Source organism: Stegodyphus dumicola, chromosome 3 (assembly GCF_044657685.1).
Source record: "Stegodyphus dumicola isolate Sdum_Otavi_A_Nest chromosome 3, ASM4465768v1".
In the NCBI taxonomy this organism is placed as follows: domain Eukaryota; kingdom Metazoa; phylum Arthropoda; class Arachnida; order Araneae; family Eresidae; genus Stegodyphus; species Stegodyphus dumicola.
In genome coordinates, this window is record NC_140770.1 from 108,284,104 (window position 1) to 108,356,192 (window position 72,089).

The 72,089-nt window shown below is 32.7% G+C and overlaps 1 protein-coding gene across 7 annotated transcripts; it reads right to left on the bottom strand.

Moving 5' to 3' along the window:
- Positions 1–12,937: 12,937 nt before the first annotated feature.
- Positions 12,938–50,655, bottom strand: LOC146998059 (uncharacterized). 7 transcript variants are annotated; one of them, XR_015040242.1, is made up of 6 exons: positions 50,239–50,531; positions 44,307–44,405; positions 34,588–34,726; positions 34,278–34,357; positions 20,768–20,863; positions 18,991–19,185 (listed from the first exon to the last, which is right to left on the bottom strand). XR_015040242.1 is itself a non-coding variant. In XM_085813154.1 (4 exons), exons 1-4 carry the CDS (start codon positions 50,302–50,304, stop codon positions 13,022–13,024), a joined length of 282 nt encoding a protein of 93 aa, XP_085669280.1. In that variant the 5' UTR covers positions 50,305–50,537; the 3' UTR covers positions 13,007–13,021. The 7 variants fall into 7 exon arrangements, 5 of the variants coding, with proteins under 5 accessions (XP_085669283.1, XP_085669280.1, XP_085669282.1 ...); XR_015040243.1 differs by lacking the exon at positions 34,278–34,357; XM_085813154.1 differs by lacking the exons at positions 18,991–19,185; positions 34,278–34,357; positions 34,588–34,726 and adding an exon at positions 13,007–13,042 and having other exon boundaries at positions 50,239–50,537.
- Positions 50,656–72,089: the final 21,434 nt, after the last annotated feature.

Here is a 72,089-nt window from a genome sequence, read left to right on the forward strand (position 1 = left end):
AGACGTCAAGAAAAAAAATCTCTTCTGAATTCATTCTAACATCCGTTTGGGAAAAAGTCTTTTATTCTGTCCGTACGCACAGATGTCACACAATTTAACACACGAAAGTTAACACAAGAATATCGTTCCCATTTCTTCGAGAGCGGTCAAAATGGATATTTTCGTTGAAATATGACACCCGAAATTTTTCAGGACTACTAATACTTCCTTTACCTCGTACAAGGAAGTAAAAAATCTTCTCTGAATCCATTATACAATACATTTTGAATCCTCTATTCTGTCCATACGTACAGATGCCACACAGAAACATCATTCAAATGGATTCGAGACAGGTCAAAATGGATATTTTCGCTGAAATATGATACCTCAAATTTTTCGCGATTTCAATACTTCCTTTATTTTGTACAAGGAAGTAAAAACGGATTACCTCTGAAAAGCATATGAAAAATTAAATGATGGAATACGGTAATAAAATAAAAGAACTTATTGTTACTGCTACTAAAAGAAATAAATATCTTTAAAAAAATCATATTAACATTTATTGCAATTACTGAATTTGTTATGGGGTTCTTTTCTAGTTTCTCAAAGCTGTCTGACAAATTCATTGGCCTTTCCCGCTTTGAAGTATTTGTCCAGATATTTGCAGTTCATGGCTTCTTTGAATGGTGAACCATTTCTTTTAAAATCCTTATGCTCTAACTTGTCAATTTTTTTCCTTGGTTTTTTTCCCCTTCCATAAGCAAAAATTATACAGCTTTTATTACATATGGTGCCAGCTGTAGCTTCAGATAAATTGTATGCCTGGCAGATATCAATTTGGCTGCATCCATTCTATATTTTTGAACAATATTCATCTTATTTTATTATGTAGTACCTTTACATTTACAGCTCACAATGTGGATGAATATTTGATATAGAAACAAAGGTCACAGAATTTGGTTAAACAATACGTGAGATTTCTCTTTTCTGCAAAAAGATGAAATTTGCATTACCTATGTGTCTTATCTAATGTCCAGTGATATAATAATTATTTTACCGAAGATATGAACGGTTGCAACACAAAGATTCAATAATATTTATAAATAATATCTTGTGTGTTGCAGAACTAAAGAAAGCAAAACCCCCATTGAGGGCAAAACATCTATATTCGATTAAAACAAACCTAAAAGGATAAAAAAAAATTTTTCATTCTATGACAATAACTACTTCCTTTTTCTCTGCAAAGAAGTTAAATAGAAGCTCATCACAGCATCAGTCTTAAATGAAATTCTGTCGCAAAGGAATAGAGTTTAGTTCAATCAAAGAATTTGATTAGCATCAGAGAGCTCACGTTTTTCTTTTGGTTTAATGGTCATGTATATATCATATGGTGTCTTAAGGTATCCTTGGAGTTGGCTTTGTATCTGCCTCACATAGCCTTTGTTTAGAACACAGGGAAAAGATAAAAAAATAACATAAAGGTGTTTTCCTTTATGGATGGAAAGTGGTTCATAATATCCTAAACATGGATGGCTTTAATGATTAGTAACTTTTCCCTTAAAACTCAGAAATTCCGGAAAAGTATGAGTACAAAAAATGTTTCAATCAAAAATATCCATACTGTTTTTTAACTCAGTTTTTAAGCTTTTGGAGATTTGTTTTAAGAATATGAAATAACATTAAGTGTATAGGAAGCTGAGTAGAGCCAAAAGATTTATTCATTGTGTTTTGAGGTCGCTGGTTAGACTCTATATTAAAGACAAATTTTACAACAACAACAACAAACAATTTTATTTAGTGGACTGTATCATAACTAAAAATCTAAATCGAAAATGATAAATTCCCGACCATACGGGATCAAACATGTATGCTACGCTAGAAGTTCGAATCTTAACTAACTGAAATTGCGCAGAAACAATGCGCTGTACATAACTTTGAAATTGCGCAGAAACTATGCGCTGTACATAACTTATATTGCCGCGTAGGAGGCAACATACAGCCCCACGTTGCAATATCTATGATATGCAACAGATATATCGCGCATGCACAGCTGTTTCCCGCTATGATGGAACCGAGCCACGTCTGTTGCAGAGAGGTTTTCCTTCTTTATAATACATATTTTTTTAATTCTAACCTTCATGGTACCGTATACTAGGATTAAACCCATTTTGTTTTATACGAGAACAGGTACTTTCATTAGTTTATGCACTGCACATGCGATTCTCGAGGTTACTGGAAACCAAAAGTTGCGGGAAACTTGCTTTGCCTTTCTAAAAAGACAATCAAATTGGAGCTGCGAAAATTGGCTCTATGCCAGCTGCCCGAATGACACTCACGTGATACACAATTCGCGAAAAAAGTGATCTCTTCCGACGTCGGCGCAAAACTCGCCTTTTTTGGCGGGATCGTTGTATGAAATTCCCTGACTTTTCCAGATTTTAACTAAAACACTTAAATTCCCTGACTTTTCCCTGAATTTTTTGGTCAGTTTCCGAATTCCCTGACTTTTTCCGGTTTTCCAGGTAGCGTGGCAACCCTGTAAACAATTCAGAAAATTCCATAAAGTTTGAACATTTGCAAATTTTTTCAATAATTATGGTAAGAATATCAACATTTCAAACAGTAAAAAATATTGACATTTTTTATCGAAATTACCAAAATATAAGTATAATAAAGAACAATGTATATTTTATTAACAATAGAAATTAATCCTTGAAGTTATCCTCAATAGGCAATAAACAAATTTTTGATATTGGCCTTTTAATTGGACCAAACTTTGTGTTAATGACTGCTACTCGTATCTTACCATCTTTACCAGGAATCGTTTGATCAATTCTTCCTAGTAACCATTTAAATGGAGGTAACTGATCATCTTTAATAATAACCATTGTATTTTTCTTTATATTTTCTTTTGAAAAATACCATTTCTTTCGTTGTTGCAAGTGATTAAGATAGTCAGTTACCCATCGTTTCCATATAATCTGCCCCCCCCATTTTAGTTAATTTTTGTCATCTTGACAATCTACTTTCTGACAAGTCCAAAATTTGAGGTTCTACAATTGAGTTTATGGGTCTACCTATTAAAAAGTGACCTGGCGTCAAGGGTTCGTAATCTGAAGGTTCAGATGATAAAGGAGAAAGAGGTCTCGAATTTAGTATTCCTTCAATTTGATCAATTACGGTTAAAAATTCTTCATATGTTAGTTTTGCATCGGAAATAGTTTTTTTAAGATGAAATTTGAAAGATTTGATTCCGGCCTCCTAAATTCCACCAAAATTGGGGGCACGAGGAGGAATAAATTTCCAAGAGATATTTTCAGATGCCAAATACTTACCCAAAACTTCATCAGGGACAGTAACTAAAGAAGCAAGTTTCTTTAACTCTTTGTGAGCTCCTACAAAATTAGTTGCATTGTCACTAAACAGACATGAGCTTTTACCTCTACGCGAAAAAAATCGTTTTAAACATGCAATAAAGGCTTCAGATGTTAAGTCAAATACTATTTCTAAATGAATCGCTAACTAAGCAAACAAAGATTGCTATATAAACTTTATGTAAACTACCTTTCCTTTGATTTCTATATTTGATTAGAAAAGGGCCTGCAAAATCTATCCCTGTGTTATGAAAGGTTAGATTTGGATTTACACGTTCAGGAGGTAAATCGGCTATTAATTGGTCTGAAATGATAGGTTTATGACGAAAATAAATTAAGCATTCATGAACTGTTTTTCTGGCTAAGTCCTTGCCACCAATGGGCCAAAACTTTTCTATAACAAAATGTAATAATGCTTGAGGACCAGCATGAAAATTTTTCAAATGCTAATGAATAAATATTAGCTTGCTAAGCTTATGATTTTTTGGCAATAAAATTTGATGTTTAGAATCATAATTAATTGTGGCATGAGTTAAGCAACCGCCCACACGTAATATATCTTTTCCATCTAAATGGATTTAAAGTTTTTACCTGACTTTTGATTACTCTCAGATCTTGAAGTGATTTAATCTCCTCTGCAAATTCTATTACCTGAACCATTTTTATCAAGTGCATTTCCGAATCTTGATATTCAGTGCTTACTAATGGAGCCTGTTTTCTTCTGGACCTTTCAGATTGGACAGAAACCTGAAAATAAGACTTAAAATTCTAATTAGTTTAACATAATTATTTGTTAATTCAAAAAAGGTATTCCAAAACAAGTTTAAATTGCAGTTCAGATTAACGTCTAAAGGTTTTTTAAGTTCATCCTGATAAGCAGGAGAATCTATGAGAGTCTTGTCAAGTTCAAATAAAGAAGCATCACTAAGTTCGTTCCGTTCAGGACCATTCCACCGCAAGGAAGATGTCACAAGTTCATGAGGATAAACACCACGAGAAATCAGATCTGCCGGATTATTTGCTGATGATACGTGCTTCCAGTGTCGCGGCTCTACTAGTCTTTGGATTTTGGAGACTCTATTTGTAACAAAGGTCTTCAAAAGATGAGGAGAAGACTTCAACCATGACAGTGCTATCGTTGAATGATTGCACAGAATAATGTCATCTAAATGCATCTTATATGAGCTGCTAACTTTCGAAATCAGATGAGCCAATAACAAACATGCACAAAGTTCCAATCTTGGAATAGATCAAGTTTTCAATGGAGCCACACGAGATTTGCTGGGTAGTAGATGAGATGACGAGCCGTGATCTTCATCGACACAAATTAAATAGACAACTGCACCATAAGCGGCTTCCGAAGCATCTGCATATCCAATGAGTGAAATCTTGCTTGGATGATTGGAGAGGATGCAACGATTAGTTTTTATGTTCTCAACAGCCTTTAAATTTGAAACTATCTGTTGCCATTCGTGAGCAATAGTTGCGAAAAGTGGTTCATCCCAACTCAGTTTTTGAACCCATAATTTCTGTAAAAATATCTTGGCTTTGGTGATTACCGGACCAATCAGTCCTAAAGGATCATAAAGTCTGGCAATTGTCGATAAAATGTCTCTTTTGGTATATGATGATTTTTCCTTGATTGCTGAATTCATCCTTCTGAGAATTCCATGTAATACCTAAAGCTTTAACCACATTATCACTTTTGGAGGAGAATGACAGCTCAGAGCTTGTAGAAGGGCTATCCAACAGTTCAGGAGAATTAGAGTTCCATTTGTGCAAAGTCATTCCACAACTATGAAAAAGCTGTATAAGCTTGCTAAGTTTGATGAACCAGAGATGACATCATCAACATAGCAGTCTGACAAGACAGCTTTGGCAGCTTCAGGATATTTATGCCTTTCGTCATATGCAACTTGCTTTATGCATCTAATGGCTAAAAATGGAGCACTTTTAGTACCACAAGTCACCGTTTTGAATCTATATGTCACAGGCGAATCGCTAAGGTTTCTCTTCCATAAGATTCGAAGAAAGTCTCTTTGGGATTCATCAACTAAAATTTGCCTGTACATTTTTTGTATATCCACAATAACTGCAACTTGATGTTTTCTAAATCTCACAAGAATATCAAAAGTATCTTCTTGGACTGCTCCCGCTAAAAGTAAATTATTCAAACTTAAGCCATTTCAGCTTGGGGCACTAGCATTAAACACAACTCTTAATTTTGTACTTGACTTCTCTGGTCTATATACTCCATGATGGGGAAGGTAATATTCAAGTTCTGGTTTTGAATTATCATCGACCCTTTCCATGTGGTCCAAATTTTCATATTCTGTTATGAAATCTTGATATAAATGTTGCAATGTAGCATTTTTGCTAAGACGTTTAACTAATTGATTGAGTCTAATGTTGGCTAAGTGCTTTGAATCTCCTAATTGTTCGTCTTTCATAGGCATTTTTACGATAAATCTGCCATCTTCATTTCGTTTGTAAGTGTCTTTGAAATGTTGTTCACAGAATTCTTCTTCGTGGCTAAGAATTGGCTTTTCCTCACCAATATTTTCCACTAACCAAAATTTTTCTACCAATCTATCAATATTATCAACATTACCGAGAAGTCCACAATAATTCTGACAATTTTCAAAGGATGTTTTCAAAGAACCCGTAGCTATATAACCAAACACAGAATTTCTGAAAACGAGTGATTTCGTAGAAGATTTAAATTGGCCATTAATAAGAATGTCATAAAATATTTCTGCTCCTAAAAGCAGATCTATACTAGATGGAGTTGCAAATTCTGGATCAGCCAAACTTGATTTATTAGGAATGTCTATATTTTCAATATTTAATTTTGTAGAAGGTACTAAATCTGTGATTTTATTTACAACTAAAAAATTTAATGAAGCAGAGAACGAATTATTTCCATTAAAAATAGAAGCAAAAGTAGAAGATTTAATGTTTGAAATTTGCCCATTTAGACTAGAAACAGGAATATTTATTCTTTCCTTTTTTAAATTTGCACGCTCACAGAATTCATTCGTAGCAAAATTTGACATTGAGCCTGAGTCAAGAACTGTTCTTGCTTTAACGAATTGGCCATAAATATTTCTAACTCAAACAATCGCAGTTGAAAGGAGAACAGTTTTATTTTTCGAAAAAAGACACGCCAATAAGGCTTTTTCTGTTGATTTATTGCTATTCAAAACAGCCTCATTTTTGCAGTTCTCTGGGGAGGGCGTAGTTTCACTTTGCTTTATCCCACTTGTTGCAGACGACATGGAAGCTTCATTCCGATGAAGAAGTGAATTATGTTTTGATTTGCACACCGAGCAAAAGTGTCTAGACTGACAAGAAGCTACTTTATGATTTGACTATAAACAGTTAATGCACAAAAAAAGCTTTTTAATCATTTCGTATCGTTCCATTGGATTTAATGCTAGAAATGTTTCGCCTTTAAAAATTGCGTGATTATCTTTGCAAACCGGGGGGGGGCAAATAAATTTATTATTATCATTCGTTTTTGTCACTAACGATCGAACCTTATTTGGAGGAATGTTTTGTTTTGTTTTTGCAAATACAGTTTTGTTTTGCATATTTTCTAACATCTGGCATCGCTTTTGAAGAGATGTCATGAAATAATCCCATTCAAATAAATCATTACTATTTAATGACATTTCAAATTGCTTACGTGATTCTTTATCTATTTTATTGAGAATAATATTAATCAGCAAAGCTTCGCTTAATTTATCCACATTTAAAATTCCATAACTTTTAATGCTCTTAAATGTTTCTGAACTTTATCAATTAATGAGCGTAAATCTTTAGGATTTTCATGAACTATTTTTTCAATAGAAAGTAATTCATTGATATGAGAATTTACAACCAGTCTCTTATTATCATATCTTTCTTCAAGTGCCTTAAATAAGGAAGAAAATATATCATCTATCGTTTGTATCTGCTTTGCATCATCAATTAAACAAGATTGTAAATAAATCAATTTCTGAGAATCTGTTAATTGTCTATTAGATGAAATTAAAACTACAAATTGGTTTTTAAATAAATTCCAGTCTTCGAAATTGCCAGAAAATTTAGGTAATGTTATTTCAGGCAATTTATAATTCAATGAATTACTTCTTGTTTCTGGGATACAATTAATTATTTGCATTCTTACTACATAATGAAGTATAAAGACATTTCAGGCTTACCTGAACATTGGTAATAGCCATCTCGATTTCTTCAAAAGTAGCTTCGATGTCTGGTATTTCTTCATCTTTGCACACTTTGTAATAATCCAAGCGAAGTTCATCAATTTGTTTATTTAACTTGTGCACTTTTTCTTGCAATACTTCTATTTGTTCGAAACCAAAATCATCACTTTTTCCACTGACAGACGACTTTAATTTCCTAATTTGTGATTTAATGCTGCCACTTTTTCTGTTCAACGTAGTTATGTCTTCATTAGCCATTTTTTATTCTAATTAGCTCGGGCTCGATGTTGACCATGTTTTGAGGTCGCTGTTTAGACTCTATATTAAAGACAAATTTTACAACAACAAACAATTTTATTTAGTGGACTGTATCATAACTAAAAATCTAAATCGTAAATGATAAATTCCCGACCATACGGGATCTGTTACCTGACATAAGAGAAAGTTTGCAATATGATCTCTGATTGTAGTAATGTATATATGTAGATGAACCAAAAAGTAAATTATACCAGAGCTACTTTGCAATATACTGGAGTTACACTGAGTTTCTTTGGCAAGGATGCAGATCAAATTCAGGTTCATTGCCAAAAGTACCAAAAGTTATCTTAAAGAAATAGATTATCTATTTGCACAAAAACTATGCCTAATACGTGATCTCATTAATAACTATGATTTTAAGGATCTGCATTGCAACTGGATGATTTCAAGTAACGAACAAGTTCTAAAAACTGTAAATACACTTAAAATAGAACATATCCAATGCTACGACTTTAGATAAAAAAAAATAAAAAAAAAAAAGAAGAAGTACGATATATTGATATATTGAAAACCTCTATACTACTTTACCACTTGAAGAAATTTATAAAAGTTTACTTGCTCTTCCTGATTTATTTCCGCAAATCTCTACAATAATAAATACCGAAAAATGGCAACTTTTTCTCTCAAGCGTACTTTCAATAATTTTATTCAATTTAACAATAACATCTTTAAACAAATACAGGGAATTCCAATGGGAAGTAATTTTTCAAGTTCTGTCTGTGAATTATTCCTTTATACAAAAGAATTGACCTTTATACGTTCACTCAGTAAGGAAGAACACGAATTTTACCAACACATCTATCGATATATTGATGATGTAATTGCCTTTAAACACTTCAATAAAATAGAAAATGCTAATATCTACACTACATGCTTAAAACTAAATAATACAAATACGGTGCAACATAATGTAGTCTACCTTGATTTACATATTATTGATTACAATTTATTAAAAGTTTACGACAAAAGACAGCATTGCCATAGGTCTGTTTTTTTATATTTCTTCTAAAAAAATTTTTTTTGGTCTTAGCAAGACCCACGCTGTTGATTGTTTTATTTTTTCCTTATTCTTTTAAATTTAATTTCAGATTCATTTATAAAGTTTTAATTCTTTAAGCTTGTAGGTCCAGCCCGTACGTTATTGTATATTTTGACTAATAGCATACCGCTATTTATTTTTATTTTTATTATTGCTATACATCGGAATTGCATTTACATTTTTCACACCTTAATGTGTCAATTTATGCGGAAGCGTCGGGAAATTGGAACAGAGAATTGAGACTAAAAAAAATTTTCAGGACTGTTTATTTAATTAAATAAAAAATTTTGTAACGCAAAGTTTCAATTGTCTGTTTCGGCGAAACGCGTAACGATGTTAGCTTGGTTCGATGCTCACTCAGAAAATTTCCCTTGAAAAGCCAGAGTGGACCTCGAATTGAGCTAATTTACCATTTTCCGCTTCTTAATTTTTAATATTTTTTTTTTTTTTTTTTGCTTGTTCCATCAATCGGTTTTTTACTGTTTTATTTTTTGCCTTTAACTTTTTCCATCGATTAGTATTTTACTGTGTTTTATAATTTACATTTTATTTCACATGTAGCGTAATATGTCACCTCATTCAATTTAATTAGTTTTTTTAAAACTGTGTTAAAATTTCCGAAAATCTTTAACATATAGTTTTTTATTCGAACTTATAAAAACTACTGAATATGCATATGTTGGATTTTTCTTGGAGCCACAGCTTTTAATAACTTTTTGGCGAGCTAACTACAATTTCTCTTCTCATTTCCTTAATTTTGCAGCACATTGCGCAAAATTTTTTTTTTACCAAAATTGGTCTTTTTTGTATTGTTCTTACAACTTTGCTTATAATAATATATATATATATATATATATATAATATAAAAAATAGGATGGCTTTGCTCTACGCGAACTAGCAACCTTTAATTAACTTTCTGCAATTCCAGGATCTTTTCCCTAGACCAGAACTTTCGAGAACATTCCAGCCTATTATGCAACCGCTTCTATAAATAGAGAACTCGCGCCACCTTTGCTGGTAAGATCTGTGCTTCTGCTCTCCTGCCTTTCTTTGTTAGAATACTATGATGCATTGAAATTAAATTTATTTAGTAAAGAGTGATGACATGCCTTTCAACTGCATAAAGATGTGGAATCAAAACAATTAACTTCTGTGTCGTCCTTGGATTGCAAAGCTTTACTCATGTGCCCAACTGTCAAAATATTATATATATATATATATATATATATATAACAAGCAAGTTAGTTAGTACAATACTGTATGACCAATTTGGTCTAGATAACATTTACTATTTATATATATATATATATATATATATATTTAGAATGATCTAAAATTCATTGAATTCAAAAACAAGTTTTTCTAATACTTGCACAATAGCTGCAAAGTAAGATAATTTATTTACTAAAGAAATATTGATTTATTTCCTCCTAATATAAATTTAGTAGAACTTATCAAAAAGAGGGAAACCATATGTAGAAAGTTTAATTCCGAAAATTGTGGAAGTCATTTAAGATGCAATAAGACACAGTCCTAGTAGATTTAAATCATATTTCTTTTACTGCAGTCAAGCATTTTTCAGCTACAAATACTTAGCACATTTATCGGGCCTGCTCCAGAAAAGATATATTTTAGATATTACTGCTGCAGGAATAACACAGCAAGGTACACTCTTAGCAAGAACAGAAGCAGAAGCAAAGTGTAGAGTTATTTAATATAGTAGTTTATTACGAGAAAGTTCTGATTTAAGTTCCAATTTAGCAATGTCATCAGCATTACAAGTCATATGCATAGCTTGATCTAGAAACAACACAGTCCAGAAAAAGTTATTACTACTTTTAGAATAGAGAGGGGAAGTACTCAAATTAAAAGAGGAAGTAAGAGCTATTGTTAATTTAAATTATAATTTTGATTTTCACATTTTTTATCTCTTTCTCTCTCTCTCTCACACACACACACAGAGTAAGAAATTTAGAACCAATTTTTCACAAAGACCAAAAATTGAAATTCACAAGTGGTGCAGTTTTAAAAATTAATAATTAATCGATGAATAATACATGAAATAATACACGGTGAAACCTTATAGCATAAGTGGCGACAAATGCATACGTTTTTCAAGCATTACTTACAATCCTTCAATATGTGTGCCCCTGATCACACATGACACATCTACATGTTAATCAAATTCTCCCTATACTCTGTGTAGTATGCTGCCGTAAATATCTGCAGTGCATGCTTTTCTTAACATAAACTTCCTCAAGAGACATGGGCACTTATGGTTATAAACTTGGTCTTTAACAAACCCCCAAAGAAAGGAATTGCATGGTGCTAAATCTAGCGAACAGATGGCCAGAGGAAAAGGCCATCCTGTTCGCAGTTATTGTTGCAGTATGTGCAATCCAGCATTGGTGAACAACATGATAGAAGCTCTCGTACATTCCTGTGAAAGTGGGGCAGACCACAGTCCATTTGAAAAGTGTAATCATCATAATTGGTGTTTAGCTAGGATAACAGCCAGGTTTCAACATGTCTAGAAATGAGTCACCGATCACCATTTCTTGTTCAAAGAGAAATGGGCACTGCACTTTTTCATGGAACACTGCACAGTAAACATGCATGAAACATATGTTGCACTGAAACCACAGATCTGGACACCTCAAAATGGAGCACACAAAAAGCCTTTTCCTGTGGTGGTGGCACCATCTTGAAAACTGACACTGCAGTTGCACATAAGCATAACAAACAAACAGCAGGTAGCACATGAGAAATTTAAACAGAGTCTAATATGGTGTAGGTTTTTACATGGGTAAGCTAATACACCGACTTATTATTCAATTTTAAAACCATACCATTCATTTATAAACACCCTGTATATATATATACACTTATTTTTAAATCTGTCTAATACCTTCATACATGCTTGCTGATCATATTGTAATGATATACCAGCTGGAAGCTGAAATCCTACTTCAAATTGGAGACATGTGAAACAATTAGAATTTCAAGGGCTAAATACTTAAATTGTAGAGACATTCATCATACGGCAATCAAATTGTAAAGAGATACAAACAATTTGAAAACTGTTGCACAGATCTGACTGTTATATATATTGTTAAAGAAGATCCCCAACTTCTATCACTAAAGGTCCTCTTGACAAAATTGAAAAGATGATTCAAGATAATCAATGTATTAAAAAAATCACATCCTATGGAAATATATATACTATCATTTATGATCATTTAGGCTTTTGTAAACAGTGTGAAGTAAATGCAAAGTATTTTGATAAATGAACATAGAAATCATTGCTTTCCTGCATGTTTGGCATTCTTAAAAGACACGCTACACAGGGTCACAATTTTTTGCTTTAAATAATCACAAGAAAAGAACTATGGTTTAATAGTTTCTACTCCGCAACAAAACATGTATCAATGGATTGGTTACATACCAACTCAACAGAAAAAAGTCCAACTTTTAGCAGTAAAAATTACAACATTTTTTTTTTATTGTGAAGTGCTTTTTACGACAAATTCATAGCAAATAAGAAGGATAAATAGTGGTCTCATACCTCAAACTCTAAAATGCTGCAAAAGACAATTAAAGACCCATGTGGGAAAAGTAAATTAAGTGATGAAATCATTCTATTGCCCAATATAACATAGCCGTTGCGGTGAAAAAAACCAAACAATTGTTGGAAAAATCCAAATGAGAGGTGCGATCACACCACTGTACAGCTCTGGTTTATCACCATAAGATAATCATTTGTTTGATAAAATGAAATAGAAATTTTATTTTGACAGCATTTATTTTGAACTAATGAAAATGTGAAAATTGCAGTTTTGAATGGGTTACACCATGCAAGAGATTTCTCTTACACTGGTATGGATAAATTAAGTATGGGTTATGATATTTTTTAATTGCTTAAGTGATGGTGTTGAAAAACAAATGAAGGTTGTGTTTTTTAATAATAATACATAACATATATATGTCTTTATGTATTTATTATTTTCACTTATGTGTGCTTTTTAATTTGCCTTGCATACATCATACAACATGAGACATGGAATCTTCAGTACTCTGGTGATTATGGCTTTTAAATCATCAATTTATATCTGATAAGATGATACCTAGAAATGATAAAATTAACATAAAATAGTTGTTTGTGAAATGAACCATTATGATCTTAAGCAAATCAAAATTTACATAAAAGGCTAAATATTTATGTTTCATCGAGCATTTCTTTCAATGTAAATTGTTTTAACTTGCTTGTCCTCCCCCTTTTTTTTGTGATAGCTAATACATCGTCTTGGAAAAAAATATATGCACCCATAAAGAACTGAGTTATTACTACAAAACTCGATAGTTGCATAGTTTCAAGCAGATAAACAAATGATCAAAAACTGGGGCAAAGAGAATGTTTTATTTCGAATAGAAATAAAAAGAATGTGAAAATCATTAGGTGGTAAAGCTCCCCTGGCAGCTATTCAAGCCAATACTTGACTGAGCATGAATTCTTTTACGTTGTTCCTCTGTGATTGATTATGCCACAAATAAAGCAATTTGTTAGCAAGCTGGGACATATTTGTACACAGCTGAATTTTGCCTCCCCAACATGCTCCATAGACAACGTCTGGAGACTTGACAGCGTAGTCGAAGATATTGTTGGGGAAGTCGTGCTGTATGTGGCTGAGCATTTGACAATGCTGGGAAACGGCCTGCTAGCGTAGCAGTACAACTGGCTGCAAAATGTCATCAACATACCTGTGAGCAATCAGAGTGCCTTTCAGCATGACTAATGGTGAATGGTCGTCCTAGCTCATTGCTCCCTGGACTGTCACAGTGTTCTCGCTGTGTGCCGCTCGGTAACAAATTGTACATTAGATAGCTCAGTTATCTGTCTCTAGACATGTATGTGGTGATCATTGGCATTGAGAGAAAAACATAATTTGTTGCTGAAGATCACATTTCTCCAACTGGTCACTGTCCAGCTTGAGCAAGACGACACTGCTTATAGTCGAGTCTTAATGGACATTGAGATCTGAGCCCACTGTCATCTAGACTTCCATGAATCGTATCACTGGATGTTCCTACAAGTTGGAAAATGGTGTTGAAGTGATAATAGTGTACCTGATGTTGTGGAAGTAACAGCTCTTCTAATTGCATGATCCTCTGGTGCCTTAGTGGCCCAGGGATGTCCTGAGCCACTACAGTGTCTGACTATGCCTTCACTGAGCTACTGATTCCAACAATGTACGGCGACCATGTCGCTTCAACCAATATGTTGGCTGATCTGTCTGTTTGACCAACCAGCTTCTTTTAGCTCTAAGATGTGACCGTTCTCAAAGTCTGACAACTGTTCATAACGCCATTGAATATGTATTAAAAGGCATCTTTTGTTACAATGTCATGTATCCTAACCATCAGCATGGTTGCAAATGTTTGTCACTTGCCACACCTGTCCTTTTACATTCTACCAGCTGCACACTTCAGACACATGTTATATCACTCTGCAATGCTGATTGGGGCTCCAAGTATAACCATTTACACAACTGGCCAAGCCACATTTGCATGACACGTTCTGTAGTGTTAAATATTTGCATAATCGCCTGTAGTAACGGCAACCGCCGGTAATAAAAGCAGGTGCTTTCCTTAGTGGCACTGCAGTTCATTTTAGTTCGAGCCAGAATAGACCTGCCTGGGGGAGAAGCCAGGGGATGAGAGATTCCGGTTCCGGTTCCCGTCTTGTTGCGGATCCAGTCCTGTTCCGGTCCTATTCCAGTTCCAGCCTGGCCATTTAAGTCCAAAACACGTAGGAGCGGAAGTCTGAATCCAGCGAATGGAGATATATGCCGAAAGGGCTAGATGGATTCTGTCTTTTAAAGGAAAGTGTTCTTCACCGTGCCGGCATAGCTGTTACTTTAAAGCACTTTGAATGTTTTCCTCCCAAGATGTTAAGTTTTCATTTATGATGTTAAGTTTTCATCAGTGTTGAAGTTCCAGTTAAATAAACCTTTAAGTTTTAGACAAGGTTTTTGTGTTCTTCAGAAAATTTTAGATTCGAAGTCAGATTATCACATAGGATTTAGTGGAAAAATCAACAGTAGTCATAGCTCAATTTTTTGCAGCAGTCTCTTTAATTACTTTTTATTTAATTTACTTTCTCTTTAATTCTATAGATAGACATAATTCCTTGCTCATTTACAAAGTTCCCTAGTTCATATTTTGTAACTGCCATTTGAGAATTCTCACTGTATTGTAAATTAAAATATTTTTAATCTCAGCAAACTGTCAATTTCTTCACAACTGGCAGCGATATTTCTGGATTTAGAACCATACTACAGATTTCACCATCCATTAGGTGACTGAAGATTACAACATTTCATTACAATGGAAATCTTCTGTTATATCATCTTCATTTATTATCACATCTAGACATTTTTTCACAAATATCACTAATTGGAAAATTCTTCATTTTGTCTCCGATATTAAAGAACTTTCTAATTCATGAAGATCATCATAAAGTAGCTAGTTTCTGCTATAGACCATTGGCAATGTAGTATGAAATTGTTGACTACAAACATGATGTTCCGCTAAAGTTTTTTTTGTTTCTACTCGTGCATTGATGCAGTTAAGCCTGAAATATACTAGTTTCATTGTGTATTATACTTAAATCTATTTCTCGCATATGTTTAAGGCTTATACGAGTATGGAATAAACAAGTTCTCACATATACTAAGTATTATCGACAATAAATCAGTTAATCATAATTCAAACACCAATAACACTCAACACTTTGCAGAGAAGTTGGCTGAAGTCTGTAATCCTCACCTAGTGTAATATCAACATAAATGATTACCAGTTACAATGCTATTCAATTACTAATTAATAATAATAAAAAAATTTAGAAATCACTGTGTGAGTCATTTCGCAAGCTGCCACGAACTGATAGTTATCTGGTGATGAAAGAAAAAAATAATAAAAACTATTCACTAGGTTGGCATCATGGAAATAACTCAGCAGGTATAAAATCAATGAAAATCTTTGGTAACACTTTTCAGTTTGAGATAAATGTTAAACAAAAAGATGGCTGCGGATTCAAATTATTAATTGTACAAATTTATGCTAATGCTATGATCCTTCACCATGGAACTGTGAAATTAAGAATCAGGGCCTTCCACGCTTTATTATGAAAAAATGATTACTGTGCATGTGTTAAACATTAAGTATATGCTAAAGCAAGAAGCTATTCTCAAAATGTACTTTTTTCTTGCTTTTTGCAAAAAAATTCTAAAAAAATAATATAAAAAAGCTGATGTGTATGCCATGACATTATTGTATGGCATTTTTCCTGCATTTCATTTAAACTTATTTCCTCGAATTTCATTAGAGTTAAATTTCTCATTAATTCAGTTCTCATTTCGTGGCAAAGCAAAAATACATAAAAATTCAAAGAGGTAGAAAAATATTCTTTACAATTAAAATTACAGTTTCTACTCAAAAACAAGCAATTCAGCCATCAGGCAATAAGGCAGATTTTTTGGTGCACAAAACTAAAAGTTTCCTTTCGGTTCCATTCGGTAAAAAGACATGGAAGATGCAGAAAGACTTAATTTACTATTCTGCTCTGCTAAGTTTTAAATGTAAACAAATATAGCTGCTATGGTGAAAAAAAATAGGCGTAAATTCAAACAATTTTTACATTGTTGATAATTCTTCAACTACTGCATGCAGATTAATTAAAGGCACAGAAACCTTAACTCGAAGATAAGAACAGCGTAATTCAATAATTTTTAAAGGAAAAAATACACAAGTTAACAATATATAAGAATAAAAAATGGAGCTCACTGAGCTGAGTAAGAGGTTAAGTTAGGTTATTTTAATTACAGCAAAGCCTCGAGGGCTATCTAAGGGGAGGAATGCCTTCGTAGAGGACTTTCTAAGGGAAACTGGCTTGTATATGCATTACACATGGGGTAAATCATGTGTAATGCATATATAATTTGCGGGATTCGAACCTCGGACCGAACAACCAGTGTTCAGCTACTTTACCGCTCGGCCGCTGGTGGGCCAAGAGCTGAGTAAGAGAGTGGGTATGAAGGTAATAAAGATGATTTAAATAAAGTTCTTTCAACAATGAATTCTATTGAACCTACTATTCAGTTCACTTTTGAACTTGCAATTCTCTTTCGTTTCTCAGCATTTTCGACATTCTGGTCACATGTAACACATCCAACTTCAGTGCTACAGTTTACCGTAAACCTTCATCGGTTTGCCTTCCACCACACTTTAAATCATGTCATCCAACTAAACAAAAGTTAGCTTTATTTTATTCCCGAGTTTTCCGCACTCTTCAAGTTTGCTCCTTTAAGTTATTTCTTGATGAAGAACTAAATTATTTAAAAGCAATAGCTATTGACAGGGGCTTTTCACCCAACATTATTAATCAAGCAATTAAAAAATTCTCATCTCAACACACTAAAAGGCACACTCTTGTTTTAGGAGATTATAAAAATTCTGTTGTCATTCCCTTCTTCTCCCATCAATTAGCTATAAAGTTACACTTTTTTTGCAGAAATTTAACTTTCGGGTTGTTTATTCTCCCATCAATAAAATTCCAACTTCTATACTCAAGGACCCCATTCCAGATATGAATTCCTGGGGTATTTATAGGATTCCTTGCCAGTGTGGTTTGATTTACATTGGCCAGACTAAGAGAGCCTTGAAATTTCGCGTCAAAGAACATGAGGCATATGTTAGAAAAAAGGAAACACAGAAGTCTTCTGTTGCTCAACATTGCTGGTCCGAAAATCACACTTTCAATTTTTCTGCTGCCAAAATTATTCAAAAAACATCTTCCATTGGAGAACTGGATTTTCTAGAGGCATTTCACATTCATAAAAATCTTTCTGTTCTAGTTAACGACCCTAATTCCAATCCATCTTTGCCCTCAGCCTTTAAAGAAATTATGTTTTAGTTCTGGTTTCACCAACAAATGGCACCAGTAGCTTGACTCTTGTTCATTCTTTTTTTTATCTTTTCTCATCTAATCACTATATTTTATCTCGTTCATTTGCGCTTTTGCAGCTGAGGATGATGGTTTCATAAAACCATCAAAACTAATCCTGTGAAAATTTGAAAATATAACGCTGATTTTTGTTGTTTGACTTCTGAATTAGTATTTGTTCGGTGTGTTATTGTGTCTTAATTAGTGGGTATATATATTTACATAATTTTGGTGCAGCCGATTGCAACCAAAAAGAGAGGCACACAAGTACACGTTATAGCAGTCTTATATACGAAATTTTACCCATTCTGAGGCTACTCTGTTTTGAGTTATGCGAGGTACATACATACCAATGTATGTAAAGGTGCCACAAAAAATTTCTTCCGAATCCATTTTAAATCAGTTTTATTAAAAAACTATTTTTCTAAATAATATACATAATATTGTTTGGGGGAAAAGAGTCCTTTATTCTGTCCTTACGTACAAATATCACACAAAAACATCCTTAAATTGCATTCGATAGCGGTCAAAATGAATATTTTTATTGAAATATGGTAATTGGAATTTTTCATGATTACAATACTTCCTTTACTTCATATAAGAGAGTAAAAATTGCTGGTTCAAAAGTCAATATGTTAGACGCTCAGATTTCAGACTGGTACTGTGTAAATTTTCTGACAGAATGCTTAATTTAAAATTACAATTACCTCTTTAGATAGTTCAAACATTAATCACAAAAAGCAATTAAACATAAAATTCAATTTTGCTCATTTCTCCTAATAAAATAGATTTAAGATTTATCCAGCAACATATTTATAGATGAAACAGATACAAACAACTCTAAATGAACCTAATACATGTGAATAATTTGAGTCCATGTAACTTCTATTCCAAAGATTTTTAGTGGAGTACTGGGTAAATTTTTCAAACTTTTCCATACAAAATTTTTTATCTCTTTGGAAGTGAAGAAGTTTCAGTAGTTAACACTAAACTAATTTTAAAATTCAAAGAGTTTCACCATAAAGCAAAAGTTTAATTAATGAATGACACTTTAAAAAAATTTTAAACACATTCAGAGTTAAAGACAACATTTATTTTTAAAAATATCTTTTAGTAGCAATGAACAGTTGGATAATCAATGAAGTTCTAAGAAGTAATCACTTAGATAAAGCATTATTTCTCAAAATTGGTATTCTCTCTGAAATGTCTATAAAAGATGACTGCTTTGCTTGTCCTTCAATAATAAAGGGAATGGACGTTTGTTAACTGAAAAATATTGCTAACATTTAAAAATTATAATAAAAACATCATTAATAAGTATATGTATATAAATATATTATGAACAATAACAGACTGGAAAATAAATATGAGGCATTTAATCCATTAAAATCTTAAGATCTAAATACAATAAAAGTACTAAAGTCAGTGAGAAATGAGTTATAATGCTACATCTATTGGCAATCAATGCAAATCTGTTTAATCAAAAAGAACTTTCATTTTAACAGATTTAATTACTAATTAACAATAAAAATTAAGTTTGTTCTAATGTTAACTATTGATACAGACGCATGAGTAAATACTCATTAATAATTAATGGTCATAATCATTAATCAGCTAAGAAACTGCTAAGAACATAAATGTAGTATGCATTGCATCCAAAGCAGAAATTATTACACTTACCCATAAATAAATCTACTCTAATGATTAAAAAATAAAAGATCATTTATCTAGGATCACGGAGGATTGCGGCTCCATTTCAAAAATACCGCACAGTAAAAATTTTACATAACTTCTATTTATATATTTCTAAAAAATTGAGTATTATGAAGCACATACATACATCATAGCTGCTACCCTTAAAATCTGCAAAACCAGAAGATTTTTGCTAGAAAACCGGGAGGTTTTCATGCTGCGTGGCAATGTCACGTTAAAGAAGCCCCAAACCGATTTAAATTCATTTTATAATGCATGATTCAGGTTACTGAACTGTTTGTAATATAATATTGATACAAAATATATTAATTAGATATTGTAAATGTTATGCTCTCTGGCTAATTTTATTGTGTAATTTTCTAATATTTTATGACAAGAAAATCCCAAGTAGGAAAGAAAAGCTATTTATTAAAGTACTTTTAAATATGATGGAAATAATTCATGCACATAATATTTGTCAGGATAAAGTTAGTAATGCACCTTATACTGAAATAAAATAAAATTAAATACAAATATTAACTGATTAAACATTGGTTGAATCTTCACACACATAGTCTGCAGTAGTTTAAAACAAGTCATATCAAATTAAACTTAATAAGAACAACAAAATATAATTCAAATGAAATAAAATTTATGTAATCTAAAATTTTTAAATTTATATAATCTCTGAATGGCATTTTCCTAAAACAAAATTTGAAAAAGATTTTGATTTTTATAGACTTTTGATTACACAGTGTACATTTCACAAACTGGAAATTCCAGATTTGAGAAAGTAAAAAATCCAGAATTCTAGCTATATCCGAATCACCCCTGCTAGGATTTTAAATTCAACAACCAGAGCTAAGAATTACCATATTTACGAACATACCTCCCTCTAGCATTCTGAGCATATGATTTTGAAACTTCTGATTTGGGATAACAATGTAAAAGACATGGACAGATAGAAAGTACGTTGCATAAGTAAAGTTTATTCTCCATAACTGGCAGTATTCTATTTTCAAAGAACTCTTTTAATGCTTTTTAAGAAAGCTTAGTTCCTAACATTATGACATTCAAGTGTTTTAGACTAAATATTACATTTTGAAACAATCAGTTATTAATGATTCCATTACTGTTATTAAAATTCATAATTTACCTTCATTCTATGTGTCACTTCTGTGTAGAATGAATGTTTTTCTTTAAGAAGTAAACAGTATGTGGCATGAATAGATCTCAAGATGAAGAAAACAAACTGTAAGTAAATCTTTTTTCATTTTCACAACAATTCATTAAAATCATATTACAATGCTTATGCAGTCAAATTTACAAATATGCACAGATGTAAAAGAAAGCAGAGACCAAAGTTACAATGTTTCTATTATAAGTAATTCATAACTGTAAAATGAACACTGGCCCAGCATGGTAGAATTTGAGCTTCTGGCCACAAGAAAACATTTGAAAGTTCCATTTAACTTCAAACACCTTAGAAATTATTGCATTAGAGGATAAAAAAACTAAACATAAAATTTAATACATATATAATTTATAGTTCTTCATAACAACACAGACGTTAATCTTGAGATATGAAGAATTGGGAAGTTCTCGAACAAAAACAGGTTTTTGCGAGGTTTCTGTTTCGTGTGGCAACATTATTTCAAATTTTCAATTTGCTTTATAATGCATGATTCAGGGTTACTGAACTAATTATAAAGTGATTCTAATGTAAAATGTATTACTATTTAATGTATTCATGCAAAAATCCTGAGTAAAGAAAACAGCTTTTATTTATCACTTTTAAATGTGATGAAAATAAAATTACTAAATAATGCACATATTATTCTAAAGATAAATTCAGTAATGTACCAATATTTTATGTAAAATAAAATACTAATATTAACTGATTGAACATTGGTTGAATCTTCATAAAAGTACTACCAATGTCTACAGCAAATTAAAACGATTTAGATTAAATAAAATTTATGCTGAAAATTTCTAAGGTTCGTGGAATGGAAATTGCATATTTAATTTTTTTGCAATAAATTTTACTTATTGGTGGGAAATGCTTTTCTCAGTAAAGATTAAAAATTAAAAACCGGAAGATTTGATGATCTATTGAAAGACCGGGAAATGGGATCATAAACGAAGAAAACTGGCTACTGTGATAAAGAATATACAACACTAGACCTCTCACTGCGGAGCTCATAGAAACTTGAACTATGTAATCAAATATGGGGGACAAAAATTATCACTTGTGTAAACCTTGCATTTGTTCTCATGTTTTTATCAGATCGGATTTGTGGGAAATTTTTTTGCCCAGTCGCAATCTGCCTGACAGCTAGAATTATATCGGAAAAACATTGTGGTCAGAAAGTGTTGGACTCTTCTCTCTTTGCTTTCGAAGTGTAACAAATTTTTTCCATACTCTCATATTGTTTCTAGGATTCACTCTATTTTCCTTAGTGGTGCTTTAATTGTTTTACTTTTTCCATTGGTGTGCTGGAAAAAGAATTTTTTTTTTTTTCCTCTCATGAAATAATACATTCTACACTATATTCAATAGTTGAATTCAGTTGGAGGCTGGCTAAGTTATTGCTTGGTTTTTCTGAATGAAATTTAAGTCCAGCCAAAGTTCCAAATAAGATAAGGCCCAATATTTTATTTCTTTTATTTCTTTTATTTAACTATTTACCGTTAATTTAAATTTAATGATTTTAATCATTAGTTATTTTATTTTTATCAGTTATTTAAGTATTTTTCTGTTCCTTTCTGATGGCTTTCCATAGACCTCCCACACTTCTGATTTTAGAAATAAAGACCTGCTTTTAGCCTGCCCCCCTACCAATCTCCTACAGCACCAGCAAGTCCGATGGAAAGCTTTGGCTTTATTATAGAAACTATGGATACATCAGTGAAATCAAATTCCATGTTGATTTTTTTAGCTTAGAAATGCATTCTTTACTATATCCTGTTGGATAGCTGTTAAAGGTGGTCATAGTAACCGCTGCACTGTGAGGTCAAACCCTGATCTGATACAAAAGTATCGGGAAATATTTACTAAATGAAGCAGGGAGTAAAAAGGATAAGTTTCAAGTACAGATAGCCCTTCTACAACATGGCATCCTGTAACACAGTTTCACTATAAAACACATGATTTATAAATTGTGAGAACCCTCCAACAACACAGTTGCTTTCTAACATGATAAGAAAACTGCCAAACAATACCCAGTCTCAAGAGAGCACAAGCACCAGATAACAATGAAGAAACCTCACTATCGTAGAAGGTGAACAACATGAGGTCACAAAAGGTGTTCTAACCTGCACATTCAGCCTCCAAAATTCGAATCCTCATCTTCATGGCTTGAGAACAAAAGTGTCTCACGCTGCTGGTCGGCAGTTTGCCTCGAGCCACGGTGTGTTAAAGAATAACTTTTTTGTTTTTAAGTTTCGGTCCCACAACATGTCCGATACAGATAATAAAACAACATTTAAGAGGAAATTCATTTCTTTAGAAGTGAAGATATGAATTTTGGACCTTCTTTTAAAAGGAGAAAAGGCATCTCACATTGGAAAAAGTTTTAATTTGAATGAAGCAACAGTCCAGACTATTATGAAAAATAAAAAAGAAATTAGAAGTGCAGTTGCTGCAGGATCTTCGACATCCTAAAAATGTACAGTTTGCCCCCAGGGTACCAATAATTGAGAAGATGGAAAAAGCACTCAGCATTTGGATTGATGATAGATGTCAAAAAAGAATTTCATTAGATGTTACTTACATTAAACAAAAAGCACTCCAAATTTTTAAGCACCTTAAAGAACGTGGAGAATTCTCTGTTAACCCAGATTTTCTGGCAAGTAAAAGTTGGTTCGAAAATTTTAAAAAGAGTCTTGCAATTCATAGCATAAGAATTCAAGGAGAATCAGCATCGGCTGATTATGAAGCTGCTAGGACTTTGATTATGAAGCTAAAGATTGGCATTTAAATTGTTTTGTGCCAGATAGCAAACGCTATTTAAGGCAGAAAAATTTGAGCTTCAAGGCGCTATTACTATTAGATAATGCTCCGTGTCACCCATAAGATTTGAATCATCCCAACATCAAAATACTACTACCTAACACTACTTCATTACTTCAACCATTGGGTCAACGTAGCATTTATACCTTTAAAACATATTACATAAGAAGAGCATGACTGTGGATTTTAGGTGTAATTGATGCAAAACCAATTAATGTAACGGAAGCTTGGAAGACATGCAGGACAGCACTGGATCGACATCATATCTTTGTCTCTGAAAGAACTAAAAGCATCAACGCTAAATGCATATTAGAAGAAGATATAGCCCTCTTCAGTTGAAATAGAAAACATGTGAATTGCCAGAAAATGAAATTGGTGGTTTATTAGAACTTGATAAATCAATTGGAGGCGAAGGTTTTGTCGACATGGTTATAGCGGACGTTTAAGATTTATTAGTGGACAAAGTAGATTTGTTGGAAACGGCATCCGAAGCCGTAAACCAAATAGATTCTGAGGACACTAGCACTGATGAAGATTGTGCAGTTAATACATTAACATTAAAAAAATTAAAAGAAGGCCTAAGCTAAGCTGAAAATCTCGAATGATTTTTCTTAACTGCAGACCCATTGAAATAAGCCGAAAATTTAAAAGGAAGCTGCAAAACCGTTTAGCTCCATATTGAAAAATTTACATTGACCCAGCAAGAACTAGTAAGCAAAGCAAAGCAAAGCAAAATTACAGATTTTTTAAAGAGGGAAGAAAATGCCAGAACTTTAAATGAAGAAAAAAATTCTGTAAGTTATCTCACTCCACCGAAAAAACATTCTGTTGATTATACTGAGCAGTGACAGTGAAGAAATTTATTAAACTAAGGTTGTGTTAAATTAAAATCTGTAATATTTTTTGTTTTGTGTTGTATATCTATATATATGTTTAATAAAAATTAAGTTGTTTATGTAGAATTAAAAAAAATATATTTGTTTTTAATAAGTTTTTGGAACGTAACCCCCCATTTTATACTGGCTCTGGGTCTCCTATAACACGATTTCACACAACACGACATTTTCTAGGAACCTATCTACCTGTATTTAAAACTGCCCTTTTGAAAGCATTCCTTGTGGTGAAAGATAAGGCTAAGTTTCAATCAGAACTTTATGGTAAATACCAGATTAAAGTGAATGACACAAACTCTAAAGGTATTTTAAGTAAAGTGGTGAATTTGTTGAATGGGAAAAAGCTCAATGCACAAGTTATTCAATTAATATTACCCAGATTGTTGCTGTATATAAATTTTTAGAGCTACAAAACTCTGGTAGGCTAGAACAACATTTTGAATTAGCAGTAAATTTGAAAGTTGGCATGTGTAAGTAAATACTCATAGGTGTGAATAAGAGAAGCAGAAATTTCTGGAAGCTTGTAAGTGAAAGAGCTGCTAGATTTGACAACAGAAAGCAGTTTGGTAATCTGAAAAAAATTTTGTTGGTTAATAAGATAAGTTTTAGAAAGAAAAGCTATAGAGAATGGGGGGTTCAAGAAGAAAGAAGAGAATACGAAATATATCCAAGGTTTAAGGAAAAGGTCAAGGATCTCTGAGATATCGTGATCACCAAAGTATGAAACAATGGCAGATGGAAAAACAGCAGACAACTTCAGTGAAGAGAAAATGACTGGTCAGCCAAGATAATACAAAAGGCTGCTGATAATGAAACCAGTACAACAGAAAGTTAAGAGAACCAACAAGCAAAAGGCACAGATTAATGGGAGACCAGAGACTGCGGACAATATACTGGGAATGAACCTGCCGACAAAACGCTCAGCTCCACCTAAATACTTGGAAGAGCAATAGAAGTTCAAAAGGATAAAAGAGTCCAAAAATGAAAAAGACGACCATATGAGTTACCAAATGCTCAGAATAAATTTCCCACATGAATGGAGTTCCTGTTCCTGGAGAAACAAATGCCTGAATTCCATGAAAATACAGTCAAATACAGAAAATCTGCCAACTCCTGAAATACACGTTGTCTCTCAAAATACAGTAGGTGATCAGTTAACGAACATAATCTGTTCCAAGATTATGTTCGCTATCTGAATTGTTCGTTAACCGATCACCGATTTACCATATATATTAATGGGAATTCGTTCTGGAGATCCTAAAAATTAAATTAAAAAAAAAAATTTCATGTACAAGTATAATTTCTTAGTAAGTTTATTTATTGCAAATATAATACATACATATACTCTTACTTATTAATCAGTCCTTTTCCTTTCTTTGGGCGTTAAAGAGCATGTCCAATGTCAATTGTTTTTCTCTCTCCTTCAGGACTTTCAGGAAATGATTGACAGCAATGTTGTTGTAGAGATCAGCAACCCTATTGACATCAGCTTGTTTTGGGTGCCATTTTAAGACCGTTGTTCTGACATCCTCCCACTTCTTCAAAAGATCTTTAATGGCCGATGTCGGCATTGCTCCTCTTTTGTCTTCCACTTTTTCGGAAGGAAACACATTTCACTGAGTTTCTTGGTGTTCTTCATTCAAGATTTCTTGGAGTTCTGTCGTCAAGTCACCTTCATGTCATCCTCGTTCACCTCCAATTCCAGATCTCTCGCAGTTGTTACAAATTCATCCATAATTTCAGGGGTATCTCCTTGATCACCTTCGTCTCCTTGAGTGAGGGATGGACACAGCTTTCACCAGGCAGAAACCAACTGTTGTTGATTGATTTCTGACCACGCCTTTTCAACAAGACGAATAGCTTCGAGAATGTCAAATTTTTCTATCAAAAACGTTTTTAAAGCCATTTTTGAGGAGAATTGACATGCTTCAAAACATTGCCGAAACAGCACACGAATGTACAATTTCTTGAAACCTGCAATAACCTCTTCATCCATTGGGTGAATCAGTGAAGTCGTATTCGGAGGTAACTGTCAGCCAGGGAAAGTCTATCAGCAAATTATCTTCAAGGTCTTTTGGGTGCCCTGGTGCATTGTGAAATAGTAGCAATGCTTTCAATGGCAAGTAACTGGTATCAAGGTAGTCCTTGATGCTCAGAGCACAAACTTCAAATAGCCACTCTTTGAAAAGAACTTGCATGTCCCATGCCCTCTGATTCGATCTCCACATCACTGGCAGTTTTCTCTTGATTATGGATTTTTGAATGCTCTAGGATTCTCAGAGTGATAAAAGAGAAGTGGTTTAAGCTTTATATCACCACTAGCATTAGCTCCCAAAAGTAACGTCAATCGGTCTTTCATGGGTTTATGCCCAGGAACATTTTTCTCATCTTTCCTGATGTAGGTACGGTTCGGCATGCGCTTCCAAAACAAACCAGTTTCATCACAATTAAATATTTGTTGTGGACAATACCCTTTTTTTTCAATGAATTCTTGAAATTTGAGAAGGAACCTCTCAGCTTCTTCTTTATTTGCCCTAGCAGACTCACCATTCATGACCACATGTTTAATGCCAGATCTCCTTTTAAACTTTGCAAACCAGCCAGTGGTAGCTTTGAATTCTAGATTTTCGGATGACGAACCTGGAGTTTGTTCTTTCAATTTCTCAAAAATTTCTGTAGCCTTTTCATGAATGATGGACATACTAGTTACATCTCTCGTTCATTTATCCAAACTAAAAGCAAACTCTGCATTTTTTCATGGATGGCATTTCTTTGCTTCTCAGATGTAATTTTCATTACTCTTTTAGCGGCTTGAGTCTTCTTGATGATAGCTTTCTTAGCTAGGATTGTGCCTACTCTAAATCTGTTCAAGTCGTACTGCCTGGCAACATCAGTCATTTTTTTGTCCACTCTCTACTTTAGTTATAATCTCTTGCTTCGTTTCTATGGTGAGCACAGTTCTTGACACTCCACTCTTTTTAGGTCCCATAATATTGTCAGATTTTCAATTTTTTTTTTTTTTTTTTTTTAATAAGGCGTTTAGAGAAGCACATACAAAAATCACAAGGACAGAAACCAACTATGGTATACAATTGACAAAGTGTCGTCGCACACTACAAGTGTCATACACTGCTGCCTCACTGCAACATAGTATGAATGATGACATGTCAGCGCATGTGCACATCCAATGATGACATGTCAGCGCACGCGCACATCCATTTTCAGTACGAATTGAGGACTGGTATCGGGTGTTCCAAGAGGTTTTCATTAGATGTAGTTTTTCTTTGTTATCTGAATATTATTCATTGTCCAAACACAAAAATCTTTCCTGAAAGTGTTCGCTGTTCGAACTGTTCGTTAACCGATCACCCACTGTATAAAAATTCAGTTTATAGGTTCCGGAAACTGCAACATTGAGTACAAAATATCGAAGAAAAAATACTTACCAAATAATGACATCATAATTACCGAATAATAATGAGTCATAACGGAAATACCAAATTATTGACATCACGATGAAAGTTTCCTCCCCTCTAATCTACATGGAGGTAAGAAAGCAGACGATTCACTCAACTCTTCTTTCAAGTTCACGATTCACGTTGTATTTTCTGAGCTTTGTTATTTCATGAGAATATTTAGAGCTGCCTTTTTTTTTTTAATCCGGATATTTTGTGGATAAATTAAGAATATTTTAAATTTCAGCCCTTTATAATACAATTACAGATAAGAAACGTACTCATGATTTGACTGCTTGCAACGTCGAAAAGCGTAAACACGTTGCATTGACGGTAATGCAAAAAGTGGAAATTCTGCAAAAGATGGAGACAGGTATAGCAGAATCATATGGAATTGTGATACAATTGTGTATGATATAAGGAAAAATAAAGAAAAGTTGTTGAAATTTTACAGCAACAGTGATTCTAACACCGGAATCTGAAAACGGAAATCTTTACATGAGGCGAAAATGGCAAACCTTGGTGCTGTGTATATATAATACAATGAATAATATAATCAATTTATATATGTAATAATAATTTAATGCATATAATAAGTTATTACAATAATATATATAATAATTTAATTAAATGTATCTAATACACCTTATTTATTTTGCACTTTTAGTCTGAATATTATGATTTATCTTTTCTATCCTGAAATCCGCACATCTGGTCCCAAGCTTTGCAGATTTCTGGAATTTTACTGTATAAGATAAGCAAAAATTTGGGGCATTTCTTTAAGTACTGAATTTATTTTATGTATGTGTACAAGTTGCTACTATATTTTTATTTTTACTTCAAGCAAAAATATCTAAGTTTTGATTTAGTGAAGAAGTTTTTCTGTTAATGTATTCATCTTCTTTTAAGGATTTTATGTTTGTGTTTAACACAATTATTTTACTTCAGTCCAAAAGACTGTAATAAGCAGATGATTTTGGCATGAATGCAAAGAAAATAATGTGACTACTGTATGTATGTATATAAAGTAACCTTTTGAATTGTAGTATGTTGAATGAAGTTTACTGTTTTGAATGCATGAATTATGCTAACAACAGATGTATCATAAATGTTAAATGTATTTGAATGGTATGTATTATAAATGAATTGCTAACAGATGGTAATGAATTGATTTAAAGTAAAAGTGAGCACAGTGTAAATGAGGTTATTCAAAAGTTCGGCTCTCCAGCCACCTCTAACAACATTAAGTGAAATTTAAGCATAGAACATCAGGCATAGATTTTTGGAATAGGATATCATCGAGATCTAGTGTGCTTAATGCAGGGGTTCTAAACCAGGGAAGATTACATTATTTGTGGTCAACCTTTTATTTAGCTGCTAAGAAGTTAATTTTAATTCATAAAAATAAAAAATTACTTTTATAAAGTTTTGGTATTAACTAACATTTCCTATACTTTTTTGTTATTTAATTTATAAAATACATTAGAAATAATTTAAATCTAAATAAACCTATGCATTTTTCCAGTTTGGAATGGTGGAGGGAATAATGTTCTAGCAATGGTGATAGTAGAACATGGGGTAAAAAAGTTTGAGAATGACTGGTTTAAGTTGTTAGCTATTTAACAATTCAGTTAGCAGGTAGTTGAAGATACAGTCAAAAGTCTTTAATCCAAACGTCAATAATCCAGAATGACCTATTATCCGGACCTCAAAGTTACAAACTTTCTGCGCAAGTGTCAAAGCATAATGCATCAATGCATGCGAATAATACCTTTATGCATGTGCATATGCATCTATGCATGCGCATAATATGTTTACGCATGCACGTTTAATGTATAACGGACAGTACAAGCTAAGCTAAAATTATCTAATTATCTATTTAAGTTAATGTTGCAGATTGCGTTGTTCCTTAATCTTATAATTGGATCTGCCTTATTATTTTTACAAAGAATTTCCGATTCTGGAGCTACCAAAGGATTTACAAAGCGAAAGCATATTCTGATGTTCATCAAACAAAAAGTGGAATTGCTGCAAAAAATGGATAAAGGCATATTCTCTGATTCTCTAATTATTCCAAAATATGTTTATCAATTTCACGCTGCTCTGCTTGGGGGGGGCGCAGCGTGCAATGAACTGGAAGTTGATCTGTCAGCACTATCCTTATCTTCAGGGCAGGTGTTTTTATTTTATTCGGCTAATAATTCCTTACTAAATGTAGTATTTCATCTTGATGTAATCCGTCTTTGATATGATTTAAATCAAATTCCTCATCATTATAAATATCACGAATACACATCAAATAGTTTTCTGGTTGCAATTTCCTAATTTCAACTATGCGTAATGTATGCTTTACGCATGCGCGCGTTGAAAGAAATCTTTAATTAAGTAAACAAATAAATATAAAGCTTTTTTTTTTTTTTGTAAATTTTGATACCCTTTAGATCATAATTGCTCTTTATTTCATAAATTACAGTTTCATATTTTTAATTTTATAATTTCTGCATGCCATCTTACCAGATTTAAACTGATGATCTATAATCCGGAATCGTCGAAGTTCTGACGAGTCTGGATTAAAGACTTTTGACTGTACTACACTGTTTCACCTATCACAATGCTGGAAAGTAGGGTGGAAAAAAGTTTACTGAGGAAGAATAATTTGTGAAATGTTATGCTAGCACCTGAAAATTTATAAGCACATGTATTTCCATGACTATTTTTCCTTCCAGACTCATGGAAGGAGATGTGAGACATAAGACTGGGATGGATCTAAAAAGAAAAAAAAAAAAAAAAAAAAAATTAAATGGAATTTTGTAGAATGTGAATTTAAGGAAGCATTGGTAAACACTGACTCATGCATCTAGATATCAGAATTTAAAATTCTCATTCAAGGATATTAGAACCTTTGCTTTTGAATTATTCAAATTCTGCTATGAAAAACTGAAAGGCATTTTATTTAACCATTATTATGATTTAAGCCTTCACTTTAACTTCTTCTTTATACAATTCTCACCAGAATACAAATTAGATTTGCGTGTATTTAAGCTGAAGGTTCTGAATTTTAGAATATAACTTCTGGCAGCCTTTGGCTTTAGCATTTTGCTAGCGGATGCTTTAAAATACATGGCAGTTATCTGAACCAACTTAAGTAATGTACTTTATATGTAGTCTTAGACTTACAACTTTATAGGTAGTCTTAGACTATGTTATCTCTTTGAATTTAACGTTTGCTATATTAATTTACATAGCCGTCAAGTAGTAGAAGTTTCACCTGTAGCACAAGTTCAACCAGTTCTGTTCAATTTAAGAATAAACAAAAAGGACATTTTAATTTTCTTTAGTCTTTTGTGACTTGTTTCAGATTCAATGATAACTCACTATTAGTCAGTAAGATTTTAATAAAATTTCCAGTTATAATAGAACACTACAACTTTATCAATTTGATCCATGTGTTTTTGATACTTGCACAAGAACACGGCTATTTCTTTGTGCCTTTGAAATTTTTCAAGGATTTACCAATAATTACAGATGAAAATTTCTATTTCCATATATATCATAACAAAGAAACAGTATAGTCAATCTTCCTGTGTTGTGTTTCCCCGAAAAAACAAATCTTTTCCTCGAAATTTGGCTATTATATTGAAAAAGTCAGTACAATAAGCCAGTTTCAACCCAGCTGAAAATGCCATGTCACAGCCATTAATTACACTTCTGAATTCTAAGATTAACTAATTTAAACTTCAGATGTTTCATTGCTCATAGAATGATTTATTAACCCATATGCTTGTTCTTACAGACAACTCCAATAAATTCAAAAATTTTCAATTTTGAGCTTTGATAACAAAACAAATGCTTTTCCTTTCATTAGCTTGTTATTAACGGGCAAATTAAAAGTTTGCATTTCTCTGAAGCACACAATGTAGTCAGTTCCGAAATCTCAAATTTTCTATCTTGAATCCCAGATTTATTTTGAAAGTACTCTTATATACACCCTCGATTGGTGATAAATTTCTCTCCAAACATTTTTGGCTAGAAACTCCTTGACATCATATTACTATCTAAATTTTTTGTCTAACCACATTTTGACCACAAAAACCACATTTTAAACACACAATTTAGACCAAAAATCTAAAATGAAAACAAAAAATTTAGATAAATATTTCTAATCAAAAATATTTGAAAAGAATCCATGTACACAGTGATCTGTTTTAACTTAAAAAAACACCAAAGAGCTGCACAATCTATGCAGCGTAGGAATCTAGGAATTGCACACACCTCCCTAAAATAAACTAACATAACAACAATAAATTTCAAACAATACCATGTACACAGTGTTCTGTTTTAACTTAAAAAAATCAGCGAATTGCACAATCTGGGCATTGCGCACAAATCAACAAAATAAACTAAAATAATTAAAATAAATTGCAAACAATTAGAAAAAACAATGAACATAACATTCTGCAAAATAAGAACAAGAATAAAATAAAATACACCATTATGAATGCTTCTTCAAACAACAGATATATCAATTTCAAACATCAGCCAAATTTCATCAATTTCCACCACTTTACCCTTCCCCCTCCCCATCTTCTCAGACACAGAGCATACAAATCCCAGCATACATTCATGAATGAAATTTCGGCAGCCACACAATGTCTGTGAACAAAGGTGCCCCGATTTTGCTATATCACATGTCTTTCTGCGATTCAAAATTTTCGCAAGTAACGATAAAAACTTTCTCCAAAGTTAACTTACTGCACGAAAACCAAGATCCAAATCTTAAACTTCGCTGACAGCCACATACTTTACCAGGAACTATTTGCCTGCAAACCCACACAAGTCCAGCAGAAACGCCATTCTTCATACAAGTTCTCATATCAGCTCCGCATTTCGGACAACCACTCCAGCATAATAAAGCTTCAATGTCAAAAGGGTTGCCATACAAACAACATTGCACCAAAAACCATCACAGAACAAATATTGCCACATTTGGTGATGCCATACATCTGAGGGTATATATAATATTAGCTTTATTTTTAAAGCATTACATGGTGATTATAGAATGCTTAGATAGACTCTTTATGTTTGAAAACTGATTTCCAACAAGCAGAATTTTTTGGTTAAAGGTTTTTTTATAATGCAAATTAGATCCTTTTCTACTGTTTAAATGTTTCCTTTAAGTGAAACAAAATTCAAAGCCTTTCTTCTGCTCATGTTTCTAAACATCTTAAATTTAAAATAGTTAAAATTAGAAGGGAAGGGACTTAAAAAATTTTTTATGTTGTTCATTTAGTATATACATATTCTCTAATAAGAACAGTCACAAATGATTATAGAAGGCATTGAAGTGCTGCATAAATGGCTATTATACAGATGACAACAGTGTGTGAATCTTCCAAGCAACACCTGAAACAATAGAGACAACTATCTCCAATTAGACATTATGCCAATGAAATATCAAAAATCAATTTATCCAATATTTTACTTTAAACAGCAATGATCCACACAGTGGATTTCTGATTTCTTCCTTTAATAGTTTACTCATAATAATACTCATGCACTTAATGTATCATAATAATCAAATCAGTAGAGATTCAGACTAGCTTCATCAGGGTTCATTGCCACATTTTTGTTAAAAAAATAAGCACCTATAAGCACTTTTCAAGCACATTTTAAGAAAAAAATAAGCACCTGTTTAATTACATATTTCATCAAAATCGTAAAAACAACCTTGTATTTAGCGTAAGTACATTGAAACACTCAAACGATTTCGAGGGCAGGTAAAAGTCCCTCCTCATCAGGAAAAAGAAATATCTAGAAAGAAGACAAGTAAAGGGGAAGGAGTCTCAGAAACACGTGGTCCTTATCAGCACTGCAGAATAATATTCGAATATTATTCGAAGTTCAGATTTTGAGCGTGAAGGAGCAGTTGCCCCTCGCTCCCTATTTTTAACTTCGCTAATTTTCTTGTCCTTTGTGTTACATGTTTGATTAGATAGCCTGGCACAGTAAAAGTAGGCCGCCACTGTAACTCTGATTAAAAATTAGGTTATAACCACGTGCAGTGCTGATAAGGACTATGTGTTTCTGAGACTCCTTCCCCTTTACTTTTCTTCTTTTTAGGTATTTCTTTCTCCTGATGAGGAGGGACCTTTAGCTGCCCTCAAAATCGATTGAGTGTTTCAATATACTTACGCTAAATACAAGGTTGTTTTTACGATTTTGATTGTCACATTAGCGTGTTTCTCTTCTAGTCTACATATTCCATATTGGAAAGTGACAAAATAATAATAATAAATAAATAATAACCAGTCCATTGCTGCAAAGTGTAACGGTTCGAATATCCGAGATTTTTCACAGAAAGGGGAGGATCAGAAACCTTACGAACCCTAAAAAAAATTGAAAAAGTAAGCCCAAAATTCCCAACTTTGAAGATACGCATGAAATGCAGAAATAATAGGAAGAGGGGGGAATGTAGTAAATGAATAGTATGGCAAAAGCTTTTCAAAAGCAGAAAATGAAAATTAAAAAATAAATAAATAAATCAGCGGTCCATGGAAGATTTAAATTTCTTATTTTCAACCAAGAATTAATAATAATAACATAGAAAAAAGTTTACTTAAGATCCATGTGACGCTTTAAAACAGACTCTCCCATACTGGCTATGTTGATTTCAGTTTTACACCAGGAACACATGGCCTTGCGTTTATTTTCACTTTGTTTAAGCCATTCAGAATATTCTTCCTTAGAAAGCCACTCTGTGTTAAAAACACACCCATTTTTAAAGTTTAGCTATACTTCAGCATTTAGTGCAAATATATTACAAATATTCATACATATTACGTTCACGATCATTATACTCGTGCGAATACATGTCTCTACTCGTACAAATCAAAGGTTAAAGATTAAATATTAAATTAATATGGAGAAAGCCATTTCCAGAAGTATGATTCACAGATGATCCAGATAAGAAAGAAAAAGTTGTTTATTTAGTTGCGGCTTTGATGCAGAAAAAGAAAGCACTAAAAACAAAAAAATGAGTGATTTAGAGGAAAAAAAAAGTACCTATAAGGGCTTTTATAATTTATTTTCAAATATAAGGACTTATAAGCACTTATATGGACTGCTACGAACCCTGTTCATGCATAACGATATGTAATCTCCAATGAATTCTGTTCAGTATTTTTTCTCTTTTTAGTGCTATTCTTGATATATATTATAATTTACTATATATGTATGATACATATATTAATTTAATATTCTACAAGCAGTTAAAGAAATTATATTATTTTATTAGAAGCTTACTAAGATTTATGACTTACTGAATTTGAAGTACCAAACAATATATATGGTAGAGTATGTATATCAATATTTAGTATGTAGTATATTTAATTCATCTACATACATGTAATTTTTATGATAGAATATTAAAAAAAATATTACCTGCAACATTATTTGTGAATATTTTTGAGAATTAAAATTCAGTGATATATACAGAAACTGAATAAATTTCTTTCTGTCCATTTCAGGCATGCGTCTTTGATACAAGACTTTTCATCTAGATTAAAAAATGTAAATGAAATGAAACATACACCCTTACACATATAGTAATTAATTGTTTAAAGCTGGTTTATGCAAGTGACACACAGAGAAAAAGATTTTAATTTTAAAATTAAATTTAACAAAACTGTCAGAACAGCTGTTAGAAGCAAATATAGCACAAATCTTAAAATTTCTGAATTTATTATACTTTTAATTAAAAAATCATAAATGTGTAATTGTTATTCACTGGACACATCAATTAACTACTAGATGATAAAAAAAAATAACTCTGTTGATATACAAGAAAATAGAAAAGTTGCCAAGAAATGATGAAATTTTGTTCTTAATATTTTCATTCTTTTTTTAAAGGGGGGGGGAGGGAATAATTTTTAGCTTAATTACACATAAGTCAATAACTGCTTATTTATACATATAAATTGTATTTTTAGCAGTTATAATTAAAAATAGTATGGTTTAAGTAATAAGAAAAATCCAAGAATTTTTTAAGATAAACGCAGTACATAGTATTAGATCATGCCTTTAAGGAAACAAGGGCTACCTTGCATACATCTTAAATTTAAATCTGGATGTTATTTCATAAATATGATAAGACAAGAAATCCAGTATTAAGTAAAATAAATCTGAAGAGATTCTGACTTTAATGTCGCACTAGGATTTGTTACGGTTTTTTAAGCTCTCACTGAGAATTGCTGGTTACCAATCTACTCTTAGACTGACTGCTGCTAACACAACTTCTATTGTCTTGATAGCTTTATTATAAAGCACTGCTTCTTTGCACTCGTGCCACATAAAGTTCAAGAGTCAAATCACAAAATATTTAAAGACGGCATATCTTTAATACTCACAGTGCTAGGAAATATACATTTTCATATTTGTTATATTATTCCTTTGAAAACTAGTTCCCTAAAGGAATTATTACAAAAAAGGAAAAAGCATAAAATGATTTTACTCGTATTTAGTCCAGCTAAGTCATTTCATTAAAATCTCTCAGATTAAAAAGTAGAAAAAATATTCTTAAGAATTGTGTTTATTGCTTTTCAATCACTTGGTTTGCTACTCAGTAACAAAAAAAATTTTTTTTTTCAAAGTTAAATAGGCTTTTGCGGGGATAACAAGTATTCTGTTTGAGGCAGTGATACTATACTGCTTTCAAGTAGTACAAATTATAGATTAAAATTTAAAGATAAATATCTTGTATTTTGCTAAATTCCAAAAATCTGGCATATTAGAGATAAAAATATTCTACAGTCAAAAGTCTTTAATACAGCCACGTCGGGGCTTTGGCGATTCCGGATTATCGCTTTTTCCGGATTATAGATCATCAGTTTAAATTTGTAAGATGGCATGCAGAAATTATAAAATTAAAAACATGAAACCGTAATTTATGAAATAAAGAACAATTATGATCTAAAGGGTATCAAAATTTTTTTAAAAAAAAGCTTAATATTTATATTTGTTTACTTTATTAAACATTTCTTTCAATGTAAGTTGTTTAAGTTGCTTCTTTTTATGTCATAATACTTTCTCTTTAATTCTATAAACAGACATAATTTCTTGATCAGTTACAAAGTTCCGCTGTTGAAGTCCTATAATTGCTGTGCCGAGAATACCGACTAATTTGTCAATCCAAATTTTTTCGTTTTCAATAACCTCTGTGTCATTTTCTTCACTATTGGACGAGGAAGCTGATTTAAATCATATCAAAGACGGAGTACATGGAGATGAAATGCTACATTTAGTAAGGAATTAGAAGTCAAATAAAATAAAAAAACATCTGCCCTGAAGATGAGGATAGTGCTGACAGATCAACTTCCAGTTCATTGCGCACCACAATGCCCCCCCCCCCCCCCGCAATGGAGCGTGAAATTGATAAACAGATTTTGGAATGGTTAGAGAAACAAAGGATATGCCTTTATCCATTCTTTGCAGCAATTCCACTCTTTGTTTGATGGACATCAAAACATACTTTCGCTTTGTAGATTCTTTGGCAGCTCCAGCATCGGAAATTCTATTTGACATAATCGAAAGTTCAAGCTTAGTTTTATAAAGTTGCTCTAACAGTCTGCAAAAAATAAGCCGGATCCAATTCGAAGATTAAGGAACAGCGCAATCTGCAACATTAACTGAAATAGATAATTACATAATTTTAGCTTAGCTTATACCGTCCGTTATACATTAAACGCTCATGCGTAAACATATTATGCACATGCGTACACGCAAGTGTAAAGGTATTACATGCATGTGTAAACGCCTTTGTGCATGCGTGAACGCATTATGCGTTGATGCATGCGCAGAAAGTTTGTAGCTTTGAGGTCCGGATTATGGATCATTCCGGATTAACGACTTTTGACTGTATTACACTATGAATAGTGCTGCCATTTCACACTTTCAAATACCCATATTTGATAAATAGAAATTCATTAAATTTGTACAAAATATGAAATAAATCAAAAATAAATTTTTAATTCAAAATTTTGGCTTCAAGGTACCAATGTTTGGGTGAAAATGCATACATAAAATTCAGCTGCTCTAGGTGCTGTCATTTTTACAGAATAAATTACATACACAGACATTCCTGATTATTTAATACATATGCAAACACTTCTACAATACATGTTTTATATACTTCTACAATATAAGTTTTTCAGATTATTTCTATTGAGTTCTATTAGCTTTAAATTTGTAGTTTATCTCAACACATTTTAGTCTTTGTTACCATACAGAAGTAGATAAATATATTTGACGATTTCAAAACTTTTGTTTCTCTTGTATTACCAGATTTTTAAAAAGTTACTCTTCTATTTGTTATTTTTATTTTATATTTTTAGATCAAATTTTCATTTTATTATTATTATTATTATTTAATTTTAGCATATGTTGGATTACTTTTGTTTTACATGTTTTTGTTTTTGGACTCGGTCTACTAAAATTAAAAAAACTATTAGTCTCATGTTCTTTTAAAGCATAAAAAGTATGAAACATCTGAAGATTCAGCAGTGAATTATTACTATGTTGTCTAAGTACCACAGAAACAGGGAAAAGAGTGTAAAAGACCCTTTTATTTAACTCAAAAGTTAACAGAAGGCATCACTGTAAGCATGCTTACAGAAGCTTCATTTACTTACTTCTGTCATGCTTATAGAAGCTAACATTTATGGCTTAAATAAAAGATAAATGAATTGACTTTACCAAGTAAAAATAACTTGGCTCTGACGAGCCTAATGGCAAGAAGTAATGCAACGCTGTAGAATATTACTCTCACGAGAATCAAATTAACAATATGGCCTTCAGCAGGCGGAGCATGCTTTGATTCTACCCTCTAAAAGCTTCCTAATTAAAAAAAATTATAATGCCACATGTTCTTTTAAAGCATAAAATGTACAAAACGTTTGATGAATTACAAGTAAATGCCATGTAAGTACCACAGAAACAGGGAAACGGGTGTAAAAGACCCCTTTATTTGACTCAAAAGTTAATTGGAGGCACCACTCATGCTTACAAAAGCTAACATTTATGGGTTAAATCAAAGATAAATGAATTGATTTAACTAAGTAAAAATAAGTTAACCTAACGGCTATACAGTACAAAGTCCAAAATCGTCGGGAATTCAGTGATTCCGGATTCGGGATTTTTCCTTATATTAGATCATCAGTTTAAATCTAGTAAGATGGCACATAGAAATTATAAAATTAGAAATATGAAATCATGATTTATGAAATAATGAAGTATTTATGATCTAAAGGGTATCAAAATTTACAAAAAAAAAAAAAAAAAAAAAAAAAAAAAAGAAGAAGAAGAAGAAGCTTAATATTTATTTGTTTACCTTATTAAACATTTCTTTCACTGCAAATTAAGTTGCTTTGTTTTTTGTGCTTATACTTTCTCTTTAATTCTGTAAACAGACATAATCTCTTGTTTATTTACATTGTTGAAGTCCTGTAACTGCTGTTTTGAGAATTCCAACTAACTTGTCAATCGAAATTTTCTCGTTTTCAGTAACTTCTCTGTCACTTTCTTCACTATCGGTAGAGGTATTTTCTGGATCTAGAACGATACTACAGATTTCGGCATTCATTAATTGATTGATGATTGAGAAGCATTGTCATCATAATGAAAAATTTCTTTTATATTATCTTCATTTATTACCGCTTCTCCACATTTCTTTACAAAATCCTTTAATTGGAAAATTTCACTTTTGTTTAGCGATATCCGAAAACCTTTAAAAGTAGCTGCTATCATCATCAAATTTAGCTATCCTTCATTATACATATTTGGCTATGCATCATGAGCTTGGCGACTAACGACAAGTTGTTCCGTTAAAGTTTATCTTGCTTCTATCGTGCACTGAGACAATTAAGCCCGAATTGTATTAGTTTAGTATTTATGTCTTTGCACATGCTTAAGGCTTATCAGAGTTCTGAATAAATAAAGTCCCACATATACTTACACTTTATTGAGGGCCGACACTAGATATCTTACCACCTGATGCAGTCTCTGAGGGTCCTAAATTCTGCGACTCGGTGTGCCCATACGAACTCTGGCCCTGGTTCTAACAACACGAGTCATTACTCAAGTTGTCATTATGCGTATAACAAATCCTTTTCTTAATTCAAACAGCCCTAAACGTAATCTTTGGGTCTATGGGTATCATCAAAATCTATTTTTAGCATATGGAAAGAAATTTTTGGTTAATTTTTTCTCGTCAACATTTTTTAGCGCATTTAACTTAAATCTGTAATCATAGCCAAGCATTATGTCAACATAAAAGGTTACCATACTCCTTTATTATCCAATTACCAACATAAAAGAATTGTTTAGGCATTGCTACACGAGTCATTACTCAAGTTGTCATGTTTTGATAAACATGCGGTGATGAAAAGAAAGTATAATAAATAAGGATTTGACAGGTTGGCGTCATATCTATGATGTATCTGTGTGGAATGTTTCAGTTTGAGATGTGTGCCAAGCAGATATGCAGCAACGGAACCAAATTAATTATCATACAATTTTATGCTAGAATGATTGTTTCTTCAATAACAAGGTATTTTATTTAGTGTCGAAGTGAAATTAATAAGCCGGACTCTCCAGATGTTTTATTACGCGCGGAGGGGGAATCAAATGTGCATGCGTAAAGGTCTACGAGAAAAAACGTTGTTGGTGGTTTTGAGGTTGTTAGTGGCTGTTCATTCCGGATTTCGGACTTTGTACTGTACAAATAAAGAAATGCACAACTTAATTCTGACCTAAAATCGGCATGACAAGCATAATGGCAAGAAGTAATACAATGCCGCAGAATATTGTTCTCACGAGAACCAAATTAGCAACGTGGCCTTCAGCAGGTAGAACATACTCTAATTCTACCCTCTAAAACCTTCCTTTAAATACTATCTCCTTTCAATTTCCTTTGGTTATCATGCAAGCTAGAAATTTACATTCTGGAAGGAAAATGGAAATGAGGAGGATTGGAAAGAGAATTAACATAAAATAACTGGTTAATACATTAAATGAGACTTTACAAATTTTTTATCAGGTTTTTACACTTTTTTGTTTGTTTATGAATTGTGCTTTTATTTTTTAACCTGGCCTGTGTGTATTCACCAAAATTTGCATTTAGTTTTGTTTTTCCAAATTTGAATTAAAAAATTTTGTGCCCCTTGGCAAAAATTGCCGATTTTTGGTGGCTTATAGATACCAAGTTCCTGCAATTCTTTGGCTTTGTGTCAAAAATTGCCACTACACAAATACAAAATAACAAGTAAAAGAAATGCACAAACTCGTTATCTATGTACACATAAACCTACTTTCGCTTTAAAAAAATCAGAGAACTGCACACTCCCTTCACTTTATCCATGTACACACCGACCTATTTTCGCTTAAAAAAACATCAGAGAACTGCATAAACTTGGCATTGCGCACTCCTTTGTCAATATAACACATCAATCTATTTTCACTTAAAAAGTTAAAGGAGAACCTAATTCTACAGTACAGCCAAACAAAAAATACATAATCTCAAACTACATTTTAAATCAAACAATAAAACACCATAAAAAGGAAATTAATTTTATGCATCAAAGCATTACACAAAGCAAATATCCACTTACTTGATTTAGAAAATTCTGAGTCTTCAGTCTGTGGCACATAAAATTCTTTAACAGCAATAAAAAACTTCCTAAAATCATCTGTACTAGAATGCGTATATCGGTGTCACGACATAAATTCACAAAATACTCTCTGTAGTGCCGGTATCCTCCAACATTCAACCAACACATTTCCTTCCTACAAACAGGACACTTATAATGGCTACTCAATAAACCTTCATTTCCGTAACAAATGGATTAATGATCCTTTCCCCTTTCGTTCCAAATTGTACAGAAGCTTTAAATTAATCTTACCACATTCAGCCATTCTTCGTCTAAACCACAAAACCGCAATGTACTTCCTAACCAACACACACCACAAGGCCTTACAAATCTTTTCCCATCATTCAAAATTTACCGCAATCACGCAAACGATTACATCATAATAGAGTTCCATAGCATTCAACTACTCAGGTTAACATAAATGAAACAACTTCGTGATAATACAATGGGCAGCCTTCAATCTACTCTAACCAAAAATTTGCACATTATTATTTTTGCAAGTTTCATTTCTGGACTCGATCTCATTTTTTTAAAAAATTTGTCTTGTTTTCTGATGCTACAATTTCTGCTCTGCTTACTTTGTCTTGCAGGGGTTGGACTGATAAAATCAGATTACTTGGATTAAAGACATATACAGTACAAAGTCCGTAATCCGGACTCATCGGGAGTTCAGCGATTCTGGATTAGGAGTTTTTCCGGATTATAGATCATCAGTTTAAATCTGGTAAGATGGCATGCAGAAATTATACAATCAAAAATATGAAACCGTAATTTATAAAATAAAGAGCAATTACGATCTAAATGGTATCAAAATTTACAAAAAAAAAAAAAAAAAAAAAAAAGGAGCTTAATATTTATTTGTTTATTTTATTAAACATTTCTTTCAATGTAAGTAGTTTAAGTTGCTTCGATTTTTGTGCTAATACTTTCTCTTTAATTCTATAAACAGACATTATTTCTTGTTCAGTTACAAAGTTCCACTGTTCAAGTCCTGTCATTGCTGTGTCGAGAATACCAACTAACTTGTCAATTGAATTTTTTTTTTTTTTGTTTTCAATAACCTCTCTGTCACTTTCTTCACTATCGGAAGCATGCATGTGTAAACGCTTCACTGGCTATATGTGCATGTGCAACGGACGCGCATATTAAATGCGCTTGCATAAACGCATTACACGCATGCGTAAGTTTGTGGCTTTGGGGTCCTGATTATAGATCATTTCGGATAATGGACGTCCAGATTACGGACTTTGTACTGTATTACTTCTTTTTTTTTTTTTTTTTTTAGATTATTTTTAAATTTTAAACTGTGTTCTTGTCAGTTCAGAAACAATTTTATTTATTTACTTCTTTTGTATCCCCAACCCCCTGATGATGATGCAGTGAAAGATGAAAACATTAATTTTCCTTTTTGGTTTTGGCATGTTTTGTCCCCATATTCTCAAGGTTTGCCACTGCATTTCTGTGTTTTGTTCTTGTATGTGCTTTATTCTAAATAGAATATGGGATGGATTTTAAATGCACTTTTTTATTTTATTTCACTATATATATATATAGCTTATTTAGTTAGCATACTAGTTATTCCTTCAACTTAACCACCAGTGGTAGAGTGAGTGAAACTCCTAACTACTGGCAGTTTAACCTGGATTTGAATTCTGGTTAGCTGGCTTCCCCCTCCCAGAAATAATATAAATAGGAGAAAATTTGCCTTTGAAAGTACTTCATGAAGGCATCTTTCTCCTTAGGATATAATCCTAATATTCTTTACCATAATTAAGTACTCCTTTGCAGTTCATATTAATAGTTTTCATCTACCAGTACAAATCGCAATTTTTTATGCCATTTCAGAATTTAAGCTGTAATTGTTCACAAATTTGGCCCATTATTCCAATCTCACGATGTAGGGTTTTCCTTATTTTGCATAAAAAATTTATTTTAAGTTGATACCTTTATCTGAAATTCTCAACTTCCCCGTGCATTCTCCCGCCAGGATGTAAATTTAAAGTTAAGTGCATATTTAAATGGGTAAACCTGAGTTTATTTAGAGCATGCTTTTGCTAGCCAGCACACATTTTGTTTTTGTTTTGCTGTTACGCTAGTAACTTGGCCATTTCGGATTTATCACGACGCCTCTTAGGTTTTTGTAAGTCTACCTGTTGGGCGTAACTTACATGCTATGCAACACTATTTATTTTTAGATCTTGACTTAAATTATATTCTATGTTTTTAGTTTCACCGCAAGTTTGACAGTGCCTTTGTAATGCACGGACAGCGTGCCTTTCTGTTAACTATTTTGAATTAATAAAGGGTTATTTTCACCCTTCTTCTGTGCTGATAGTTATTCATGCTTGTGTGAGAATTCGCCAGGTTCATTGTTGGATCTAATTTAGTTTATGTGGAAAATGAGAGAACGACCTTACAACATAAAGCACTCAGCATAAAGACACAATGCTAATAACAAATAATACTAATAACAGTACTAAACAATATTCATAAAGACTATTAATTAAAAAATAATGCTCATATAGATTATTTAGAAAAACATATGAATAATCAAGATACCCATGAACAAAATTATAACAACATTGTTAGGTAAAAGAAAATGAACATGCTCTTTCAAAACAAATTTTTTACTTACATGTTTTTGAAAACAACTTTTCAGTTGCTGAAATTCTGCATTACAATCACCTTTTTTCACATCACTTTTGACTGCTATACAAGATGCATATGCTGATGCCTGTAAGGACCAGACAGCACAATAGCAAAACATTTTATTGGGTACTAGATGAATATATATTTAGATTAATATCAGAATATTATACATAATGCACATATGTATATTTGAAAAATGAAAAAAATATATAACATAGTTCTATAAAAATACTAAATGCTTTGCTACGATTATAATTACACATATTATCCCATTGACTGTGAAAATTAGCTAGCTAAAATCCCACTGAAGTTGCATCAATCGTTCCTTCAGAATTTTTAGTCATACTGCATCTCTAACAATAAAACATTCGTCAATGTTTATTCTCAATCCACCAAACTGCCACTGATGCAGAACGTTTCAACACAATTTGAATTTTACTGTCTTGTTCGCCCCTCCAATTTTATTGAAAGCTCTATTTAGAACAATATGAATACAAATTTCTCATAGGTTAATTGCTCCAATCTAGTCCTGTTTTATCACCACATCTGTTTATTTTCTCATTCAACAAATGTTAATTCTCTTGACCAGCTGCAAATAAAATGAAATGGAGTGTCAAACATGATACCATATTCCTTTTTCAATAGATTTTTGTTATCAAAATGAGCACAGATGTTATGAGCATATTGTGACATCATGTTTGACCAAAATTAGCATTTAATCATGCTGCTTGGTAACAATTTCATGGTCAGTGGGATAATATGTAAGTGTACAAATGTTTTTTATTAGAATAAAATGCATTTAAATTAAAAGAGTGAGGGGAAAACTGTATTTTTAAGAGCTGCATCTATTGCTTTTAATTGGCTAACTTTGCTAAACTAACAAAAAGATTGGCTCTAGTGTAGAATTGGGTGCCCCTTTGATTACCAACATTTTTTTTTTTTTTTTTAATTTTGACGATGAAACCTCACTTCTTGTTACCATGATAGTTGTAACTTTGTTTTAGCTTCCTGATTTTATTTAAATGAAAATAGATTGATGTGTACATGGATAAATTTACGGCAGTGCACAATACCTAGTTTGTGCAATTCTAGGAATTTTTTTTTTTTTTTTTTACGTAAAAACAGATTGATGTGTACATGGACACAGAGTTTGTGCAATTCTTTGACTTCTTATTTTGCTTTTGTGTAGCAGCCATCCTGAAATTGTGCCTTCCTGCACCGATCTTGGCTTCAAAAAAGAATTGCTAAAAAACAAGGGGCACCCAATTGTAAACTTTTACCAAAAGATTAAATTTGAAAGATAAAATCTTATATTATGTTGCATGGCAACAGACTCAAATGAAAATTGAAACAATAAATTAGGTGAATCAACATAAAATCATGTTTTTACGACTAATAGCCCTTTTAATTTTGTTTGGTTTATTTGACTATGAGAAAGCAGTGATGGGCTATCTCCCTAAAGGAAGGGATGCCTTCGTTGAGGACTTTCTAAGAAAAACTGGCTCATATACCCGATACGCATGGGAACGCCCATTCGCAGGATAAACCATAAAAACCATAAAACGCCCAATCGCAGGATTTGAGCCTGGGACTAAACTAGCAGAGTTTAGTGACTTAACCGCTTGGCAGTTGGTGGGCCAACAGCCCCTTTGGGTTAACAATTATACAGGAAACAAAAACTTAAAAAAACGGACTCGTCGGGACTTCGGCGATTCCGGATTATCGATTTTTCCGGATTATAGATCATCAGTTTAAATCTGGTAAGATGGCATGCAGAAATTACAAAATTAAAAATATGAAACTGTAATTTATGAAATAAAGAACAATTATGATCTAAAGGGTATCAAAATTTACAAAAAGAAAAAGCTTAATATTTATTTGTTTACTTTATTAAACATTTCCTTCAATGTAAGTTGCTTCGTTTCATGTGATAATACTTTCTCTTTAATTCTATTAAACAGACATAATTTCTTGTTTAGTTACAAAGTTCCGCTGTTCAAGTCCTATAATTGCTGTGTTGAGAATACCGACTAATTTGTCAATCGAAATGTTTTCGTTTTCAATAACCTCTGGGTCACTTTCTTCACTATCGGAAGCGAATTATAATGACGAGGAACTTGATTTAAATCATATCAAAGACGGAGTATATCGAGATGAAATACTACACTTAGTACGGAATTATAAACCAAATAAAATAAAAACATCTGCTCTGAAGATAAGGATAGTGCTGACAGATCAACTTCCAATCCGCAGCGTGAAATTGAAAAACAGATTTCGGATTTCAAAACATACTTTCGCTTTGTAGATACAAATTACATATTAGTAAATATATATCGGAAATTCTATTTGAAATAATCTTTCTAATCTATCATAATCTAATAATGACGTTTCTGCCCCCTCCCCCTCTGCCGCAGAGCAGCGTGAAATTGATAAACAGATTTCGGATTTCAAAACATACTTTCGCTTTGTAGTAAATATATATCGGAAATTCTATTTGACATAATCGAAAGTTCAAGCTTACTTTTATAAAATTGCTCTAACAGTCTGCAAAAAATAATAAGCCGGATCCAATTCGAAGATTAAGGAACAACGCAATCTGCAACATTAACTGAATTAGATAACTTTAGCTTAGCGTATAACTCCGTTACACATTAAACGCGCATGCGCACAAACATATTCGCAGCTGTAAGGGTCTTATGCGCTCTCGTAAACGCCAGTGTGCATGCGTAAACGCGACACATGCGCAGAAAGTTTGTAGCTTTGAGGTCCGGATTATAGATCATTCCGGATTATGGGTGTCCGAATTAACGACTTTTGACTGTATATACATATGCATGGGCATATATGTGCATATGTATACACACACATACATTCGTGCTTACATATTTATATATGCATACACGAACATATATATCCATGCATATATAGACATTTTTGGATGTGATGCTGATAACAGACCAGTACCGACAAAATAGTAGAAATTTAAAATTCCACTTTAAATTGTTATCCTAATAGAAATCATTATATGAAAAAAGGGGTTTTCTTCCGCAAAGGATCCGTTGGCACCGGTGCGTATTTATTCGCCAAGCTCGCCAATGGCTAATCAGCCATGATTTTAGTGATGTACAGTTAAGTTGCAAGATATTTATCTTATGCATGGCATGATTTTAGCTGTGTACAGTCAATTTATAAGATATTTAGCATATAGAAGTAAAATATATAAGTTAATAATGACATTTAGCGGTATATAGTTAATCCGGGACGACGTGCGCTGTATTATGTAACACGATAATGCACGTCGCAATTAAATGACATGCAAATGAAACATATTATTACAATTCAGTAAAATAATTAATTCTGTATTAATTACATTTATTATATACAATAGCTGAAAAATAATGTTAATATTAAAATTAATAACAAATAAATCAAAAGTACTTACGTTTTCTTCAAATGACTAGGAATCATTGATTTTTTTAAATTTTTTTTTTTTTATTTTTTAATGCAATTACAATCCATATTATGCAGAATTGTTACATGGACAATGAATTATATAATTAATTTTCAAATCAATTAGGCTCAAGAAGAATTAGATACCTTGTAGTTTATACATGAAGCTTCTATTTCACAACGTGCTTTATATATATATACAGTCAAAAGTCGTTAATCCGGACCTCAAAGCTACAAACTTTCTGCACATGCATCAACACATAATGCATTCACGCATGCGCATAATACTTCTACGCATGCGCGTTTAATGTATAGCGGACGTTATAAGCTAAGCTAAAATTATCTAATTATCTATTTCATTTAATGTTGCAGATTGTGTTGTTCCTTAATCTTCTAATTGGATCCGGCTTATTATTTTTTGCAGACTGTTGGAGCAATTTTATAAATGTAAGCTTGAACTTTCAATTATGTCAAATAGAATTTCCGATGCTGGAGCTGCCGAAGGATCTACAAAGCGAAAGCATATTTCGATGTCCATCAAACAAAAAGTGGAATTGCTGCAAAAAATGAATAAAGGCTTATCCTTTGTTTCTCTAACCATTTCAAAATCTGTTTATCAATTTCACGTTGCTCTGCGAGGGGGGGGCGTCGCAGCACGCAATGAATTGGAAGTTAATCTGTCAGCACTATCCTTATCTTCAGATGTACCTTCTATATCTTCAGATGTTTTTATTTTATTTGGCTTATAATTCCTTTCTAAATGTAGTATTTCGTCTCGATGTACTCCGTCTTTGATATGATTTAAATCAAATTCCTCCTCATTATAATTCGCTTCCGATAGTGAAGAAAGAGACACAGAGGTTATTGAAAATGAAAACATTTCGATTGACAAATTAGTCGGTATTCTCGACACAGCAATTACAGGACTTCAACAGCGGACCTTTGTAATTGAACAAGAAATTATGTCTGTTTATAGAATTAAAGAGAAAGTATTATCACATAAAACGAAGCAACATACATTGAAAGAAAAGTTTAATAAAGTAAACAAATAAATATTAAGCTTTCTTTTTTTGTAAATTTTGATACCCTTTAGATCATAACTGTTCTTTATTTCATAAATTACGGTTACATATTTTTAATTTTATAATTTCTGCATGCCATCTTACCAAATTTAAATTCATGATCCATAATCCGGAAAAATCGATAATCCGGAATCGCCAAAGTCCCAACGAGTACGGATTAAAGACTTTTGACTGTATATTTTTTTACACTTCATAACAGTTTTTGATTTTCTGTCTTTTTCCCTTGAGCACATGTAACATCTCCGGTAACATAATTTTCTTTACTTTGTTTGCGAATCTTCAAGAGAATCTCTGTTGTATTCCTTCTGTTTCTGTCGTGATTTCAAATGAGGATCTAAAAGTGCAAAGGCCAAATCAGAAGTGCCTCCTATTCCTGAACTTCTCTGGTGGAGTTTTAGTAGATAAAAGCAAAATCATTGAATTTATGGCGGCAATATTTAATAGCAAAAAAAATATGCCCATAGGCCATCGGTTTGATATTTTGCCGCAGAATAAGTGCCACACCCATTTCGTCGACTATATCCACTGCTGCTTTTGTCACATTATATAACGTAATTACTTCACGTCTCCGGTGCTTTCATCAATATGGTCATCATTGTGCATAGTTGACAAAAGGTCATTTGTTCTCTTCAGCCGTATAAGAAAGTAGCATTATATCCTTTTGAAATCCCAAGAGGGTCGAATGCTGTTCTCTATTCTTATTCAACACAAATTCAGGTGGGATAATCTTCTTATCCTTGCATATTGTTCCAACAATAGAAATTTTATTTTTCTATAAGAAATTGACCAATTCATAACTGGTACACCAACTGTCTATCGTAACGTTTCTTCCAGAATTGTATAATGGAGCTAGGATGCACTTTGCTTTTTCACAAGAACTGTTGACTTTCTTGTATGGCCCATCTGGCTGCTGACCTGAGTAAATTTCCATGTCGAAAGTATAGAAGATTCTAAAATCAACCACAGTAAATATCTTTATACCATATCTTGCAGGTTTCTTAGGCATATACTGACGAAAGGAGCATTGTCCTCGAAAAGGTTCTAGCTTTTCATCCAAAGTCATGTATTCGATATAACAAGTTCAATATAACGTACAAGTTCTGCGTATAATTAGGAAGAGAAGGAGAGGTACGGCTTCTGAAATTTTCATTTAACACAGCAATCCCACATTTTTCTAATGCAAAATAATATCAGTGAACTGAGAAAATAAAGACATAAAAATATCTAGTTAGATCTTACAAGAATTATCCATCTAGCGCATGTTATTGAAATAAGTACAAATTAACTAAACACTATACTTTTTACTTTTAATAAAATTTTACTTCGATTCAATTTACATTATTCCAATTTTCAGAAATGTAACATTAGAAACCATGTGATACATACCTCATTTAAGCAAGATGCAAATGCTTTTGGATAAAGACTAAGTCTAAAATTTTTTCGAGCAGTCATGTCACCTCTGTTGTTTTGAAATTAATTTTATTCAACTTCAAATTATAAAAATATTTAAAAACGAAATGTACATAGTTTTCCGCCAAGCAATATTGTTGCCACTTTTGTCACACTATTTAAGGAAGATTTTCAATAGTGTGCCAATACTTCAATAGTGACTAGACAACGTCGAGATCGTTTTTTGCGATCTACTCGATAAAGAGCAAGCCTCCTGGCATTATCTCGATTGTTACAGAGACGCATCGAAAATTTTTCTTCTTTCCACCCTACTCTTTCTCCTCCCACCTGATTCTTATCAGAAGTCGAGTATAAAGATGTTCTTGACACTCGAGAATAAAATACGCTCTGTGTGTGTGTGCAAATTCTTCCGTCAGCTGTGTAGCTGCCGTTTAACTTTCTAACTGTCGTTTTAGAGCTAAACTGAAGACGGCGGAGGTCACGAATAAATTTTGGAAGTGTACGTAATGGATATTTTAACTTCTTAAGATTTGAGAAACACTTGAGTGTTTCGCGATAGAAATAACGCATTTGATGCTGACGATTCTACTTTTATTGGATTATTTCGATTTATTGGATACTCGGTCGGTATACAGGCCGGCAGTAGGTGATAGTGTTCCCTACTCTTGCCAGTTATTGAGAGAGCCCCTAATTATTAACTCTTTTTAAGTTAGTCCAAGAATTTAATTAGGAAAGTTAAAATTAGTTCTAGAAGGAGGTAGCGCACTGCGCGCAGGCACCCTGGTCAGGGCCGGATTTACGTATAAGCTACGCAAGCTATAGCTTAGGGTCTCCACTGTCTTGGGGCCCCCAAAATATTAAAATATAGAATAAATAGTATTAAAATATATTATAACAGACTTAAAGGGCCCCATATCTCAAATAGCTTAGGGCCTTATCAAGTCTAAATCTGGCTCTGACCCTGGTCCTTAACGCCACTACACCGGAGCAGAGAGAGTTCCGTTAGGGCCTGACCTGTGATGCGACTGCATAGAATAGAATATCCTCCGTAAGAGATAAGTATGTGGTGGCTTGAACTTATACAGAAACTTTAATTACTGATTAATATCGTTTTATTTATTTTATTTTATTTTATTTTATTTTTATTTATTTATTTATTTATTTATTTATTTGTTGTTGTTGTTGTCAGAATGGCAGCAAAAAGATTATTCAATTTTTGTTGTTCTTAGAATTGCAAAAACAGGTTACGAATGATGCTGTTCTAAAGCGTTGTTTACACCCTACGATAAAAATCATATCTCCAAAGTTAATGGTACTGTTAATACCTTCTTAAAAATCCCAGGTCCTTTGAACTTTACATTCCTTGCCACGCCTAAGCTGGTTGCCGATTATATTAGCTCCTTAAAACCCAAAAAAGCTCCAGGTGATGATGGTATTTCTACCAAAGTATTGAAACATCTTCCTATCAATGCCAGCACTTGTCTTACTAAGATAATCAACTCTATCATCAAATTCTCTTACTTTCCTAATATATGGAAACATGACATCATCGTCGTCTTCCCAAAACCGCATCCAAATTCAACGTTTTCCAAGAACTACCGCCCATTCAGCCTTCTCAGTCAACTTTCTAAAATTGCTGAAAAGGTTATTCTATATCATCTTAATCAAATTATTCCACAGAGCTCCTACATCCTAGAAAAACAGTTTGGCTTCTGTTATCTTCACAGTACTAATCACCATCTGCTTCGTGTCATCAACTATATTACTGACGGTTTCAATTGTAAGTTCCCTACCAGAGCTATTTTCCTTGATATTGCGAAAGCTTTTGATAGGGTATGGCACCGGGGACTTATATATAAACTTATCAAGTTAAACTTCCCCGATCATTGTATTAGACTTATCTATCTTATTCCTATCTCCAAGACAGAAGCTTTGCAGTGAAAATTGGCAGTTCTGTTTCTTCCACGAGAAAAGTTTTCGCTGGATGCCCCAAGGATCTGTACTTTCTCCATATTTATATAACATTTACATTTACGACATTCCTAAGGACCCACAAATTACCATAACTCTTTTCATTCATGATACTGCAATTATGACCCAGGCTTCTAGTGTTACTGTTGTCCAGCTCCTTCTTCAACATTACCTCAATCATCTAGAAAACTTGCTTCCTCTTTGGAGGATTGCAGTTAATTCCGAAAAATCAAAAGCAATAATTTTTCGCAAAGGCCAAACAAATTTCACTCCACTTAGACCTCTTCTGTTTGATGAAGAAATTGACTGGGTTGACGAAGTTAAATATCTAAGAGTCATTCTTTATAAAAAATTGTCTTTTCAGAAACATCTCAGGGAAACTGTGAAAAAAATTAATATCATGCTTGCAACTTTGCGCCCTCTTCTTAGTAGGAGGAAGTTACATGTCCGCTTCTAAGAAACTCCTCTTATATAAATCTATACTTCGACCAGCATTATTCTATGCTAGTCCTGTCTGGGGCCACGCTGCCAAAACGCACCTTCAACACATCCAAGTTCTTCAAAACAAAGCACTCAGAGAGATTATCAACGCACCATGGTTCATTCCAAATTAGTATACCCACCGTGATCTCAAAATAGATACATTTCAAGATTATATTTAAAAACTTGCCAGAAATTTCTTCTATTCAGTTATCACTCATCCAAACAACTGCATCAAGTCTCTTAGATGTTCTCCATTTCCCAGAGAAAAGCGAAATATCCATCTGACATTCTCCATCCTTAACATTTTTTTACTCATACTAGATTCTTCAGTTCACTGATTTGGACCTTCGACAAGAAACTCACCTTTTTCGTCGACTGATGGCGGCCACCTGACCTTTACTTTCGTCTTTTTGTTTTACTGATGTTCTTCACGTGATACAGATCAAACGGAGTTCTAAGAATAAAGATTAATTTGGAGTCTGCTCCAATAAGTACCTGACGGGGAATGTACAATAAACCATTCCGAAATTCTTTCAAAACATAATTTGAACATTTTTATTTAATTATAATTTAAAATAGTGAGCCAAATTAATCCTAAATACTCAAATTTGCTTTCTAATTTTTAATCTCCTTTTGTAAGGTATCAACAGAGTTCTCAACCATTCCATATCAATTTAGGGATTTTTTTTTCGTTAGTTTTCCAGTGACATCTATCTGATTTTCCCTCTTGTTTTTTTAAGCGAAAAAAACACGAACTGAAATTATCAATGCATGACCCGTTCATGGTTACTTGAGACAGAAATTATCCATATTACGTTGTTTTGTCAGGAAAATAAATATAGTTTTTCATCTGAGCTGTATGAAATTAGTTTCGCTTGTTTATTATGGCATAAAAACATACTTATTAAGATAGCTTGAAAAAGGAGGTTTCCATGGAGAAAATTTTAAGAGGAGCGGTCGCTCAGTCGAGAAAGTGGTTAGTGAGAGTGACGGCCGTACCAAAGAGCCCAATTTCGAATCTTGGAGAAGGTATGGATGTAATTTGTCCGTCCCTTCAGAGAAGGCAACGGTGGCCCACCTATTAGATCCCTTCATAATAAGGAGACCACAGCTTTCGACCATAGCAGTGGTCAATGTCTATAAATGGCTAGAGCCGCCTTTTGGGGGGGGGAATTAAGAGGTGCAAGGTCGTATTAAGCGCTTTTGGTGAGGATGAATGCTACCTGTGTTGAGAAACTATTTTATTATCATTCATTCAGTGAGCCCTTCCGTGAGAAAAAGCAAAAATTAAGAAAAATAAAGCAGGCAATTCACCTATGCAATCAAAAAAGGTAGTCCACCTTAGTATTTTTTTAATATTCTAAAAATACAGTGTTGCCAAAGCATGAAAATTATCTATGGAAAAAGTGCGTTTCTCCAACCGTTGAAGTGCTCACGCAACCGCCGGGCCTCAGAGTAGTAACCAGAGTTGAAATTGCTGCGCTAAGGGGCCCTGGCTGAGCCACCGGCACCAGGCAGTTTTAAAGGTAAACAATAATTCTAACTGGAATGCACCGAAGTTATAAATAAGAACTTCCGTGCTTCGTTTTATGAAACTGAACATTTTCAGCAGAAAGTAGTTTGGATCTCATAACATTTTATATTAACTGGAAACTGACACTAACTTTTGAATGCTTACGTTTCTTTCCTTGGAAAACATACCTATTGGTGGATATTGAATTATTTGAGAAAAGTAGAGTATCTACCCTCATGTCAAAATGTTAGCCTTCCAGCAAGTGTAGTAAGTTATGAGTTATGACACGTTGTATGGGAACAGTCACCACCCTGATCCCTGGTCATACCATCGCTCTTCCCTGGTCGACCACCCTGGTCATACAATCGCTCTTCACTGATTTTTTTTTTTACAATGACAGACACTTACCTATAACGGCGTCGCTGAATCTGTATCGGTGGTTTCAGTTATCTACTCTTAAGCAGGTTAAGGACAGGGTTGTTGCTTTTCGCGCATTTAATAATTTAATATTCTTACACAAAGTGACAATTAGATTAACATAACGAAATAATATGATAAACTGCTCAAGCACCTCCAATACTGTCGTCTTTCCACAGGAAAGAGAACCTACAGACATTTCGGACCTATGCAATCAAATATTGGGTCACTTTCAAAAGCTGTGTCTCGCCTTAGCACAGCTAATGCTTAACGCATACGGAATAGAAATGTTTTCAGCATGGTAACCGGGGCCGGATTAAGAATTTTAAAGGCTTTAAGCACTTAAAAGTTTCTGGTGTTCCTACATTTGTTTATGCCAGTTCTTTCTTCATTCCTTCTCTCTGTCGGTTTTGGTTTAGTTGCATCCTGCTTGCCATGGTAAAATCGCCAGTGGGAAATTTTTTATGTCTTTTTCCTGAATAGAGGACTTTTTTATAATGTCTCCTTTTCATAATGCCCTCAGCACGTGCTTATATTTGCTTAAAGGTTAATCCGGCCTTGATGGCAACTTTTGTCACTTGGCGACGAATACAAACTTTAGCTACAGTCAACTCTTGAGGATTGTTTGTGCTGTGTTGACAACGAAAAATTGAACAAAAATGTCTCTTCATATGGAAAAAAAAGAAAACTTTGTTCACAGGCCAAAAGATAAATGTTTAGTACTGTTTGGATTAAGAATTACTCATCTGTTATTCAAATGAGCCCAGATATGCGTCACTTTATTTACTCGCACTTGGAAAGCATATGCGGAAATAGACTTAATGTTTTTTCATTCGCGTTTATGTTTTTGAATTGTTTTAAATTGATGCTATATGTTTCTGAAACATGCAATAATAAATTAAGTTAACCTTATTTCACATTTATTTTCCACTGTATTTTTGTTTGTTATTTCATCCCATATTTCCTGTTATCATGTAAGATCCCCTTTTTAAATTTATTTATTATTTATTTACTTTATAAATATTTTGCTTCAGTTAAAATTGGGAATATTCAGTTATAATTGGCAGTGTTCGAATTTATACTGGCTAGTTCTCGATGCGGAACAAATTAAACATTGTTTCAAAATAGTAAAAAAAAAAAAAAAAAAAAAAAAAAAAAAAAAAACCAGTTAAATTTGAGAAAATAAAATAAAGTACGCTTCTAAATACAATTATGTATTTGATCAGAGGTAATTATTAGATCCATAGGATATGGAAAAAAAATGCAAAGACTTGAATCAGTATGCTGAGTGAGGCTCGTGTTTTGAGTCAGAACTTCATAGATTTCGAATAAAATGAATTGCAGAGACACAATGGCAATAAAAAATGTAATAATTGTTGAATGTTACAGAACAGAAGCTGAATGATGCAAAAATGACCTTTTATGAGCGGGGAATAAAAACATAAAAATATTTTAAGTCGATTGAAGCTCCGCAGCACTACTGACAATGAGATAAAATTGAAGACACCTAAAATGAAGAAAGTAATTTCCCTGCAAAACTGTGCAGGAGAGATGATGATGTTGTAGAGTTGCGCGCCTCCAACTTGCACGCAACCAAGAGGTGACTGTTGAAACTGGATAAATGACAGAGTCTTGTTAAGGGTTTAAGTCCCTTTCTATTCAACGTAATAAATTACAAGTGCGTGCTCTTGACGCTCACAAACTACGCCAACTCGGCGGTAAAATAAAAATAAGAACCTGAAAAGAAACTAATAACAAGACTCTAACTACGAGGCTCTCTAAAAGTAACTAACCTCACCGCGTTTTACAATACCGCTGCTAATTCAGCAAACTTGAAGATCACGTTGAACGATTAACAATTCTTCAAGGCAAGCACACAGGCCGAAACGCGGGGTTCTTCAATTTCTGTCTAACTACCTCCGCGCTCGTGAAGTAAGAACAGCACACCTCTAACTCGTTTCCTTTCTATTTAACTCAGAATACTTCCGCTGAATAATTTGAATCCTTGCGCGTTCTACTGAAATTTACATACTCTGGCATTGGCAGTTCCAGGGGAAAGTAAGGCTTGACAGGAAAGATAGTTTAAACTTAAAATAAATGTTAGTTAAAATAAATATAAACCCTACATTTGCCGCTGCCAGAATTTGGAAAACTTGGAAGCAGGTCCTACAAACGACCTGTTGTAAGTTTCTATAATTCTGAACTAACTCTCGAGAGCCTCGTTCACACAAAAAAATCTTATGTAACAACTTGTATACTAAATTTCTGTTGATACTTATAAATCTCTCTTCTTACAGCAACTTTTCCTGGACTTCATCAATCAATCTTGTTCTTTTCCTTCCAGCATCTGGAAGGAATAAGTATCAGTATCTTTCTAAATACATTATAATTTACACTTTATTGACACTGAATAAATGTTTGTTTTTTAAACGATTCGTTTTCCTTAGTTATTGTTTAATTCACATTCATTCAATTTTTCAAGCATTAATTTAACTTTACCCTGGCTCTCCACCATGTGTGGTGTCAAACGGGAATATTCGTGTTTTAGTCTTACAACACTTCCTCTAACCACCATGATTTGTTAGAATTCAACGACCAAATAGACACACCTTACTCGACATTCTACAACTCGATGAGCTACTTTAACATTCTTAAAAATTCAAGTGTAGGTGGAGAACCCTACAAAACACATTCATTCTAACTTCCCCCTCATTCATCTTTAAACATGCAGGCTTTCGCTCTAAAGCATGACTTTATCTACAGTTTAATACTTAAATTTTGAATTCATTGCTTTTGAGCATTTTACTTTTAGCATCTAAAATTTTATGCTTCTAGATTAAATTCTACTTTTACATAACATTCAAGTATTTACGTACATTTACAAAATTTTAATACATATGATTTTTACAACTTACCATAAAATGAATAAGAGAAAATAAATTTTTACTTTACTCATTCTTCGCCAAGCTGGCGGCACTGAAACTAAAATTCTTATTAATACAAGAATACGAAGTTATTTTTGTCTTCGGCCACATTTTTGGCTTTAACATAACAGAATTAGTCTTTCGACCAACAGAAAATGCTTTTTCTTAGATTTTATACTTAACCCACCGGGCGGCTCGCATTCAAATCTATTTACGTCTCGAAAACTGCAGTAAAAATTAACCATGTTTACATTTTTTTTTTCATTTAGAGTGAACCAAAATTGTCCTGAAAACGGCCTTTGTTAGATTTTCTTCCCCCCTCCTTGTAGGGCGATCAACAAGTCGTTTCACTTAAGTGATGGTTTCCTACTGTCCTTTGATTACCGCCTAGAGGCGATTAAGCAGATGGGCTGCTTTTGCCCTTACGGAGGAAGGAACACGTTTTGTGTCCATGCTTTGGTTAGACAAAAAAAGATATTTTTTTCTGGAAATCCAAAGCAGAAAAGGAAGTTTTGTATTGCCTTGTTACTAATTTTGTGCATATTTCTAATCTTAATTGCTTATCAGAGCCTTGCCACGATATTTTTTCACCTGAGGCAGAAAGGTCAATGCGCGTCCATATAAATATAAAAATAGCTACACTTGTATTAAGCAAAAGTAATTGTATTAAATCAAAATGTCATAACTCTTATAGCATAATTATACCATAATTCGTAAAGTATTTTGTAATCGTAGTTTTATAAATTCAGAGAAATAATGTAGCGAATTATTTATAATTTTCAAATGAAAACGTTAAAAAATTCGTTTTTGATAAATAAGAAATAACACTGAAATGCATATTGCATTAATTTCCAGGTTTTCTAGCAATTTTTTTGGTTTGTTTTATTGATTTAAGTTTGACGAAGCGTATTTCCCCTAATAATTAAAGTAATTTTCAAATTCGTATAGCCAATTTGGCGCCTCTTCTAGTGATTCACATGAGTCCGGCTTTGTTGCTTTTTAAGTATAAATGTTATTGATTTTTATTGCGTTTCGGTATTTTAATGTACGTTTATAGAATGTTAATTTGTTTTTATATGCATATTTCAGTAATATAATCTTACGACTAGTGAGACAGTGTAGTTTAACTAATTTTCTGCTTTTGATTCATGTTATCGAGCTTTAACGCTAAGAAAAAAATTATAAGAGGCTTAAAATACCTAATTCCTATTGAAAGCTACATGTAATTGATAATTAAATTACTATTAAAATAACAAACACATGCTCAGTGTCAGTCATTTCGACATAATGTTTGTAATTCATTTTACTACAAATTTATTTCGTTTATCTTGTTTCATATTTATAAAAGGGGAGTTTACCTTTATCGCATTTATTGGTTGATAGAAGTTATGAAATATTGAATATTTTGAAACAAATTTCAGTCATAATAACCTTATTAAAAATTTTCTACATATAGACAAGATGTCACAGATACCTCTCAGTTTCCGAACTAAATTACATGGTACTGAAATTCGATGCATTTTCATATGATTATTTTTGACAGAAAGAGTTACCTTACGTAAATCGCAAAAGAACATTGTTTTAATTCTTAATTAAATATAGCACTTGTATTAAATTGCTAAAATTCATTGTTAGGAAAATCTCGCTCTAAAAAATTAGACACTTTTACCTTTCAAAGTGGAATTTTTGTGGTTTTCTCTGTGCATAATGTGGGCGCGAGTAAGTTTTTCTTAGAATGTCCTCCACGGAGGCATTCCTCCCTTTAGGCAGATAGCTCTCGCGTGCTTTGAAGGAAAAATAAAGCAAACCAAAACAAAAGTTTCAAAATTGGTGTTTAACGTTTTTTTGGGTTCAAATACGCAAATTACTTAGAGATCTCAATTCACATTATCAAATGTTATTATTTAAATAAATAAAAACAAGCTGAGGATTTCCATTTAAATTGTTTGTTTTAAAATAAAAAATAAGAACAGTAAGTTTTGAATAAATCTTGTCAACATCAAGCAGGGACAGGAACCTGCCAATGTAAAATTTAATATTAGGCCAAAAAGAAACGCTTTGACGTAGATTTTGGATAAAACTTAATCAAATTCGCAGGTAGTCAGAGACAGGCCTTTCTTCAGTAGAGAGAAAAAAATGTTTCTGAAGTATTTGTGTATTTATTACATAAATGTTTTAATGCTTCTATAGCACTGCTAATCGATAAAATTTATTTGATGAAAAGTAGGAAGTTTGCTTTTAAAATTCCGATTTTTCAACTTTTTTCAGTGACATATGTGGCATCGAAAAACACGTCTGGCCAGGAGGCAGATTAATGGCTGAAAAATTCTTAGAATTTAAAGAGGCATCGAACAAGAAAATTTAGGGATGGCGAAATTCTAAGACTTTGGCACTTGACAACGGCAGAAGTTTTAGAATGTAGAGAGCTACAGAATTTTGGCAGAGCAAAATATTTTAAATTTATAGAACATCGGTCAGTAGAATTAAGATCCCACAGCGATTGCACTGAGATACAAATCGAACTGCTTCTCGATTACACGGATGGACGCAGATTAACTTCCGAAAGCTTAGTGAAGCAAGAGCTATACATAATGCAGCTATTTACGATTTCTGCTATAATAAACTGAAATTTAATATAATAATTTAACACTATATATCAGTTTACGAAAACATGATGATACTTTTGAGAAATTTTCTTTAATTCCCCAGTACACTAAAAAAAAAAAAAAAAAAAAAAAAAGTACAAAAGATTATATAATGATATTACTAACACAATGATGCCGATGACGCATTTAATTTTTATCTTTTTATTAATCTAAATAAATATGTCATGAGTTTTCCATAACTTATAGTTTTGCAAATTAAAAATGTTCAATAATATAATACGTGATTATGGTATTATTGGTATGGTACTATTCAAGGCAAAGCACACGAGGGTTATCTGCCTAAATGGATGGATGCCTTCGTGGAGGACTTTCTAAAGGAAACTGGCTCGTATACACGTTACACATGGGGAAAACCACGAAAACGACCATGCAGCCAGCCCGTTCGCGGGATTCGAACCTCGGACCGAACTACCGTTCAGCGTCTCGGAACTACCTCGGACCGTTCAGCGTCTTTACCGCTCGGCTGCTGCTGGGTAATATGTGATTATGAAAGCTGTGTAAAAGAAGAAAAATTCTTGCACATTCGTCAGGCAGCATACGATGGGCACCTGCTTGAGGAAAAAGATGCGTTTGTAGATGACTTTTTCAGGGAAACTGGTTTGGTATATTCAATCTAAAATTCACCAAAATACCAAGCAACGAACGCATTCGCCGGAATTCAAATTTAGACAAAACTACCAGTGTTCAGTTGCAAAAGAGAGTTAACAACATAAACAGGCAACATGTCTGAAATTAGTATTTATTGCATCCAACAGTGATATGATTTTCTGATATAATTTAACCCTTTAACTGCTTAACCTTCCTAGTGGCCGAGACTCTCAACTAAAATCTCTTCATCTCAAGTCTTGAAAAGAAACCAGATTCTACTATTTCTTCTGCCCATTCTGTATCCAGATTCAAGCTAAAAGCGGCAGACGTTTCGCTGTCTTTAGTTGCTTTCCCCCCACTCAAATGACCGTCGTTCAGCGGGACGTATTGACGTGTCCATGTCCTTTTGTCCAGCAGGCTCCCGTTATGGCAAGAAAGATTTAATTGAATGTATACCAGATTTTAGTGGTTATCGCCGTGTTGGCTGCGTAACTAAGCAGATTTTAAACAGCGTACGTACTTTATGAATATGTGTTTGAAATTGATATTGCTTTGCGTTTTTAGTTTTTTATTTGGAAAATTATTTACTTTTATTTCTCCGTGTTTTACTAAAATATTTCACAAAATCTGCATAAAAATTGTAGTCATTCCTCACGCAAAAATTTATAGAAAATTACGTTTTGATTCCACCATAACTTTGTACCATTACTCATTTGTATTACGTAGCAAGAAGAAGAATAGAACTAATAATTAGGCCCAGAGAAAAGATACGGTCATCAAAATTTTCTACTCATCGCATTATACAAATAAAAACGTACAAAATTTATGTACTAAATAAAATGCATTACGTTAGCCTATAGTTTAATACACAACTAATTTTACTTATTTTATCTTTTAATTACTTCAATTTATATTCTAATCAATAATCTTTTCTGAATGACGTTAACATGAATATTTTCCAACGTCATTGACTTGAATTATTACTAAATCTATTTGAGATGAATTTGAATTTCAAAAATGTTTCTTTACGTGGTAACTTTGAACATTGATCACAACGAATTTATATGATAGAATATTAAATTAAAATTTTTCCTATACCATTCAGTTTTTACAAGTTCTGCATTTTTCTTTTTTTCCTACCAAAATCTTAACTTTAATTCTCAGCTTCCTATTCATCGTTATTATAAATACTTTTTTTTTAGATAAAAATAAAATATTCTTTGCTACATTAAGACCCTCAATGTCTTCACCCCGTCGCTGGAGATATTTGCGGAAAGAAAACTGTGTCATGAAGTAGAGTGCAATGATAAAAGATCGTCTAAAGTGAAAAGCCGGCACATAAATGAACTCCTTTCAGATAAACTATATTACTATCTAGATTTTTGAATGATTTTATTTATTAAAAATTCCTTTTCCATATTAAAAGTTTATAATGATGATTTTAAATCATGTACTGAAAAACGATAAATTACTTTAAATTTTTCTAAATTCGTACATACGCACAGAAAACTTCCAAAATATAATTTTTTTCACTTTCTTTTATTAATGCTTTAAGTATTTCTAACTTAAAATGAAAATTAAGACTAAAACTATAGTGCGAATAAACGTAGAACTGAGAAGAATTTTGCCTAATTTAGTGCACTGAAAAAATCTAAAATTCAGTTTTAAGAAGCTGTATTTTCAAAGTTAAAACTGTTTTTAAACATTTCCCTAAAGAAGCGTCTTTTTTTGTTATAAATTCTAGAAACACATTCTTGAATGGAAATATAGTTTCAGAATTAAATTAAAATGCCTTGAAATAAGTGTGTCTTGAATCGTGTCAGATAAAATTATATGACATTAAATAAGAAATGTTTTTTTTCTCTGTACAGTGTTAAAGCTGATGCTTTCCCGTTTTTAAAGTTGTCGCTGCTACTCCTAGGCTCCAAGACATCCGTAAATAATTAGAGAAGAGGAATGTGTAGCTGACTTAGATAAATCATAGAGTGAATGTCAGTTCGGTTTTACTTCGCTGTTATTCGTTGGTTCTTGTATTAGGCATAAATTTCAAGAATAAGATGAAAACAATCACGACGTGGACGAATCCAGTTTAAAATTTAGAGGACTGCGTCCTCTGAACGCATTGAGGAAGGGGAAAGTTACAGGAATATTTTTTAATTTACGGAGCCTGCAGCTAAAACGATAGTGGGAAAAATACGTAAGGATATAATACACTATCGATTTCTAGAGCAATCTTGAGCAGGCAAATTGCAGTAAATCTGTTTCGCGTCTGAAGAAGAAGGACTTATGCCAGTTCGCTCTTGAAATTGATAAATGTTTATTTAAAAATCTACGCGAATTTAAAGTTTACTTTTTTACAAATTTTAACTATTATATTGGCATGCTTCTCTTCTTATTAATTTGCTATATTGAAAATTCAAAAATATGATACTTGAAATCATGCTCTGTGTGGAAATTTACACATACATGCATATGTATATATATATAAAATCTTTAATATGCAAGTTTTATCAGAATGCATTGAAAAATAAAAAAATAATTCTTAAATTATCCCAACAGTTCTGATCATATGATACTAAAGTCAAAATCATACAACACTTTTCAAAGGATCCTGGTTCTCATTATTTTTAAACACTTATAATTAAAACACATATACTTTAACGTATATATTTTGAACTTTATGTAAGTTCTTTTATTTAATTTCGTTTCCTTACCCAGGATAGCTATAGCTTAAAATTTCAATTCAACAAGAAAAGCGATTTTTCCACTGTATAGCATGAATGGGAGTTAATTTTCCTTAAAAGGTCCACCATGAAGGCATCCCTTCCCTTAGGTATGTAGCCTTTGTGTGCATCAAATCCAATCAAGCGAACAATCAAGAATGAAAAAAAAAAAAAAAAAAAAAAAAAAAAAATTCTGTTTCGTTAAATCACGTGATCTGTGGAGTAGGGGCTCCACTTGTGGTCGAGAAGTAAACAGTTGTATAGTGGTAGTTCGATCTAGGTTATTGCGCAGAAGAGCGGGTTGTTATTATATAGACCATTTTGTGGCTTTCTGCTTGTGTAATGTGAATACGACCTAGTTTCGCTGAGCAAGTCGTCCTCGAAAATATACCTTCCCTTAGGACAGCCGTCGTGTGCTTTGTCATATCCAAATACCCTGACCTGATAACTCACTAGCTACATTTTAAACCGAGGCGTCCAATGACGTTCTGAAAACTGAGTAATTAAAAAGATTTTTTAATACGTTTCATTTTGCATCTTTTAATTTCCTACACTTTTGTTCGTTTTGTAATTTGAAGCACTTCCATGTCTTTTAAAATCTAATAATGTGGTTAGAAACACAAAGAAAAATTTGAACCTTATGGACCCACACTGAATTTTCTGTCAGAATAAAAATACCAAATGGGAAAACTCGTATTCGGTGAAATATTGTACTAGCGTTGCAGAAACGACTCTGCAGAAGCAACTGAAATTGGCAAAGCAAATCAGAAATTTATTTCAAAATTTGACTCAGTCAAAAAAGTTCTTAACTGCATAATTCTTAACCTTCAGCTCTTAACTACACATTAGACAAATAATTTAATGGAATTCGATAAATATACCTCAAAAAGGGAGGACTCTCGAACGATGTACTTTTCTAGCTTTCTTTTTGAGCAAGTAAAGAAGAAAACGAGAACTTTACTATGGAAATGATATATATAATGAATGGATATTTAATAATTGAAAATGCTCGATTGATTGCGAAAATTGCACACATGGAGTTCATGATTACCATGAATTTACTTGCAACGCTGAATGAGAATGATTACAAATAAACTGAAATTCTTGATGTTTCCTTAACATTTTATAATATAACTAACATTGTACAGTTTTATATGCAGAATCTGAAGTACTGTTCTGTTACATAGAATTATTCTTGGTGGCAAGTATTGTATGATTATTTCCACCATACGTAAATTTCATTCTCATTGTGCATAAATTTATATCTGCAATTCTATTCAACATTTAATTTAAAAACTGGAAGGAGTATCTAAAGTATGGTCATCAGAATGCAACAGAATATTATAAATGTAGTTTCATGATAGTAATTTATTTCAAAAACCAAAATCTGCTTTTGGTATTTCGTATTATTTTATCATAGCAACAATCAAAAATGTTTTGAAATGCTTTTAGAAATTTAACGCTTTTGGAATAAGATAGCTCAAATATTTTTTATCCATTTTTAGTGTAGACTATACCTATTTCCAAAATTAATTAAAATCTTTATTCATCTACTTTTTAAAATTTTTATGTTTTGAATGCGCACTCATCGTTCAGTGGATAATTCTTTTAATGGATGGACAACAAGAGGTCATCCGAAACTCTAAAACGAACGACGTAAAAATTTTAAAATATGCCATTATACGAATGATTGATATTTTATCGTAAATTATTATTCAGTGATTTAAGAAAATAATAATTTTAATATGATTAAATTTGATTGAAATTGAACTAAGGATTTACATCTTCTGTATTACACACTTTTAGACAACAGATAGGAAATACAAAATATCAGAATTTTTCTTTAATGTGAAAGCTTAGAAAATCCTTCAAAAGGAAAAAAAAAGGGGGACCAAAACGTTACAATTATTGCAACCTAATTTAGATGAAGGGACAACTTCTCCAGCAGCGCGGGAAATTTTATTACCCTCAGTCACAATGAAACAGACAGAATGGGAAAGAAGAAAAGGCAGGGACAAGGTTGTCTTCTGTTCCCCCCCCCCCGCCCCCGCCGCGTTCAAGCAATTTTGACTTGGCCCTGTATCCAAAAGGAAAGATGCAGACGATATATATCTTTGATTTTCAGAATTGTAGGCAACAATTATTATTGGTAATAATAACTACAACTACTTCTACTAGATAATGACTACTACTTTCACTTCACCTTTAGTTTCAGTTTAGTTTCAGAAGGTTGTCATGCCATAAAATCAGTAAGGAGTTAGTGAGGGCTACAAAGAATAATAAAGATGTTATATATGGAAAATAGTGATTCTTGCTTTTTGATTTTTGCTATTTAAATTATTATAAAAAGAACTTAGCAAGCAACCACATACTTGGTGACCTCGGAATTATTGATAAAGATGTCAGAAAGTGAAGAATCGGCGATTAAAGAAGAAATAGCACGGGTAAGTGTTAAAATACCTCCCTTTTGGGCTGAAAAGCCAGAGATATGGTTTTATCAAGTAGAAGCACAGTTTTCTATTTGTGGAATAACTGCCGAGGAAACTAAATTCAACTACTTAGTATCGCAATTGGAAGCAAAATTTGTAGAAAGTTTATGGGATATTATAAGTGACAATAGGAAAACCAAATATACTGCTGCTAAAGAACGTCTCTTGAACACTTTTAAAGAAAATGAAAATAAACGTTTACAGAGACTGCTAACAGGCATAGACTTGCGAGACAGTAAACCTAGTCAACTTTTACAAAAAATGCGAAATCTTGCTACCGATGGCATTTCGGATAAAGTTCTTAAAACACTATTTCTGCAGAAAATGCCAGATACTGTGCGCAATATTTTAATCGTTAGTGATGAAGATATCGAAAAACTAGCTCTGATGGCGGATCGTATCATCGAAATGCAACCAAAACAAGAACTATACTGTGCCAGCAGTATTGTTTCTCCAGGAACAGATGCTATTGCTGAATTACGACAACAAATTGCAGCTTTGGATAATAAAGTCGAAAAACTAACTGTTACAAGAAATTCTCGTTCTCGCTCAAGAAATAGCAGTCGATCATCTAATAATCGAAGTAAATCTCGGAGCCGTTATAACCCTAATGGCAAGTACTGTTATTTCCACTTTCGTTTTCGAGAAAAGTGTTTTCCTGATAGATGCAAACCCCCCTGTGCATGGAAAAACAGCTCCTCGGAAAACGAAAATCAGCAGTAGAATTAGCGGCGGACTCTGCTGCTGTAAATAAAGAAAATTGCCGTAAATTCCGCTTATTTATCACGGACAAAAAAACAGGTTTACATTTTCTGGTTGACAGTGGAGCAGAGGTAAGCCTTATTCCTCGTACTTCTAAACCCAAACTTATTAGTGACTATAAATTATATGCTGCAAATAATACAGAAATTGATACTTTTGGTACAGAAGTTTTAATTCTTGATCTTGGTTTACGCCGAGAATTTCAATTCCCATTTATTGTAGCAAAAATTAGTAAACCTATATTAGGTGCAGATTTTTTAAATAAGTTCAATTTATTGATTGATATAAAGCATAAAAGGCTAATTGATGGTGTGACGAACCTTGCAGTTTATGGTGACATCGCACCCATCTCTATTCATGAAACTGTAAATACAACGGGCAGCTTATGTAAATATTCTGATTTATTTGCTATGTATCCTAGTATAACAAAACCAAATTTTTTTATTTCTACTGTAAAGCATAATGTGAAACATCACATTATAACTCAAGGACAACCTGTAAGTTGTAAAGCAAGACCATTAGATTCTAAACGGTTGGAAATAGCTAAAAGAGAATTCAAATATATGCTGGACAATAACATCATTAGTCCGTCCAGTTCAGAATGGGCAAGTCCCCTACACATAGTGACAAAGAAAGACGGTTCTTTCCGCCCATGTGGGGATTACAGAAGACTGAATGATTTAACTGTACCTGATCGTTATCCCATTCCTCGAATTCAAGATTTTCAACATATTTTAACTCATAAAACTATATTTTCTAAAATTGATCTCTTTAAAGCGTATTTTCACATTCCAGTAGCAGATGAAGATAAAGAAAAAACTGCTATTATCACACCTTTTGGTCTTTACCAATTCAATGTCATGAGTTTTGGTCTCAAAAATGCCCCCGCGACCTTTCAGAGGTTCATCAATGAAGTCTTTTATGGCCTAGACTTTGTGTTTCCATATTTGGATGATGTTTTGATTGCCTCTTCTTGCGAGGAAGAACATCGTTTACATCTTAAAACAATTTTCCAGCGTTTAGATAAATATGGTCTCCGAATTAATATTAGCAAATCAGTTTTGGGAGTACCTGTAATAGACTTTTTGGGCTATCAAATATCTGCTGAAGGTTCAAAACCTCTACCTGAAAAAATTAAAGCTATCACAGAATATCCGTTTCCAGAAACTATACACCAACTTCGTTCCTTCTTAGGACTGATCAATTTCTATCGGAATTACATTAAAAATGCCGCAGAAACTCAAGCTCCTCTTCATGAACTTTTGAAAGGATCTACAAAAAAAGATCGACGTAAAATACTATGGACCAATGAAACCAGAAAAAGTTTTGAAAAATGTAAACAAGATATTGCTCAAGTAGCATTGATGGCCTACCCCAATTCGGATTACCCTCTGGCACTTCTCACAGATGCATCCGATTTGGCTATTGGGTCAGTTATTCAACAAAAAGAACCAAATGGATGGAAACCTATTGCATTTTTTTCAAAAAAGCTTAATGATGCCCAGAAAAATTATAGCGCTTACGATCGCGAGCTTTTGGGTATATATTTATCCGTTAAACACTTTAAACATTTACTTGAAGGCCGCGATTTTACTATTTATACGGATCATAAGCCCTTAACGTTTGCTTTTAAGCAGAATCATAACAAAGCATCTCCCAGACAACTCAGACAGTTACAATATATCTCACAATTCTCTACTAACCTACGCCATATAAGTGGTCAAAACAATGTGGTTGCAGACAGCCTATCTAGGATTGAGGACATCGATTCACCTGTTGTTGATTTTGACCTGATAGCAGATGCACAAATTAATGATGATGAACTGCAACAGTTGAAATTACATTCCAAATCATTGCATATTAAACAGCACCAATTACCATCAGGAAAACTCTTATATTGCGATACCTCTACTTCTAATATCAGACCATTCATACCTCAAACTTTTCGGATGAAAATATTTAATGCAATTCATGGTTTAGCTCACCCTGGAATCCGAAGTACTGTAAAAGAGATTACTAAAAGATTCATTTGGCCGGATATAAAAAAAGATGTTAAACAGTGGGCTCAAACTTGTATCGATTGTCAGAAAAATAAAGTAACTAAACATACAAAATCAGAATATGCTCAATATCAAGCACCAGACGAAAGATTTAGTGTTGTGCACATTGATTTAATTGGGCCTTATTCACCTTCAAATGGATACACTTATTGTTTGACGTGTATTGATCGGTTTACCTCTTGGATGGAAGTGGTACCGTTATCAAATATCACAGCAGAAAATATAGCAAGAGCCTTTTATGAACATTGGATAACACGATTTGGTGTACCTTCTTGTGTTATTACTGACAGAGGAACTCCATTCATTTCGGAACTGTTTCGAAATTTGGCTTCGCTATGTGGAGTAAAAGTAAACCATACAACTTCTTACCACCCTCAGAGTAATGGGAAAATTGAACGTCTACACCGTACTTTAAAAGCAGCTATTAGATGTCATAATTCTCTTCATTGGACAGAAACATTACCAACAGTTCTTATGGGTTTGCGAGCTGCTCTACATGAGGACTGCAAGTATACAATAGCTGAAATGGTTTATGGCAAAACTATTAAATTACCTGGCGAATTCTTTGAAGAATCAAACATGCCAATATCTAATGATAATTTTGTAAGTAATCTTCGAAATCAGATGGCCCTTTTAAAGCCCTATCAATCCAAATCCAAATGTAAACAAAAGATTTTCATCCCAAAAGATTTGTACACATGCTCGCACGTGTTTCTGCGGGTTGACAGAGTAAAAAAACCTTTGGAGCCCCCATATGAAGGAACCTTTTTGGTACTGCAAAGGACCCCGAAATATTTTCTTCTATCAATTAAAAATAAACAAGTTAGTATCTCTGTGGATAGGTTAAAACCAGCTTATGTGTTACAACCTAATGAACTTTTGTCTCCAACTTCAAAAAGTGATCATACATCTGTGCCAAGTAAGCACACATCAGTGCCACGTCAGCAACTAGAACAACCTAAAAAATTAACACGATGTGGAAGACAAGTAAAACTTCCAGTTCGTTTCAATGACGTTATTGACTCTTCTTGAACTTATAACTCTTTCATATTAATTTAAAACTTAATTATGTTTTTTTGTGTGTGTACATAATTTCATTTTATATATTTGTATCAGTGTTATTTGTATAGATATTTGTATCTTCTCTCCCACCATGTTTTCAGAGTAACGTAACTTTCTTACTGGTAGGGGAGTGATGTAGGCAACAATTATTATTGGTAATAATAACTACAACTACTTCTACTAGATAATGACTACGACTTTCACTTCACATTTAGTTTCAGTTTAGTTTCAGAAGGTTGTCATGCCATAAAATCAGAAGGAGTTAGTGAGGGCTACAAAGAATAATAAAGATGTTATATATGGAAAATAGTGATTCTTGCATTTTGATTTTTGCTATTTAAATTATTATAAAAAGAACTTAGCAAGCAACCACAGAATCGTGAGAAAGTATCTGTCATTTCATTTGAAGATTTTTTTCAAGCTTTCATTCCTGTTTCAAGTTAGAATTACGTTTCAAGAATAAAACTACAGTTTGTTGCAACAATTTTTAGAAACAAAACAAAAAACTAAAAACAAAACAAACAAAAAAAGGACAGTAAAGATTTTTTAACACTGTATGATAAGTGAAACTCTTACGTTATTCCCTAAATTCTCTCAAAGGTTAATCTAACGAATAATGCTTAACAATTTAAAGAATAATGTCTGTCTTTTCACTAATATTCTTTTTAGTCCAAAAGGGGCTTTGTCCTTGGAGGCTATTGTTTTCGTTTTGCGATTTTGCGTTGGTTCACTATAAATGTCCGTTTCAATTTTCAAACTGTTGCCACCCAGTGTTAGAGTCCTCCATTATATTTGAAAAAATTAAATGATGAAAAATCTGCATAAATGTATGTATATTTCTCGCATTGTGATAAAACATTGGTACATACAGCCATCGAATTTTGAACGACGTAATCCTACTGCGGATATGGGTATGTGAAAGCCCAAATTTGAAATTTCGTGATCGATTTGATATTTTGTAAAACTTTAACGAATTTTTGAGTAGCAAACTAAACGATTTAAAGGTGAGCAATGGCAATGTTGTACAGAAAAAAACCTTTTTATCTCCAGCACGCGGAACTGTGTATCGGAAATTCTAAAGATATGCTCAATTTAAAACTACTTTGCGATATTGCTCTTGAACTGAATTTTATTGTTTAAGTGCAAAGAACGTGATATTTAATAAATAAAGGTAACACACAAAATGTTAAAAAAAGTCTCTTTGGACGTAATTTAAAATCTGAAACTTTTCAGATTCTGCAAATGTAAATAACTTGGATAAATAAATAAATAAAAAATAATAATAATTTTGTGTAGTTTCATTTTAGCCCAAAGGGCATTAGTCCAAAAAGGATATTAATTTCGTTTTGGCATTTTGCGTCCATTCACTTTCTGTATTGATTCACTTTTCTGGAAGCCCTAATTTGGAGTTTGGTTTACAATTTATTTCATATTTTGTCAGACATTAAAGAATTTTTGGTTAACAAACTCAACAATTTCAAAGCGAGAAATGACAACATTGTAAGGGATTTAAAAAAAAAAAAAAAATTACCTTCAGCGCGCGAGACTCTGAATCGGAAATTCTAAAGATCTGTTTATTTTTAAATTATTTTGCGATATTGCTGTTGAATTGAATTTTATGGTTAAGTGCGAAGAGCATGATATTTAATAAATAAAGGTAACGCACAAAACATTAAAAAAAACGCCCCTTATTGCATAATTTATTATTTTAATAATATATATTATTAATAAGTATTTAATAATATATATAATAATTTATTATTTAAATATTATTTTATTATTATTATTATTACTGTTTTATCAGTAATGTTCACAATTTTGAAATTCTAAGTTCCATAACCGGCAAAATAATTCAAGCTTATGATATTTGTTATTCTTCTACAAAATCGCTTATCCTATGCACTTTTTAATTGCAATTCCACACCTGCGTCGTTAGATATCGTTTTCAAGTCCCTAATGAAAGAAGTGCTTTTAATCTTATATAAATCCGTGAATTCCATTATATAATCAACGCATTCATCTTTGATGTATTCCTAGAGAATATATGCATTGATTGCAGATAACTGAAGTGAGTTCTAATTTGTTCGTTGTTTTCATGTATATTTGATATGATAAATTATGTTTCTTTTTCCTAGTACATTGATCTCAGTAAACAGTAGATCGTTTATT

What these genes read in the sequence shown, in the direction of transcription:
- LOC146998059 (XM_085813153.1), bottom strand. Translation starts at nt 50,304, where the DNA reads ATGACTGCTCGAAAAAATTTTAGACTTAGTCTTTATCCAAAAGCATTT. An exon ending in TTGCATCTTGCTTAAATGAG is followed by an intron (nt 44,406 to 50,238) that starts GTATGTATCACA and finishes TGGTCCTTACAG; the next exon opens with GCATCAGCATATGCATCTTG. An exon ending in AAAGTTGTTTTCAAAAACAT is followed by an intron (nt 20,864 to 44,306) that starts GTAAGTAAAAAA and finishes ATTTACTTACAG; the next exon opens with TTTGTTTTCTTCATCTTGAG.